The 63,174-nt window shown below is 45.0% G+C and overlaps 8 protein-coding genes and 1 long non-coding RNA gene across 11 annotated transcripts in view; 3 read left to right on the top strand and 6 right to left on the bottom strand.

The window, feature by feature from the left end:
- Positions 1–3,113: 3,113 nt before the first annotated feature.
- On the bottom strand, positions 3,114–19,085 carry MMP25 (matrix metallopeptidase 25). The gene is made up of 11 exons (XM_044657886.1): positions 19,064–19,085; positions 11,551–11,669; positions 10,340–10,472; positions 9,008–9,140; positions 6,075–6,367; positions 5,317–5,493; positions 4,879–4,963; positions 4,615–4,697; positions 4,139–4,291; positions 3,545–3,805; positions 3,114–3,394 (listed from the first exon to the last, which is right to left on the bottom strand). Exons 2-11 carry the CDS (start codon positions 11,659–11,661, stop codon positions 3,114–3,116), a joined length of 1,710 nt encoding a protein of 569 aa, XP_044513821.1. The 5' UTR covers positions 11,662–11,669; positions 19,064–19,085.
- Positions 18,882–31,750, top strand: BICDL2 (BICD family like cargo adaptor 2). Its single transcript, XM_044657855.1, has 10 exons — positions 18,882–18,955; positions 20,566–20,876; positions 24,078–24,293; positions 24,556–24,672; positions 24,767–24,913; positions 29,272–29,457; positions 30,333–30,497; positions 30,663–30,793; positions 31,054–31,174; positions 31,269–31,750. The coding sequence occupies exons 2-10, from the start codon at positions 20,580–20,582 to the stop codon at positions 31,425–31,427; spliced, it is 1,539 nt and encodes a 512-aa protein (XP_044513790.1). The 5' UTR covers positions 18,882–18,955; positions 20,566–20,579; the 3' UTR covers positions 31,428–31,750.
- Positions 31,751–31,842: 92 nt separating this feature from the next.
- Positions 31,843–35,187, bottom strand: THOC6 (THO complex 6). Of its 3 annotated transcripts, none has more exons than XM_044657865.1 (12): positions 34,772–35,161; positions 34,527–34,591; positions 34,276–34,379; positions 34,123–34,160; positions 33,995–34,070; positions 33,783–33,854; positions 33,150–33,252; positions 32,994–33,043; positions 32,562–32,624; positions 32,331–32,441; positions 32,095–32,229; positions 31,843–31,999 (listed from the first exon to the last, which is right to left on the bottom strand). In XM_044657865.1, the coding sequence occupies exons 1-12, from the start codon at positions 34,912–34,914 to the stop codon at positions 31,916–31,918; spliced, it is 1,044 nt and encodes a 347-aa protein (XP_044513800.1). In that variant the 5' UTR covers positions 34,915–35,161; the 3' UTR covers positions 31,843–31,915. The 3 variants fall into 3 exon arrangements, with proteins under 3 accessions (XP_044513800.1, XP_044513805.1, XP_044513811.1); XM_044657870.1 differs by having other exon boundaries at positions 33,995–34,043; positions 34,772–35,160; XM_044657876.1 differs by lacking the exon at positions 32,095–32,229 and having other exon boundaries at positions 33,995–34,043; positions 34,772–35,187.
- A 559-nt stretch (positions 35,188–35,746) lies between these two features.
- On the top strand, positions 35,747–38,597 carry HCFC1R1 (host cell factor C1 regulator 1). Its single transcript, XM_044657894.1, has 5 exons — positions 35,747–35,943; positions 37,066–37,122; positions 37,474–37,611; positions 37,979–38,047; positions 38,132–38,597. The coding sequence occupies exons 1-5, from the start codon at positions 35,849–35,851 to the stop codon at positions 38,265–38,267; spliced, it is 495 nt and encodes a 164-aa protein (XP_044513829.1). The 5' UTR covers positions 35,747–35,848; the 3' UTR covers positions 38,268–38,597.
- Positions 38,598–38,688: 91 nt separating this feature from the next.
- On the bottom strand, positions 38,689–41,244 carry TNFRSF12A (TNF receptor superfamily member 12A). The gene is made up of 5 exons (XM_044657901.1): positions 41,158–41,244; positions 40,280–40,384; positions 39,918–40,052; positions 39,778–39,835; positions 38,689–39,489 (listed from the first exon to the last, which is right to left on the bottom strand). The coding sequence occupies exons 1-4, from the start codon at positions 41,228–41,230 to the stop codon at positions 39,780–39,782; spliced, it is 369 nt and encodes a 122-aa protein (XP_044513836.1). The 5' UTR covers positions 41,231–41,244; the 3' UTR covers positions 38,689–39,489; positions 39,778–39,779.
- A 5,103-nt stretch (positions 41,245–46,347) lies between these two features.
- LOC123230966 (claudin-6-like) lies at positions 46,348–47,016 on the top strand. Its single transcript, XM_044657159.1, has one exon. The coding sequence runs from the start codon at positions 46,348–46,350 to the stop codon at positions 47,014–47,016; it is 669 nt and encodes a 222-aa protein (XP_044513094.1).
- Positions 47,017–49,257: 2,241 nt separating this feature from the next.
- CLDN9 (claudin 9) lies at positions 49,258–49,911 on the bottom strand. The gene has a single exon (XM_044657158.1). The coding sequence runs from the start codon at positions 49,909–49,911 to the stop codon at positions 49,258–49,260; it is 654 nt and encodes a 217-aa protein (XP_044513093.1).
- An 8,081-nt stretch (positions 49,912–57,992) lies between these two features.
- Positions 57,993–62,718, bottom strand: LOC123230964. Its single transcript, XR_006505096.1, has 3 exons — positions 62,623–62,718; positions 59,029–59,106; positions 57,993–58,947 (listed from the first exon to the last, which is right to left on the bottom strand). It is a non-coding gene; the product is annotated as an uncharacterized LOC123230964 (long non-coding RNA).
- A 153-nt stretch (positions 62,719–62,871) lies between these two features.
- LOC123248900 (collagen alpha-2(IV) chain-like) overlaps positions 62,872–63,174 on the bottom strand; it is a 22,071-nt gene continuing 21,768 nt past the window's right edge. The window contains exon 19 of the mRNA XM_044677803.1: positions 62,872–63,122. Coding sequence (XP_044533738.1) covers positions 62,872–63,122 — 251 coding nt within the window. The remainder of the gene's footprint in view (positions 63,123–63,174) is intronic.

The raw sequence follows: 63,174 nt of genomic DNA, 5'->3' as shown, positions 1-63,174 counted from the left end.
TACAGAGGAAAGCCAAACTGTTCATATCAAAATTAAAAAAAAAAAGAAAATTTCACAACAAAGGAGGAAAGGAAGAAAATCATCAAAAACCATTCTGCCCAATTATATGTCATCAAAACTGTTAACTGAGCCAGTTGGGTGGGTCAGGGGACTGAGAGCCAGGCTCTCCAGAAAGGAGGTCCTGGGTTCAAATCTAACCTAGGACACTTCCTGGACAGACCCTGGGCTAGTTATTTAACCCCCATTGCCTAGCCCTTACCATTCTTTTGCCTTGGAACCAATACACAGTATTGATTCTAAGACAGAAAGAAGGTAAGGGTTTAAAACGAAATAAAACAAAAAACTGTTAACTTAGAAGAAAATGAACATTTACAAAAATATAAAATATCCAGACTAATAGAACAAAAAATTGTTTAAATAACTCAGTATCATTAAAAAAAGAAATTTAACGAGCCACATATGAACTTGGAAAAAAACAACTCCAACACTAAATGGATTCATAAGTGAATTCCATCAAATGTTCAGGGAATAATTAATTCCAATAAAAAATATTTTCAAAAAAGAAGGGCCCATTCTAATCTCTTTTGTGATGCAAATGCAATTTATATACTTGAGGCAGAGAGACAAAGAAGAGATTGATATTAAAAATTTAATTAAGGTTAAGCAAATAGGCTACACCAAAATATTAATAGGATTATGCACTAAGACAGACTGGACTTATACCAAGAATGATGGTTGATTCAATATAAGGGAACTCCAAACATAATAAACCATAAGTAATAAAAACCATATGATTATATTACCACATGCTGAAAAAGCTTTTGACAAAATTTAATACTTGTTTATATATATATATATATATTTAAACCCTTACCTTCTGTCTTGGAGCCAATACTGTGTATTGGCTCCAAGGCAGAAGAGCAGTAAGGGCTAGGCAATGGGGGTCAAGTGACTTGCCCAGGGTCACACAGCTAGGAAGTGTCTGAGGCCAGATTTGAACCTAGGACCTCCTGTCTCTAGGCCTGGTTCTCAAACCACTCAGATACCCAGCTGCCCCTACTTATTTATATTTTTAAAGAAACAACTGGAAAGAATAGGAGTAAGAACCTTTCTTTAATATAGTAAATTATATGTCTAAAATCAAGAGCATATATATATAATAGAGAAAAGTTAAGAGATTTTCCCCCAAGATCAGAAATAAAACAAGGAAGTCCATTATCAATCTTATATATAACTATACAAAGTACAGAAGGATGAGACGGAAAAGAGAAATTACATACAAAATGTATGAAGTATTTAGGAGTCTCTCTAGATACACACAAGAAACAGAGGAATGCAACTACAAAACACTTATAGAAATCATTGGAGAAATATTGCTTGTTCACAGGCAGATAATAATATAATAAAATGGCGATATTACCTACATTAATTTACTTATTTAGTGCCAAAACAATGAAACTACCAAAAGATTATTTTAGAGCTAGAAAAAAAATTATAATAAAATTAATAAAGAGAAAGAATCTCATGCGAAATAATGGGGGGAAAAACAGGGAAAGAAGGGAGCTTAGCAGTAGAGAATCTACAGATCTCAAATTATATTACAATGTAATAATCATCAAAACTGTTTGATACTGGTTAAGAAATAGAAAGGACCAATCGTTGAAACAGTTTATGTACAGAAGCAAATGAACACAATAGGAGAGTGTTCGATAAATCCAAAGAGGGTAAAGACTCACATTATTTGACAAAAATTTCTGGGAGAACTGGAAAACAGTATGGCAGAAATTAGGGATAGATCAACATCTCACACCATGTACCAAGATAAATTCCCAAATGAATATATGACAGATTTTTTTTAATGACATCATAAACAAATTTGAGAAATGAGGAAGAAATTACCTTTTAGATCCATGGATAGGTTCATGATTAAACAAGGGAACTGAGATGATCACAAAAGATAAAATGGATAATTTTGATTATGTAAATTTTAAAAATTTTTGCATAAACAAAATAATTGCAGTTAAAATTAGAAAGGAAATGTTTAACTGAGGAAAAAATCTTTGCATTGCTTCTTTGATAAATTTTTTATATTCAAGATACATATATGTAAATATGAAAATGCAAATTTATAAAAGCAAGAAGCTTTTCCCAATAGACAAAGTCAAGAGACATAAAGAGATAGTTTTCAAAGGAAGAAATTTAAGATATCAAAAACTAATTAAAAAATGCTCTGAATCATTACTAATTAAATAAATGCAAATTAAAACAACCCTGAGGTTCCTCTTTTCACCCAACAGATTGGCAAAAATGTCAAAAAAGGAGGTTTTCCCGGATCCACATTCCGACAAGTACCTAAATTTGGCTTTAAAGATCAATCTGTAGCCAGGCCCTGTTCCTCTACAGGGGAGGTCTAGGTATTTGCAGTTGACAGCCCAGCCCTCCTCTCCTTTCACTTTTGCAGCTGGAGGCTCTGCAGAACCCAGGCCACTCTCTGAGTCAAGAAGTACAGGGACCAAAGCCTGGGAGAGGTGCAGGCTTTACTTGTACAGCCTCTCCTCAATATTCCTAACCCCCAGAGTCCCACCCAGCCACAGGAATCCACTTTGGTAGGCTGCAGGTGAGAAGATCAGATAGGCAGGGGATCTGCCTGCTCTAGCCTCTAAAAGTCCCCTGAGATTCCCACAGTCTATGGAGAGAAAGAGTGGAGACCTTCCGGGTTCTCAATCCAGTTACCTATGCCCAGAATCATAGAATGTGCAGGTAAGGGCCAGGGCCAGGGTGGGCAGGTGGTAGAAAACCAAACTAATAAACTAGGCGTTGTTTACACTGGGAAAACTTCAAGACTCTCATTAACTGGGAGATCCAGAAGAAGCCAGAGTTCACTCACTCATGGGATCTTGGATTTAGAACTGGAAGGCATCTTAGAGGACATCAAGTCCAATTCCCTTATTTTTTCAAATGGAGAAACAGATCTAGAAAGGGGAAATGGCTTATCTAAATGAATTGTAGTCCACTCAGTGTAGATCAGGAGGGTGTGATAAAAGAGAGAGGTAAACACAAGATCTGTCTCTGGAGGAAGAGAAAGTGGGGGATGCAGCTATTTGTCCCAGTTTTTAGGACCAAATGACTGTGCCCAGGAGGAGGGAGAGAAGGGAAGAGAAGAAGAGGAAGCCAGGAAGTCTCCGGCTTGAGCTCCCTGCCTGATTGATCTCACACTGACAATTGCCAGGCTCTGGGACTCGTGGAGACTTAGGTCTTGGTGCTGGAGGATCTGGGGCAGAAGCAGGGCAATCCAGCCAATCTGGTCCCATGTGGGAGGGAGAACCAGGCTCTGCCACCACACTACCTGGAGCAAATCGCCAGTACTTGGTACCCTTGAAGAAGTAAGTGTCACCTGTAGAATGAGAATGAGGGAAGGTCAGTGTGCTTCTCAGAAGACCACTCTTCCCTCAGCTTACTTCTCCCCAGATCCAGGCATACTTTCTTCACCAAGTCACCCAGCACACACACACACACACACACACACACACACACACACACACACCTCTGTTGCCAATAGTCACATCATCAGGTGCCGAGGGTGCTCCCTCCCACAGGCTCAGACTCTTAGGGTAGCCAGGGTCAGGGCTATGGACAGCCTCATCATAACGCCAGTATTGTTCGCCTCGGATCAGGTATGTCTTCCCATTCTGGGGCCAAGAGAAGACAGCATCCACAGTTTCCTTAGGGGGAAGCCCCATTTCAGTCACCAACTTTGGGGAACCAGCCTCCAGCTCCCGGTCCTGAAACACCCAGAACTGGTCTCCTGAGGATGCAGTGGAATAAAGTCAGTCAAATCCAAAGCTCCATCAATTTTGTCCCTTCCCTTCCCAGTGGTGAGGCACCATGTTGGTCTCCTTGTTCATGCTTCTCTAGCTCTCTCCTCCTCTCAAGCTCTCCTAAGCTATCTCCAATTGTCTCTTCTTGCTCACCCCCATCCCAATCCAGTTTTCCATGGCTCTTCCATCTCCGTATCTCGGTCCACAGCGTTCTCCCTTTGCGATTCTTTTCTCCCCATATCTTTTCAGGCTCTCTTTGACTCTCTCCTTATTTTCCTATTTATCTTTCTTCCCCCATCACCATCATCCCCTCTATTCACCACTGAAAAGCAAGATTCGTCCATCTGAGGGCCGAGAATAGGCTGCATTCACAGTCACCACATTCTCAGGCAGTCCTTCCCAGAATCGGTGCAGCTTCGCTGGGCGAGAGGACACCAGCTGGCCTGAGGGCTGAAGGCGCCAGAACCAAGGTCCTAGGGTATAGCAGGGTTATCAGCCCTAAAGTCACCCACCCCCAGGTTCCAGGGTAGAGTAGACCTGGTCTGTAGAGATTGGAGGATTGGATTAGTTCTCTACCCTCTTTAGCCTTACTCCATCTGACACAAGTGGTATGACGGGGCTCTTGGCATTGGCCTGGACAACATAATTTAAGGGGTTAAAAGGGCCACAGGTCGTTACTACAGATGGATCAAAAGCAAAGGGAAGTAGTGGCTTGATGGCCCAGGGGATGAGTAAGACATATGGTAAGGAGGTCAACATTCCAGGATAAGGCTAATAGGAGTCAGAGTTCACTCACCTTTAAAGAAGAACACCTCACCACGAATGTTGGCAATAGCATCAAAGTTACCAGAACACCGGTCAGGAACTGGGACCGAGGGGCTGGGAGGAAGGGCAGGAGTGGGAAAGGGGAAGAGAGATGGGATTGAAGCAGAGAACTGGGAAGATCATTAGGGATAAAGGGGATGAAGCTCAGGATGGTGGGGAAGGGGTGGGAAAGAGAGAAGGGAGAAGGGGACTGGGGAGGAACTGGAGATGGATCAGAAGAGCAGGGGATACTTACCTCTCTGGGGGCTGCCCTGGGGACTGGGGAGGGGGAACTAGAGGTTTCCGAGTTGGTTTTGGGTATGGATGATTTGGACCCTTTCCTAGAGGGAGAAAGAAGTAGAGGTAAGGTAAAATGGAGAGGCTAAAAGGCAGCAAGTTCTAGAAAGGATTCTCTTTTCCATCATCAAGATGGAGAATGGTAGAAAAGACAAATAGACTGGGAATTTTAGAAGTCCTGGGTTCCAGTCTTGGTTCCACTACTTATTAGCTTCATGACTTTGGGTAAAACACTTCATTTCCCCTGTTGCTCTTATAGGATTGTAATGAAAATTAAATGTTGAGAAGCAACAGAGGGGAAAAAACAGAGAAGTATAAGGGACTTTGATTGTTTTTTGTACCTACAGCTCCTGGTTCATTTCTGGGAAAGGAAAAAATAGAGGGTCCCAGCACTCACCATAAAGCTGCTGGATCCCTTCTCGGTCATCATGTGGGAGCCGGTATTTCAAAGGGTCCCCAGCTGGACCCTGGTAGAAAGGCCGCATGATAGAGTCAGGGGCTGAGGAGTGGGCCAGACCCAAGGCATGGCCAAACTCATGCACAGCCACAGCAAACAAGTCTGTCCCACTGCCATCTGTGGGTTAGGAGGAGGCAGGAATCAGATGGTGAGAAAAGGGACTCTGGTCCAACTGATCTTGAGGATCTGCTCTAGAGGCACAGTTGTCCAGGTGGTTTTCCTGAAGTGAAAAACTAACCATTTCACTCCCCTACTGTACAAACTTCAGTGACTCCCTATGGCCTCTAAGAGAAAATCTGAACTCCTTTCTTTGGCTTTTAAAATCCTTCACAACTTGACACCAACCTACATTTCTAGCCTTGTTGCACATTACTTTCCTCCATCACAGAAACAATACTAAGAATTTAGGCTTATACACACAGTCTTTGCTCTTCTCTCATATTGTTTCCTGTGCAAGCTATCTCTCCTCAACTTGACTAAACTCCTCCCAAGACCAGAGGCCTTTTCTTCTGCTTCTTATAAATTGGCCTCCTCTCCTTCTTCATCAGCTTTCCATGCAGGATTGTAAACTCAGTAAACTTTTCTTAAATGTAGCAGAATGGGTCTTCAGGGAAGGGAAATGTCTAAGTGGAGGACTTGGATTCTGTGGAATAAGGGTTTTCTGAGGAACAAAGAGGGGGTGTTCAGGGGGACCATACCGCTTGCTCCAAAGGTCCAGACTTCATCATCATCAAAGTGGGTATCCCCAGAGATGGGGTGGTCTCCAGGGAAGAAGGCATGGGCCAGCGTGCCCCCAGGCCCATCAAAGGGGTAGCTGTCCTTGTGATAGGCCCGAGCAAAGTCGATGAGAAGCTCAGGCTCCATTCCTACCCCGGGTTCAGCCTCTTTAAATGTCATCCCCACCTCAGTCCCCCAGGCAGCCAGAGCATAGTACATCAAACTCCGAACAGTGTCTTGACTGAGGGCAGAGCCTTGTGGGAAAGATTGAACCCTAGTGTCCAAAGAAGAGAGTCCAGTGTTAAAAGGAGGAACATATGGTGGCTGAATAAAACAATGACTTGGAGGAGTGATAAAACAACCCAATCTTATGTTTAAAAAAACAAAAAACAATCCAGTCAGCCATTCAATAAACATTTATTAAGTACCTTCTATGTATCATCCTAATCACAAGATATACTAATCACAAGAGATACAAAGAAAGGCACATGGGGAACAGCCAGTGAAAATACCCAGAGATGGGAGATAAAAGGTCTTATTTGAGGAACAAAGACATTGAAGAGTATATGGTTGGGTATAAAGTATAAAAAGATGGGATATGGGGAGGCAGGTGAGGAAGGGTTTTAAATATCAAACACAGAGAAGATAGGAAACCACTGTTGTTTTATGAGGAGGAGAATAACATGGTAATATCTTGACTTTAGCCAGTGGTTGATGGACTGGAGTAGGGAGAAAATTATACCCTCGATTATAAGGATGCATGGACAGGGGGAGGGTTTAGGGTTAAAGATAATGAATTTAGATATGGATATGTTGATTTATTTTTTAACCCTTAACTTCTGTGTATTGGCTCCTAGGTGGAAGAGTGGTAAGGGTGGGCAATGGGGGTCAAGTGACTTGTCCAGGGTCACACAGCTGGGAAGTGTCTGAGGCTGGATTTGAACCTAGGACCTCTCATCTCTAGGCCTGACTCTCAATCCACTGAGCTACCCAGATGCCCCCAGATATGCTGATTTTGAGATGTCTATATAACTTCCAATTCAAGATGTCAAACAGGCAATAGAAGATTCAAGACTAGAGATTAACAGACAGAGATTAACTAGACTAGAGATTAACAGTTAGGGGTACGTAAGTATATTTAAGAGTCATCTGCATCAAGATGATCCTTGAATCCATGGGAGCAGATGAGATCACCAAGTGGAACAGTATAGAAGAAGAAGAGAAGAGGGTCCAGGACTAGAATGGATCCCTGCATGAAATCTGTAGTTAGTAGGCACAACCTGGATGATTGATCCAACAAAGGAATCTGAGGAATGGTCAGATAGTTAGGAAGAGAAACAGGAAAGTGCAGTGTCCTAAAAACCTAGAGAGAAGGGAGTTGTCAAAGAGAAGAAAGTGATCAGCAGTGTCAGAAGCCTCAACAGGTCAAGAAGGGTGAGGCTTGAGTAAAGAACATTGGACTTGGCAATTAAAAGATTATTAATAACTTTGGAAAGAGCATTTTCAGTTGAATGATGAGGTTGGAGCCAGGCAACAGAGTTAAAAGAGTGAGAAATGAGGAAGCAAAGGCATGTTTCGTAAATAACTTTCTCAAGGAGTTTAGTCACAAAAGGCAGAAGACATATGAGACAATAGTTAGCAGAGATGGATGAATCAAATGAGGGTTTTTTGAGGATAGAGGAAATGCATATTTGTAGGTGTAGGTATTAGGGAAGCAGATAGTAGATGAGGAGGAATTGAAGATAAATGAGAGAGTGAAGGCAATAGAGGAGGTAATCTCCTGGAGAAGAAGGGATAGAATGGGATTACTTGTGCATATGGAGGGGTTAACCTTGGCAAAAAGAATGGCAACTCTTCATATGAGACAAGAGTGAAGGAAGAGAAAGTAGTTAAGGGCATCTGGGTGCTAAGAGATGAGAAGGAAGGAAAGAGAGGGATTTCTCTGGCAAATGGCCTTGATTTTTTTCAGTGAAATCAAGCAAACTTCTCAGTTTCACAGCTAACTGGGTTGGGGAAAAGGAGCCAAGGGAGTTTTGAGGAGAGATGAAAAAGTTTGGAAAAGATATGGTGAGTGGAATTAACAAGTTAATTTGGTAGGCATAAAAGGATTGCCTTACAGCAGTGAGGACCCATTTAAGATTATCTAACACAAATTGGTAGTAGATTCACCAAGGTTTTGTGTGTTTTTATTGTTCTCCTTGTTTTTTTTTTTTTACCTTTATTCAGTACCATTTGCATAGGAATAAGGACAGCAGAGAGTGGAAGTAATACAAAGCTGACATTTGGCAGGGCAAAAAAAAAAAAACAGTACAATGAAGATAAGGGACTCAAGAGGAGAGAACAGTATATAATATTGAATTAGCTCACCATGGGGTAAAGACAGGGAAAGGATGAGAATGTAGCTAATGCAGGAGCAATGGTCTAGGAGAAGACTGAAGAATTGAAGGTCAGGATACTGAAAAAACAAGGTTTAGTTTTGGAAGGTACACAGGTAGAAGAGTCAAGATTGTGATCAAGTAAAGGAATTTCAGAGTTTGTGAACATGGAAGTGACACATTTGTGGCTGATGTGACTGATAGTTGTGATCCTGTGGCAGGATGTATGGTATGACTGTCTTTGTGTGTAATATGTGGCAGAGAAAAGTTCATGGGGAATGAGTCATTTGAGGAATGGATAGGGAATTTGAGGGAATATCAATATGTATGATGAAATGTTCTAGAATGAGGAGAAGAGTTAGGGAGGAGAGAAAGATTTTGAACTAGGCACTGAACTCATTGAAACTAATATAAGACCATGAGGAGGAAGACAAATGAGTAATATGCTAACTCACAGGCACTATAGACCCCTTCAGGGGGCTGGTGACAGGCACAACTAGCTAGCTAGAGAGAAATCAAAAATAAAATCTAGAACCAACCTCCAGAACAGCTGCTTCTTCTTCCAGAAGCTGCCTGTAAGGGCATACCGCCTCCTTCTTACTAACCCAGCTACTCCCAGAACATCAGGTAGGGAACATCTTGGTTTCTTCATGGTAGCCAAGGTATCCTCATCTGGAAAGGAGATGGGACATGAAAGGTCAAAGGGACGATGGACAGGTGCTTAACCCTATACCTAGAAGTTGATCACAAGAGAGTATAAATGGGGTGGGGAGAGTCAGCTAGGTGACTCAGTAGATAGAGAACAGGCTTAGAGATGGTAGGTCCTGGGCTCAAATTGACTTCAGACACTTCTTAGGTGGGTGAACCTGGGCAAGTTACTTAACCCCCATTGCCTAGCCATTACCACCCTTCTGCCTCGGAACCTATACATAATATTGATTCTAAAATGGAAAGTAAGGGTTGGGGGTGCAGAGACAGAGAGAAAGAGTGAGGGAGAGAGACAGAGACAGGAAGAGACAAAGAGATAGGCAGAGGGAGAGGGAGAGAGGGAGGGGAGGGGAGGAGGAGAAAAGCAAAGTGGGGAGAGAGAGGTGGGGAGAGTGCAGCTCCTAGGATTGGGAATTCTAATATCATTATTGACCACTTTCTGGGAGTAGAAAGCCAGACAATAGGAGGTATGGAGCAAGATCGGCTAGATTAGTATTATTCTCTCCCCCATCTTCTAGTTTGTTTTGAAGTCTTTCCTTCTACCCCATTCTGCAGATCTCTAGACCAGCAATAACTCCATTTGCCTAGTACGAGGCACCTTTACTTTGCATTCTCCAGTCCCACCTTCACCCCCTGAGCTCCTGAAAGCCTTAGAACTTTGTAGCACTTCTGAGATTTGGGGTCCAGGCAAGAACTAAGGGTCTCAGAACTTGATAGACCTGCTCCTTCTGTCTTCCCAATGCCTGGAGGCTACAAGGAAGATCTGAAAGAGCAGGAGGGCTGGACAGAGAGGGAGGTAAGAAATTATATACAGTAGTTCTTGAGATGGGGAAACAGAATTGCTGAAGATGACTTGAGCAGAGCCTCTAGCTTTGGGATGGGATACATATTGCATGACCAAAGGCAAATCACAAAACGGTTCCCCTGTCTGCCTCAGTTTCCTCAATTGTAAACTAGAGATAACAATAGCACTTTCCTAACAAAGCTGTTGTGAGGATTAAATGAGACATGATTTATAAAGTGCTTAGTCCAAGGCACGGCATACTGTAGGGGCTTGATAAATGCTTCTTCCCTTTCTCCTTGGATAGTCTCTATTTCCTTCCCCAGCGATGGCTGGAATGGGGCAAGGGGTGTTTGGGAGGAAGGGAATGATCATTCATTACCCATGAGGCCCGTCTCCTTCAACCCGGCAAACCTCTGCATGATTTTGATTGCGTCCCGGAGTTGTTCTGGGCTCTGCAGCTGGGCCTGAGCGGGGTGGGGCGGGGGCAGATAGCCATAGCGAGTGAGCCAGTCCTGGACCACGAAAAAGAAGCGGTTAACTGGGAACGGAGTGCCGGGGTGGGGTTGGGAGAGGCGGGGCTTAGAGCACCCGGAGCCTCCCGGAGTCCAGCGGTAGCGAGCCAAAAGTTGGTGGACTTGTCATCTCCTGTTTCGCCATCCAACAAGGATGAAGTTGAGGATAACCCCACATCTAAGTCTAAGGCGAGGATCAGACACCCCGGGGATCCTGCCGGGCGTTCCTAAGCTTCGTGCTGTTTGTCTCACGCTCCTCAGCCGCAGATCCTAGCCTCCACTTCCCCGACCCCGTCCAGGTATTTCCTCCTCCCTATCTTGTCTCCTGGCGTGCTGGGTCCATCTTACATACTCCCAGACTCCAGGACCCAGGAAGACCTAGTTCCCTCCTCTCCTTCTGGCTTCTTTCCCTTCCGTGACCTCGGCAGCCAGGGCTCCAGCTTCCCTCCCTGTGTCTGGGATCGAGATGTCCCGGGTCCCCAGCTTTCCCTTTCTCCCGTCTAGGTCCTAGGTTTTACATCTGCTCCCAGACGCGGAGATCCTAGTCCTCAGCTCAGTATTTTTTTTTTTTTTAGTCTTTGCCTTCCATCTTAGAATCCATACTATGTATTGGTTTTAAGGCAGAAGAACGGTAAAGGCTAGGCAATGGGGGTTAAGTGATTTGCCCACGGTCACACAGCTAGGAAGTTTCTACCTAGCTGCCCCCATCAATTCACTTTGAATATCCTCCTGAACACTAGGTCCCAGACCTCTCTCCCCGATCCTGGACCCTGGTGGCCAGAATTCCAGCTTCTCTCTCTTTCCTTTTCCCAAACCCAGGGGTCCCGGTTCTTGGCTCCTCTCTGCCTTTCCAGACCCCGGATCCCCGCCCTGGCTCCATTCTGTACCTTTCAGAACCCCAGCTCCCTCTAGGACTCTCCATTCAGAAATGTGGAGAGAGCTGTGCCTTCCTGGGTGCTCTCACCCCTGCCAGGCTCCTTGACTCAGATATCTAGGACCCCAGCTTCCATTTGCCCACACCCCAGACCCCACCTTCCCTGGATCTAGCCCCCTCCCTTTTCCCCCTGTCAGCACTCACCACGCTCAGACTGACATCCTGGGCAGAGGGCCCCAGAGCTCGAGCTGGGACTGGGGCTGGCAGCAGCAGGAGCAGGAGCAGGCTAAGAACAGGATACTCTGGCAGCCACATGACCCTGGCTCAGGCCAGGCTCTTGGAGTTAAATCAAGGGAAGGAGTGATGGAAAGGGGCAGCCCAGAAGCAGAGAAGGGGTGGTCAGAGAGGGAGCCACCCTGCCCAGCCACGCCCTGCTCTTCAGGTGAGGCAGCTGAGATTGAAGAGTCAGATTCCTGGGTACCAGATTGAAAGATGTCTCTGGACTACCAAAGGCTCCAGGCTGAGGGGTCCAAAAAGCCTCAAATACCTAGGGGATCCACAGACTGGGAGTGTACTAGGCAGCAGAGAAGGGCAAGGCAGGTTACAGCATCCTTTAGGGGCGGAGTGTGGGGAAATGGCCCAATTTCCCCTAGTTAGTGGTAAACCTGGGAACCTCAAAGGCCAGCAGATTTGAAGAAGAGGCTGAGATTGAACAAGGTTGTGGGTTGGAGAGGAGGGGGAATTGAGAGTGAAGGAGATGATAAATGCTCCATATGATGATGCTTGAATCCTTGGAGGGAGAGGCATGGCTGAAGAGGAAATAGGGCAGGGGACCAGGGCCAGAAAAAGAGAACTGAGGTACTAGGGGCTGAGGTACCTGGAGAAAAACAACTAGGGTGAGGGAAAGGCACTAGGAAACAAAAAGGTTGTCACAGAATCTTGGATTTGAGAGGACCTTGTGGCAAGTGCTTGGGGAGAAGGGGAAGGACATGAAGGAATGGAAAAGCTAGGCTCCTGGAGCAGGAGGAAACAGGGGAGAGTGATTAGCAGGGGGGGAGGTGTCTGAAGATTTCAAGAAAACCAGGTATATCATATGTATCCTAAATACATACATATACAGAGACACAGACACATATATCAGAGAGCCCAGGAAGAGATAGAGCCTAGGAAATGAGCTCTATGGTCCTAAGAGGGAAGCAGCCCTAGTGCCATCATTGCCCCTCATATCCTGCCCCCCAAAATGGGGGATATGGGAAAATGTGGAAGGGAACAGTCATTTCTTTTGCTCTCTCGGTTTCCCTGTCTTCCCCTCTTAAAGGTACCTCCTTCCAAGCACTCATTCTCCAAGACACATCTTTTTTTTTTTTTTTTTTTAAACCCTTACCTTACCTTACTGTGTATTGGCTCCAAGGCAGAAGAGTGGTAAGGGTAGGCAATGGGGGTCAAGTGACTTGCCCAGGGTCACACAGCCGGGAAGTGACTGAGGTCAGATTTGAACCTAGGACCTCCCGTCTCTAGGCCTGGCTCTCAATCCACTGAGCTACCCAGCTGCCCCTCCAAGACACATCTTGAACTTCTCTGCCCTCACATAATTTATGTCTCTCTCTCTTGATGCAGTCTGACAGCATCAGTCTAAAGATGTGAAGAGTGACAGAGGCTCACCCAAAGAAATACAGAGAAAATGCACTTCCTACTTGGATCCAACTATTGAAATCCTTCCATTGCTTCCTTCAAAGTCTACCTCTGATGCTGTCTCTACCAGGAAACCTCTGCATTACTCCCAGCCCCACACTCATCTGAAAGTGCTCTCTTCCTCTTCTATTATCTCATAGCCCTTACAGCTCTTTGCCTGGACCTCGTTACATCCCATCCTATATCATAATTAGTCATGTCAAGATGGCTCTTGGGTTTCTTGGATGGAATTGAGGAAGGAGTGAGGGGGAAACAATAAGAGTTAGAGAAACTGAAATTGAGAATAGAGATGAGAAGTGGAGAGAAGCCGGACTCAGAGATGAAGGCAAGGTGACAGCTAGACAATACACACACACACACACACACACACACACACACACACACACACATATGGCAGGGTCAGAGAAGGTCTAGAAATGGGCTGAGAGGAGAGCTCTATTCTCCCCCCCCCCCAGCCAGACCCCTCCCTCAGTTTCTCCCCCAGACACAATCAATCAACAAAGAGGAAGTCTCTGTCAAGCCTCTGATAATATCTCTGTTCCCCAGTGGAGGGATAATTGTTGTTTGTGGCTACATCTCCTCTTTGAGCAACCTATGCTATAAAATTTGTAACCCCTGTCCCAAGGTACAGAGGGAGACCCATACCAATGGATGTTGAGACAGAGATTGCGTAGTTATACTAGAACATGTCCCCACCCCCAGCCCCCACCTGACTGAGTTTTCTTAAGAAAGAAGCCAAGTCCTACTGAGTTCTGGCTGCCTCTCAGAACTCCCACAGGACCTCGAAAACACAGACATACCCACAGTGTCAGTAAATGTCTTGGATACTTAGGGAATTGTGAGAGCTAGATGGCCTCTTAAAGATCATCTGATCCATACCTCACCTCCCCCACTCCCATTTGTCAGAAAAAAAAGCAGATACTGAAGTAGGTCTTCAAACTGAATAGAATTGAATTTGTTCATCTGGATGACTGTCTGACTACAGTTCTCATTCACTATGAATACATACCATATGTAAACCGTAAGGGTCAAAAAGCTTTTGTCCCACAAGACAGATAGGCAGGTAGGCGAGTAGGCAGGACATTGTTTATCCTCATTTTTACAGAGATGGAAACTGAGTCCCAGCAAGGAGAAGTGACCCAGGGCTAATCACACAAAGCAAGTGGCTGCTGAGCCTGGATTGCAAATATATTTTCTGACTGTTAGTCAAGTTGTTTCTCCTATTTTGGGCTCTACTCAACCCCCAACCAGTAGGAAGTCTAGTTCTGTTGCAGAAAACCTCAACGACTTAAATGAGGATTTTCTGAGAGCTGGGTACCCCAAGTAGGACTCTGGGCGTGGCTCTGCCCTTCTTTCCGCAATCTCTTTACTCTCACTCTCTTCTCTGCCCAGGGTCTCTTCAGCAGCTCTATGACCATCCCCTCCCCCATGGGCCCAAATTTATGAGTCCTCATAGTTTCTATTCCTCAGTTCTCCTGCCCATTCTCAGTGAAAATCCCCATCCCAGGGCTTAATTCTGCTTTACAAGAACAGAGAAGAGAGGAGGGGAAGAAGAAGAGATGGGGAGGAAGAAAGAAAAGGAGAAGAAGAGGAGAGATTTTTTTTCCTTAGCTTCTTCCCCCTCTCTCAGGTAGCTTGCTCCCAATTCCCTCCAGGACCCCAGGCATCACATTCCCATGGCTTTCCTCAAGAAATGGGTCTCTGGTTTCTCTTGCCAGTTCGCCATTCCAAATCAATACTGAAAAGCTGAGTGTTTCTGGGAAAGAGGTTGGGGGAAGGGCCAAACCACAACCACTAATGGGAATGAGGTTAGTCAGGGAAGAAGTTAAAAGGAATGAAAGAGGGAAAAGCAGATAGGATGAGCAGGCCCTACTCCCTTTAGCTGCCACCTTTCCTATCCTCTCTTTTACTGACAAAATTCTAAGCATGATCTACACTTGCTGCCTGCACTTCACCACTCATCAGACTTCAGCTCCTTAATAAATTAAATACTCAGAATTAAATAAGTAATTAAGAATGAAAAAAATAAATACTATTTTTTTTAAAAAAGAATTTAAATAGCTTTCCATTCCTTATAATTAGTACAAGTACTGATATTGAAAATTTTCTACAGAAAGTGATTACAGACACAAGTCAGCAGTCAGGAACTCCCTAACTAACTAGGTTTGCCATTTTTCAGTGGTCCGGAGTATCTCTTCCTGTTAATATTTCAGAGTATATTTACTAACATGGTTCATAGCGTGAGACTGAGTGCTGAAAGGGGAAACCTGGGTTCAAATCTGCTTCTGCCAAATGACTTCCCCTCTAAGAGGTCTCAGTTAACTCCTTTTTCATACAGGATGCTAATAAACCCTGCCTTGTCCCCTAGAATGAATAGGGATAATTAATGTTAGACCTAAAAAAGACTTTTAAAATATTAAGACCTGGAAGGTGCTTTAGATTTCGTTGTTTGACAAGCAGGAAGCCTACCCAAAAGGGAAGTAACTTGCCCAAGGCTGGTATATAAACACAATGAGTTCATGGCTGTGTTGAGATCAGAACCAGAGTCTCTTCCTTCACCAAAAAAAGGCTGCCTCCAAGACAAAAGGAATTATAGAATTGTAGAGTGCCTATTCTCTTCACAACTCAGGCAATGGAGGTTTTGGCCACTTTTGTTCATTCTCCTGATCTCCTGGGTACAAAACACAACTTCGTAGTTAATTTGTTTGTTTTAAATTTTCTTCTCTTAATGGCGAGGAGATTCTAAGACACCAAAACAAGAGGTTACAAAGCAAGACAGAGAGAGATATGGGAAAGGGAGGAGAAAGGAAAAAAGAGAGAGAAAGAGAGAAAAAGAGACAGAGATTAGGAGACAGTGAGAAAGAGTCACTAAGAGCCACAGGGTTAAGAAGAAGAAAAGATCGTTGTGTCAGGAAGGACTTTCTGGAGGAGATAAGGACTTAAATTAAGCTGGGAAGGAATGTAGAATTTGGACAGGTTGAGAGGAAGTAACCAGAGGGACTTCTAGGAAGGAAATGGGGATGGAGTTAGGTTTAAAGTAGCAGGAAATGAATGATGGTAGTGTTGAGGTGTGAAAAACAATTCACCAATTTTCATGTGATCTGCTTAGACAGATCTGGAATACCAGAAGCAGTCAGAACGGAGACTAGAAAGGGAGATTGGCACCACACTATGAATAATCCTGAATGCCAGGCCAGAAGAATTTGACTTTATTTGGTAGGCAATAGGAAACTATCTTAAAGTATTTTGAACTGGGGAGTGACCTCTTTAGACCTAAGCATAAGGAAGATTTGCACAGTATACTAGTAAAGAGATTGGAGGGGGAAAATACAGAGGTAGAGAGTTCAGCTAGGAGACTATCACTGTAGTTTAGTGGACAAGAGATGAGTTGACCCAAGATAATGGAATAAACATTATGATGGTAGGGTTATAGATGAACTGGGAGAGACTTCCAGGGACAGCTAGTACAATCATATTATTTTATAGACAAGGAAGCTGAGGTCCAAGTAAGTTCTGACTTATCTAAGATCACAGAGGTAGGATTTGAACCCAGGTCCTCTGACTTGAAAGTCTATGCTTTTTCTTTTTTTAATTTTATTTTAAATTTCAACTATTTATTTATTTGTTTTAGACTATTTTCCCATGGTTACATGATTCATGTTCTTTCCCTCCTCTCCTACTTCCCCATTCCTAGAGACAATAAGCAATTCCACTGGGTTTTATATGTATCATTGATCTAAACCTATTTCCATATTATTAATATTTGCAATACGACAATCATTTAGAGTCTATATCCCCAATCATATCCCCATCAAACCATGTGATCAAGCAAATGTTTTTCTTCTGTGTTTCTACTCCCACAGTTCTTTCTCATAAGTCCCTCAGGATTTTCCTGGATCATTCATTGCTGCTAGTAGAGAAGTCCATTATATTCAATTATGCTGCTGTGTATCTGTCTCTCTGTATAAGGTTCTCCTGGTTCTGCTCCTTTCACTCTGCATCAATTCCTGGAGGTCATTCCAGTCCACATGGAATTCCTCCAGTTCATTATTCCTTTGAGCACAATAGCATTCCATCACCAACAGATACCACAATTTGTTCAGCCATTCCCCAATCGAAGGGCATCCCCTTATTTTCCAATTTTTTGGCACCACAAAGAGCATGGCTATAAATATTTTTGTACACATATTTTTTCCTTATTATCTCTTTGGGGTACAAATCCAGCAGTGGCATGGCTGGGTCAAAGGGCAGGCAATCTTTTAAACCCCTTTGGATATAATTAAAAATTGCCTTCCAGAATGGTTGGATCAATTCACAATTCCACCAGCAATGCATTAGTGTCCCAATTTTGCCACATTCCCTCCAACATTTATTATTTTCCTTTGCTATCATATTAGCCAACATGCTAGGTGTGAGGTGGTACCTCAGAGTTGTTTTGATTTGCATTTCTCTAATTATAAGAGATTTAGAACACTTTTTCATATGCTTATGGATAGTTTTGATTTCTTTATCTGAAAATTGCCTATTCATGTCCCTTGCCCATTTATCAGTTGGGGAATGGCTTGATTTTTTTTTTTGTACAATTGATTTAGCTCCTTATAAGTTTGAGAAATTAGACCTTTGTCAGAGGTTTTTGTTATAAAGATTTTTTGAGTCTGTGCTTTTTCAACTGTAACTATACTGCCTGGATTTAATTTTTTTTCTCTTTTGCTAGGGGAAGGGAGAATTAGGAGAGAGAAGAGAAGGAATAAGAAACAGAATAAATGATCTTAAGGTTTCAAGCTCTAGTGACTAGGAAGATGTCGATGCCATCAGGTAGAAAAAGAACAGGTAGGGGAAAAGATTGGTCTGGGGGCAAAGGGTTAAGATAATGAATCTGGATTAGGACATAATAAATTTGAAGTGCTGGGGTGTGAATTCCAGGTACAGATAGCCAATGCACATATGAGTCTACATAGAGGGAAAGGTTAGAGTTAGAGGTTCAAACCTGAACAGACTACCCAAACTGGCTAGATTTTTAAAAGTATTTCTGGATATTAAGTGTTTAATCATTGACCCACAATTGGAATTTAGTTATTTGAAAGAAGATGGGGGGCACCTAGGTAGTACAGTAGATAGAAAACTAGCCCTAGAGACAGGAGGATCTGGGTTCAAATTTGGCTTTAGACACTTCCTAGCTGTGTGACCCTGGGCAAGTCACTTAACTCCTAATTGGCTAGCCCTTACTGCTCTTCTATCTTAGAGATAATGCTTAGTATATATTCTTTTATTTATTTATTTTTTTATTTTAAACCCTTAACTTCTGTGTATTGACTTATAGGTGGAAGAGTGGTAAGGGTAGGCATTGGGGGTCAAGTGACTTGCCCAGGGTCACACAGCTGGGAAGTGTCTGAGGCCGGATTTGAACCTAGGACCTCCCGTCTCTAGGCCTGGCTCTCAATCTACTGAGCTACCCAGCTGCCCCTGCTTAGTATATATTCTAAGATAGAAAGTAAGGAATTTTTTGTTTTTTAAAAGAAAGAAGATGGACACCCTCTCCCCCAGTGCTAAGGATGAACTTCTCTGTCTTCTGACTTCCAATTGGCAGGGCTAAGTATTTAGGGGCATTAAAGATTAAATGTGGATCATCTGCTAAAGCCTCCCACAGTCTGTAGCCATGGCTTTGTCCAACTGCATTGGGGCCAGGGGACTGACTCTGAATCTGGAGATGTCTGCATCAGACTGAACCACAAGAGGGCCACCCAGCTCCTCCCAAGGCCACCACCCCTCTCACCTGTGCTCCAGTTTACCTGGCCCCACCCCCGGAAGAGAAGTTGACAGCGCTCAGGAGAGAGAGAGAGAGACACAGAGAGAGAGAGAGATCTGAGAATGGGAAGCCGGCTCCAATAGGGGGCCTCACACACCCCCAGCGATACAGGTGGGGCTTTGGATGGGGTTGTGGAACTTAATGCATGGGTCCTGTCTGTGGAGGGAGGCTGAGGCTAGGGACCCAGACACTGTGTTTGTGGGAGAGGCTAGAAAGGACAGGACTCTTGGTTCCTGGGAGGGAGCCTAAACCTGACAGCCAAGGCGTCAAAGTCTGAGAAAGGAGGGGTAATGGAACCTTGAATTCCAGGGAAAAGATTGTCCCTCAGGACCTAGACACCTAAGTTCTGGGAGGGGAGGAAGGCCTGCTGAAAGGGATGCTTTACTAGAAACTGGTTCTAGGTTGGGGGAGCACTTTGGAAACAGGGTTTAGTTCTAGGGCTTGTGAAGTAAGAAAGTCAGGAGAAACTGGGCTGAAATCTGGTTTCAAGATTAAAGAAGAAAAGGGATATGGAATTTCTTTGGAGGGAAGGAAGGGTGGCATAGATGGTACTGGTCCTCTCTCCTCCCTCCACTCCGTATTAAAGGGAAACTGGGAGCACAGCCATAAAGAATATAGGAAGAAGGTAAGGAAAGAGGAGGCAGGATCTGGGAACTGGAAGCCAGGAACAGGTTTAAGGTATGGTCCCCAGGGGCGGGCCCAGGAAGTAAACAGAAACCGAGAGCCATAGCCTAACATAACCAACCAGTTAGCCTACCTAGGAGCTGGGCAAAGGGAGGAAACAGGGCTAGCACTTCAGATCCCTAGAACCAAGGAGTTAGAAGAGAGAAGGAAGACAAGGAGCAAAGACAATTGGATGCTGGAATGGGAAAGCCGCCTAGGGTGATTAGGAAACCTGGGAAATCTTGGGAGAGGGCTAGGGAGCAGAATGTTCGGTTCTTGGGAGGGAAAGGGGGGAGGGTAGAATATTTGGGTCTTTGGACAAAGTAGGACTAAAGAGATTAGAACATCTAAGTCCTAAGAGGCAAAAGAGGGCTGGGGGGATGATCAGGGACTCAAACAAAGCAGGGCTAGAACAATGACATTTAGGTAAAGAGAAGGAAGAAGGAGCTGTAAGTCTGGGTCCTAAGAACTGGGACAGAAGAGCTCAGGCTCTAGGAAGCTTTGACAGTAATAGATGTTATTTGATTCCCTCTATGCCTCAGTTACCCTTTGGATCAGTAACGGGAACAGGGCAAACATACATATCATTAACCTTTTATAGCATGAAGATTGTTTGACTCCAGGGTTAGAAAGAAAGGAAGGAAAGAGTGAAGGGAAGTCTGAGATGGAAAGTTTCCACTCCGCTGAGGGTGGTACTGAGGTTCAGCCTTGGGATAACTTGAGGATTCAAAGAAAGGAGTGAAGAAAGGATGCTAGGAGTCAAGAAGCAGGTGGTTTGGGAGCTGAGGGGCCAGAATGCCTGAATGGAAAGAAAGCTAGGGACTAGAATAACTGGGACCAAGGTGAGGCAAGAGTTGAAAATTAAGAGCTAGGATACTTATTGTAGATTTGATCTAGACATTGCTGAGGGTAGGAGGAAGTGGAACCAGGATACCTATATCTTAAATAGGAGAATAATCTGGGGACCAGGATGCCTAGATTCTGAAGTAGTTTATTAAAGCTTGGAAAAGTTCCCATTGCTCTCCGTTTCTAGCTGGCCTCTCCCTTCCTCCTTGTAGATGCTTGGGGAAACATGAATTCCCCCAGTAGTCCCCAGTTCCCTTCGGGGATGCTCTCAGGAGGCACCTCCCCAAGCGGAGATGATGGCTTTTTCCCCTTTGTTCTGGAGAGGCAAGATTCCTTCCTGGGAGGGCCAGGGCCTGGGGAAGAGAAGCCAGAGGATGAACCTGAGGACCTGGCTGTACTGCTTCAGCGAAAGGAGAAGGATTTACTACTAGCGGCTGAGCTGGGCAAGATGCTTTTAGAACGGAATGAGGAGCTGAGCCGAAGCCTAGAAGTTCTCAAGGCCCAACATGCTGAACGGGAGGAAGTAAGTCCGATTGATGCTCATGACCCCAACAGCCCATCCCAGTAGGAAGGCAACCTCAGGTAGAAAATGCATGACTTGGCACCTAGGCCTAGCCCTGCTTCTAAACTACCATATGACCCTGGTAAAGTCACTCTCCTTCACTGAAGGTCAGCTCTCCCATTTGTAAAATGAAGAAAGGGATTGGACTAAATGTTTTCTAAGGTCTCTTCCTGTTTTCTATCATTCTAAATTTTACCAATATGTGGGACTAGACCATTAAGGTTCTCACCCCTCCAAAACCATACACCTCCCTTCCTGCCTCTTGAACACTCTCTCTCCTCTGTTTCTGCCTCCTGACTACCCTGGCTTCTTTCAAGTCCCAGTTAGAATCTCACTTTCTACAGGAAACTTTCCCTAATCCCTCTTTTTTTTTTAAACATTTATTAATATCTATTTTTTAGAAAAGTTAACATTGTTACATAATTCATGCTCTTACTTTCCCCTTCACCTTGAGCTCCCCCCCCATGGTTGATGCGAATTTTCCACTGTTTTTAACACGTGTCATTGATCAAGACCTATTTCCAAATTGTTGATAGTTGCACTGATGTGGAAGTTTTGAGTCTACATCCCCAATCATGTCTGCCTCAACCCATGTGTTCAAGCAGTTGTTTTTCTTCTGTTTCTACTCCTGTAGTTCTTCCTCTGAATGTGGGTAGCATTCTTTTCCATTAGTTCCTCAGGAAGGGATGATCAGTGGAATGGACTTGGGGTAAGTGACTTCAGCAAGACAGTGTATGATAAACCCAAAGAGCCCAACTTTGGGGACAAAAATCCACTAAGGGAGACTAATTTTGACAAAATGTCACAAAGAGCTTTTATAACTGGCCAACATAAAAACTGTTTCATAAAATAAGGGATGNATCCCCAATCATGTCCTCCTCAGCCCATGTGTTCAAGCAGTTGTTTTTTCTTCTGTTTCTACTCCTGTAGTTCTTCCTCTGAATGTGGGTTGCATTCTTTACCATAAGTCCCTCAGAACCTAATCCCTCTTAAATCCTGTTGTACCTTCTCTTTGTTGATCACTTCTAATTTATCCTGTATATAGCTTTTTGTTTCCCCTTTTAGATTGTGAGTTCCTCAAAGACAAGGACTATCTTTTACATTTCTTTATATCCCTAGCACTTAGCCCAGCACCTGTTCTGTCACCTCAAAAGTGGTTATTCACTCACTCCTTGCTCTCACCCCATACACATACCAAAGGCAGAATGGCATAGTGCAATGATTCCCAAATGGGTGCCACCACCCCCTGGTGGGTGCTGCAGTGATCCAGGGAGCCAGTGATGGCCACAGGTGCATTTATCTTTCCTATTAATTGTTATTAAAATTTAAAAAAAATTGATTTCCAGGGGGCTAAGTAATACTTTTTCTAGAAAGGGGGTGGTAGGCCAAAAAAGTTTGGGAACCACTGGTGTAGTGGAACATTGACCTGGAAATCAGAATACCTGGGTTCTAAGAACCAGCTCTGTGGGCCTCAGTAGCTGTAGCTATCAAATGAGGGACAAGTGGCAGGATTATATGATCCTTAAGGTCTCTTCTAACCAACGGTATGCTGTAGCCTGCTCCTAGGCATTCGAAGGACCTGAAAGTTAAATTTTCAAAGTGAGCAGTTATTGCTGAGATATTGGCAAAATGCTATAGATTAGGACTTGATTTATTGTTTCATTGGGTATCTAGGCTTAAATGATAGAGAAAATGTTAATAATGCCAATTAAACTTTAAAATGTGTTGTGCATATATTTTCCCCCTAGAGATCTAGTAGTTACCTCTAAGATTTTGGATGATATGGGTCCAGTAGGAAGGGATAATTTTCTACTCTCTTCCCAACTCATACCTAAACTCTGCCAACACAGAATTTATTTAGTCAGGCCAGATTTTGAGCCTGGTCCTATATTGGCCTTTAACTTTAGGGCTAAAGGGAAAGAGAAGATCAGAAGATCAATATTTTTCAAGAAACAGGTGAGAAGGACAGCTAGATGGCACAGTAGAGAGAGTACCAAGCTTGGAGTCAGGGAGACCTGGGTTCAAGTCAGCTCAAGACACTTCCTAGTGTGACCCTGGGCAAGCCACTACTCCATTTGCCTAGCCCTTGTCTTTCTGTCTTAGAGTTGATACTAGGACAGAAGGTAAGGATTTAAAAAAAAATAATAAATTTTAAAATAATAATAAATTTTAAAAAGAAACAGGCTCGGGGGCAGCTGGGTAGTTCAGTGGATTGAGAGCCAGGCCTAGAGACAGGAGGTCCTAGGTTCAAATCTGGCCTCAGACACTTCCCAGCTATATGACCCTGGGCAAGTCACTTGACTCCCATTGCCCACCCTTACCCCTCTTCCACCTAGGAGCCAATACACAGAAGTTAAGGGTTTTAAAAAAAAACTAAAAAAATAAAAAGAAACAGGCTCATTTTCAAGAAGTAAGACTTAGCAGTCTGTTATGATGGGAAGTGATCAAGTTGGGGAGGGCAGGAGATCTAGTGCTAGCTCTATCCTACTACTAACTTGTTATACTGGGTGAGTCATTTCTGTTCTAAGCCTCAGTTTCCCCTTCTGTAAAATGGGGGGTTGGACTTGATCTTCAAAGGCCTATCCAGTTCTAAAGATTCATGACTAATACCTATGAAGATCAGACTAGGCAGTTGGGAACTGACCAAGCACGGCAGGCACCACCTTCCTACCTCCAAACAGCCCAGCATAGGGGCAAAAAGGTGCACAGGTTTCCCTCTTTCCTTCCCAGGTCAGCCCACAGGAGTCTGGGTGGGGCAGAGAGCGTCCCCCCACCAGTCAGACAGGTTTGGAGGAGAGACTGAGGCGTGGGGGATAGGGTGGGGCAGGGGCAAAGGAGTAATTAGAGGGAGCCAAAGGAGCTGAGAGAGGGGAACCTAAGACCAAGGGAGACTAGAAGAGAGCAGGACAGGGACTAGAGTGTGCAATGGGAAGGGGTATAAGCTCAGGAGGGCTGAGGCGTCGAAGGAGGAGGCTACGAACCAAAACCAAGAGGCCCAAGCAGAAGCAGCAGGTGAATCCTATTATCCAGAAGCTCCTTGACTCTTTCCCCCTTCTCATCCCTCCACAAAGTTGGTTCCAGGCTCCTGAGGCCTCGGCCATCACATCTCTCTATCTCTGTGTCTCCTCATTTTTGCCTTTTCTCTCTGCTTTGATGTCTCAGCGGCTGCAGCAGCAGAACCATGAGCTTCGGCAGGGGCTGGTTGCCCGTGGAGCTGAGTGGGAGGCTCGGGCTGGGGAGCTGGAAGTCGATGTAGCTGCCCTTCGAGCTGAACTAGGGGAGCAGCGTTCTGAGCAGCAGAACAGTGGGCGACAACGAGCTCAAGCACTTGGAGAACTCAGCGAGCAGAACCTCAGGCTCAGTGAGCAGCTTGCACAGGTCAATCCAGGGGGCACGAGACTAGCAGATTGGACATCTGGATCCTGGGAGGGGAACAGGAGCCAGAACTATAATTCTCAAGGTTATGGAGAGCCAGATTCCTGGGTAACTAAGAGAAGAGGCTGGTGGCCTAGATACTTGGGTCCCTGAAAGACAGGAGAGGGTAGGTGACTGGGTCCTGGGAGAAAAGCATGAAGAGTTGAATGAATTCATCTTCTTATCCCTGCCTCTTCCCCCAATTCTCACTACACACATGTACCAGGCCTCCCAGACAGAGCAAGAACTGCAAAAAGAACTGAGCACCCTTCGAGGAGAATTCCAGTCCCAGCTGCTGGTGGAGACTGAAATGAGGGCCAGACTAGAAAGCCTTCAGGGAGAGGTAAGGGGCCAGGCCTGACCTTGGAGCTGGGGAAGAAGGTGTCCCGAAGGGTCCCCCTCCCCATCTCTACACTACCTCTCTGGCTCCTTCCTAGAACCAGATGCTACAGAGTCGGAGGCAGGACCTAGAAGGGCAGATCAAGAGCCTGCAGGAGGAGGCGGTTCAGGGTCAGAGCAGAGTACAAGCCCTGCATGAAGAGTTGTTGCTGCTCAGAAGGGAGAGACGGGAACACAGTCTAGAGGTGATGGGTCAGAGTTGGTTCTGTGAGTGGGCTTGGGGCAAGAAGAAAAGCCACATTGATGGAAGGGGTAGATGAGTGGAATACCACCCTCACCTTTGGCTTTTACTATTGCCAATAAGATACAGTATAGCATCATTAAAGGATTTTAGATTTTACATATGAGGAAACAAAAGCCCAGAAAGATTTCCCATGGACACTCAAGCCAAGAACCAGGTCAGAAAACCAGATTTGGCATTACTTCCATTGTTCCTTCCTTTGTACTTGCACCCCTCCAAGTGAAAAGGGTCTTGGGGAAAAAAGGAATCTGAGACAGAGCAGAGTCCCAGTGTAACTCAATGTCAGGATACAACCTAAGTTTAGGATGCTTCATCAAATTGCTTTCTTTGGCGATTTGCCCACAATGCTTTTGGTGCCATCTACTGGACTAGCATCACCATTTCTGGACACAACCAGAAGGAAACGATGGGAGGAGCCAAATGTATTTGTTTAATCATTCAACAACCTACTCTGAGTAGTTGAGATTTATTAAGTGCTTTTTATATGCGTTAGGCACTAATATTAAGTGCTGGGGATGCAAAGAAAGGCAAAAGCTCCTCAAAGAGTTCATAGTCCAATGGAAAGAATACTATATAAACAGATATGTACAAACAGGAAACATAGGATGAATTAGAGATAACTGAGGAAAGGTACTAGTGTTAAGGGGAGTTGGGAAAGGCTTCTCATACAAAGTGAGGTTTTACACTGTACATAGTAACAGCAATATTGTAGAAAGATCAAATGTGATAGACTTTGCTAGTAACCGCAATACAATGATCCAGGACAAGTCTGAGTGTTCTATGAGAAAAAGAATGCTTTCTACCTCCAGAGAAAGAACTGTTGGAGTAGAAATGCAGATGAAAACATATGATTTATCACTCGTTTATTTGGGTTTATGTTTTGGAGCTTTGGTTTTATAAGATTATTCACTTATAAAAATGAATAATATTGAAATGTTTCACATGTTAATACATGCATAACCCAGATTGAATTACTTGCCAGTTCCAGGAGAGGGGAGGGAAGAAGGGAAAGAGCCAATTTAGATCATATAACTTCAGAAAACTTATATGGAAATTTGTTACTAAAAATAAAATAAAAAATGAGGTTTTAGCTGAGACTTAAGAAGTCAGGAAAGTTGGGACATACAAAGAGAGAATTCTAGGCATGAAGAAGACCTGCTGAAAATGGATGGAGTAACTTGTGAATAACAAGGAGGCCAGTGTCATCAGATAAGAAAGTACATGAAATGGAGTGCAAGAATCCTAGAAAAGTAGGAAGGGGTCAGGTTAGGAAGGTTTTTTTTAAATTTTATTTAAATTTTTTTTTTTCCCACAGTTACATGATTCTTGTTATCTCCCTCTCTTCTTCTCTCCTTCCTCCTAGAGTTGACAAACAATTTCACTGGGTTATACTTATTATCACTCATCCTATTTCCATATTATTCATTTTTATAATAGAGTAATCTTTTAAAACCAAAACTCAAATCAAATACCCTTACAAACAAGTGATAAATCATATGCTTTTCTTCTGTTTTTCTACTCCAGTTCTTTCTCTCAACGTAGATAGCGTTCTTTCTCATAAGTCCCTCAGAATTGTCCTGGATCATCACATTGCTTTTAGTAGCAAAGTCTATTTACATTTGATCATCCCACAATATTGCTGTTACTGTGTATAATGTTCTCCTGGTTCTGCTCATTTCACTCAGCATCAGTTCATGTAAATCTTTCCAGTTCTTATAGAAATCCATCAATTCATCATATTTTATAGCACAATAGTACTCCATCACCATCATATACCACAATTCGTTCAGTCATTCCCCAATCGATAGATAACCCTTCATTTTCCGATTTTTGCCACCACGAAAACCGCAGCTATAAATATTTTTGTACAAATAGATCCTTTCCCAATTTTTAAAAAATCTCTTTGGGATACAAACTCAGTAGTGGTATTGCTGCATCAAAGGACATACTTTCTTTTAAAATCCTTTGGGCATAATTAGGAAGGATTTTTAAAGCCAAATGGAGGATTTATATTTTAGCCTGCAGGTGATAGGGGGGCCCTGGAATTTTAATGAGTGACAAGGTATGTATCATGATCTACATGGTCACACCTATGCTTTAGAAAGATAACTTTTGGGGGCAGCTAGGTGGATCATGGCACAGAGAGCCAAGCCTGTAGATGAGAGGTCCTGGGTTCAAATGCAGCCTTCAAGATATTGCCTAGCCATGTGACCCTGGACAAGTCACTTTACTCCAGTTGCCTAACCTTTGTCGATCTTCTGCCTTGAAACTAATATTATCAATTCTCAGACAGAAAAGATTAAAAAAAAGAGAAAGAAAGAAAGAAAAAAGATCATTATGATACCTAAGTGGAGGATGGGCTACAGCAGGGAAGAAAACTGAGGCAGGAACACAAATTAGCAGGCTGTTGCAGTTGTCAGGCATGAGTTGAAGAGGGCTGCACTAGGATGGTAGCAGAGAGACATTTTGATTTGCAACAGATTGAATAAGGGGGTAAGAAAGGGCAAGTCAAAGATGGACATCTACATTGTGAGCCTGCATGACTGAGAGGATGATGGTGCCATCAGCAATAAAAGTTCAGAAGAGGGGTAGAATTAAGGAGGAAAAATTATGAGTATAGATTTTTTGTTTTTTTAAGCCCTTACCTTTTGTCTTAGAATTGATAATAAGTAACAATTCCAAGGTAGAAGAGCAGTAAGAGCTAGGCAGTTGGGTTAAGTGACTTGCCCAGGGTCACACAGCTAGGAAGTATCTAGGGCCAGATTTGAACCTAGGTCCTCCTAGGGCTGGGAGTTTAGCTTTGGACATGTTGAGTTTAATATGACTATAGGAAAATCAGTTCAATATCCAATGGAGAGTTGGAGCTACTAGATGGGAGATGAAGAGAGATATTAGAGATGGATGGAGAGGTAAAAGAAATCTGAGAATCATATGAATAGATATGATAATTGAATCTATGGAAGCTAATATTGCCCATAATTAGTAGGCAACTGATTGAAAATCCAGCAAAGAGGAACAGTCAAACAAGTAGGAGGAGAAGCTGGAGAGAATATCAAAGAGAAGAGAGTGGCTAAGAATATTAAAAGCTAAAGCAGTCAAGAAGGATATGGATTGAAAAAAGGGGCCTTAGCTATGGCAACTAAGTGATAGTTGGTAACTTTGAAGAGAGCATTGTCAGTTGAATGATGAGCTAGACTACAGAATTAAGAATGAAGAAAAGAAAGTTATTTTGTTAATTAAAAATAAAAAGTTACCTTGCTCATTTATTTCTTGGGTTTTGGAGACTCGCTATAGCTACTTTGATGCCAATTTGTCAAAATTTCAAACCACTGAAACAGACCAGAAATGATACACAAAACTCTTTGCTACAGTTCTGATAAACATGGTAGACATAGAAAATTATTAACCAGTAACATTAAGTTCTTTAAAAAATGAATGGAAATGTAATGCCTTTTTTGTTTTCTTTTTTCCTTAATAATAAATGTTTAAAGAAAAAAAAAGCTAATTGTATATAGACTTCTCAAAGAGTTTTGCCATAAAAGGGAAGAGAAACATATGACAATAGTTAGTGATGATGGGGCAGATCAAGGGAGGGTTTTTTGAGGATGAAGACATGGTCTTTGCTGGCAATAGGAAAGCTTCCACTAGACAAGAGATTGAATAATAATAGTGAACATTTCCATAGTGCTATATGCCGAGGACTCTGCTAAGCTCTTTACAATGATCACAGTTCACCCTTACTACCCTAGATGTAGGTGTTATGAAACTGAGGTAAGCAGAGATTAAGTGGCTTGCCCAGGAACAAATAGCTATTAATCTGAAGGCCAAATCTGAACTTGGGTCTTCCTGATTCCAGGCCCAGTGGTCTATCCATTGTGTCAACTAGCTGCCTCACTGAAGAGTAGTGAGAGGCAGAAAATAATGGAGGGGGCAGTCTGTTGGGAAAGAGAGGATGGAATGACAGGATGATCATTTGTGCATGTAGAGGGCTAGGAGAAGGGCTGCCTCTTCAGGTGAGAGAGGGGTGGAACAGATAGTGGCAGAAGGTAGAGTGATAAGGGGAGAAGATGCTTTTGTCATATGGCCTCAGCTCTTTTCATTGAAATACAAGATAAAGTTCTCAGCTGAAGGGTGGGAGCGGGTATCAAAAAGGCTTGGAAAACTGCTAGAATGAGTGGTCTAGTGAAATCAATCAGGCAAATATAAAAGGATTATGTAGGATTCTATGCTGGGATCTGGGAGAGATGCTAAGACAATTAAGACTTGGTTGCTGATTGAATTGTCCCTTTGCACTGTCATTAGCTAGAACGGGCCCACTCAGAGGCCAGGGAAGCACTAGTATCCCTCAGATGTCTCCAGCACCGAGTCTCTGAGCTTGAAGAGGAATCCCGGCTCCAAGATTCAGAAGTCTCTGGGGCCTCCCTGCAATCAGAGATTGCCCACAGCCTAGATGAAGAAGGAGACTCTCAACTTCCAGGGGAACCCCAGGTGAGCTCTGATCAAAACTTGCCCCTTCTGAGGATTCCTCAGGTCACAAGGTAGGAACAGGTAATAGCCAACAAAAATTAATACCACTAAACTGGTTTGGGGCAGGATCTTACTGAACTGGGTACACTAGGTACTCACTTTATGCCTAGTCTCCTGAAACTATAGGCTTCATTCAGCTTGTACTTATATTCTCTCTAAGAATCAGTTCCTCTTTGAGTAGCCAAACTACTGTAAGTGGTTTCATTAAGATTTTCATCCATAATACAAATTCAAAGTGAAGACTTTTGGGGCTAAATTTTATGGCTGGTTTATTTAGTTATTTATTTATTTAAACCCTTAACTTCTGTGCATTGGCTCCTAGGTGGAAGAGTGGTAAGGGTGGGCAATGGGGGTCAAGTGACTTGCCCAGGGTCACACGGCTGGGAAGTGTCTGAGGCTGGATTTGAACCTAGGATCTCCCGTCTCTAGGCCTGACTCTCAATCTACTGAGCTACCCAGCTGCCCCTATACCTGGTTTATTGACAAGGGCACTTTAGTCAAGGGCCCTACCCTGATAAAGAAAATTAATCTTCTCTTCCTTATTAGAGATTCTGGTAAATAGACTAATGAAAAATCAACCAGCCAAAAAGAATGAAAAATCATAGGCCAATCAAATCCGGCCTCAGACACTTCCCAGCTGTGTGACCCTGGGCAAGTCACTTGACCCCCATTGCCTACCCTTACCAATCTTCCACCTATAAGTCAATACACAGAAGTTAAGGGTTTAAAAAAATTAAAAAAACAAACAAACAAACAAAAAATCATAGGCCAAGCCATCCTTTTCCCTTGGTTCTTTTTTTTTTTTTTCTTAATTAATTCCCCACCTTGGTTCTTAGGAGAGCCACAACCCCAATCTCCAGAACTCACCAGAACCCCAATCTCCACCAGAATCCCAATCTCCTCCAGAAGACAGCTTGGAGCCCCCTAAGAAGCGGGCCCCCATGAGTCCTAGAGAAATGCTGGAAGAGAAGGAGGTGGAAATGGACCGGCTACAAAATGAGGTAAGCTGAATTAAGCTTAAGGCTAAGAGGGACTGGGGAGTAGGAACCATTAAGTAGACCAGACAAGCTTTGAGGATCAGGATGAGAGTCATCTAGATCTTAGCACAGAATCATCTATGGGTTTTAGAACACCAAATGTCTCTCCTGCCTCCCCCTCCCCCCAAGTTATCTTTGCAGGGGGAAGAGTTGCAGTCTCTCCGGGAAGAACTCCAGAGACAAAAGGAACTAAGGGAAGAGAAAGACCCTGAGTCTGCACTGAATAGGGCATTCTCTGATCGTGATGAAGCTGTGAACAAGTAAGTCCATCTTTATCTTCTGCAAGGACCCAGCTCTCTCTATGTCCTTATTCCCAGGATAGCTTAATATGTTAGAAAGGCACCAAATTCAGTCAGAAACCTTAGGTTCTAATCCTAGATGTCAATAAACTGACTATAATTTTGCCTCAAAAATCTTTAGCTGGATGGAAAAAACCCACAGCTGCCATACTTTTTCCTATCTTGTTTTTACCCAGAACTAACTGCAAAGAATATTATGTGATCCTCCATTTCCCACATAGGTCTATGGCCCTCTCTCTGGAACTGACCCGGGTCTCCCTGGAACGGGATTCTCTTTCTCGGGAATTACTCAGAACCATCCGACAGAAGGTAGCATTATCTCAGGAATTAGAAGCCTGGCAGGTAAGAGAGGCAAGTCCTGATGGGTGGAAGGATGTGGGGAATGAAGCCAATAGTTTTTCTCATCCTGACCCCTTTCCTGCTCTCCTTTATTCAGGATGATATGCAGGTAGTAATTGGACAGCAGCTTCGTTCTCAGCGACAAAAGGAGCTTAATTCCCAGGCGGCAACCCCCCACCATGGTGCCACAAGATTCTCCTTGGGAAGAGGGACAGGGGCTGGTAGCTTCTTCACCAACCTTTTCAGAAGGACCTGAGGGGGGACATTTGGGCTGCATATGGTGGTCTGGAGGTGACTTTTCTGGAAAGGGTTCAGGGAACTTAAGCTGACAGGGGCCGATGATTGGGATATGGGCTGGCAGAAGGTAGTTATACTCCTGGATTCCTGGAGCACAGCAGAGGTGGGGACAGATAAAGCTTCCAAATCAAGGCAGGGCTTAGAGGAGGGCAAACCTGCCCCTCTCCAAAAGAGCTCACAGAAGTGTCTATTTTGCATATTCATAGGCTTATCTTTTCTAAATCATAATAAATTTCCCCTAGCCAGTGGCTGGGAGAAACCATAGAGGGTATTTATATAACAATGTCTAACAGAATAATATATAAATGGATATGACGTCTTGGGCTTTCATTTCTGAGAGATTATAGCTGGGAAGGTCACCAAACTGGATTAGATGGTTTTCATTTTTTTTTTTTATTAATAAAGTAGATCCTAACAAATGGGGAAGGGGAAGTTTGGAGAAGAGGGTCAAGAAAAGGAGAGGGAGAAGGCTCGATATCCCAGGTTAGTGAAGACATCAACTCTACAGCTATTTCCTGCAGCTGTCAGAACCTGGGGGAAAGGAAGGCAGATAATGAGGACCAGAAACCTGAAGTTCTCCCATGACCTCCCAGATTCCTCCTCCTTCTAGACCTATGGGATCTTACCTTGCACTCTGGTGCAGCAGGCTGCTGGTTGAGGCTAAGACTAAGTAGGCTGGGTGAGGAGCCAGGTACCTGGGCTTTCAGCTCCCCACTCAGCTGCCACTGGTTCACACAGGGTCCCTGTCCTGCTGAGAGGATCTAGGGGAAAGAAATGATGAGAAGTCCAAAGTTAGCAGACAAAAAGACTGAAGAAAAGGTGACCAACTGCCAGCTGGGAAAGAAAAAGGGTAAAAGCTCACCAGGTCTTGATAAAAGGTTACATGTTTCTGTGGAGCCCTAAGTGGAAACACTGTTGTGGGTGTGGCAGACCGAAGGTGCCAAAGGGTAAGAGCAGGGCCTCCTCCACATACCTGTAAAGAATAGTATTCATCATCATCTAACCTTAAATTAAAACTATTTGCTTGCCTCCTAACCTGCACAGAACTTATTAAATAAGTACAAACTCCTTTCCCAGAGCCCTAGATACTCACCATCCAGTCCGAGTCAGTTGCTAAACATCCAATCCATTTCCCATTCTGGGGTCTGGCACACTCCTGGGAAGAAAGAAAAGGGAAAGTCAGGGAGGGGAAAGGAATTTACATTTATTAAGCACCTATTATGTGCCAGGCACAGATGCCACACAATTTGCAAATATCATCTCATTTGATCCTTGTAACAACCCTGGAGGCAGGTACTATTGTTACCCCCATTTCATAGTTGAGGAAACTGAGGGAAACAAAGGTTAAGTGACTTACCCAGGGTTACATGGTTAGTAAATGTGTGAGGCTACATTTGAATTTGGGTCTTCCTAACTCCATCATATTGCTCTATCTACTTCACCTAGCTAATCTAGCTAACCTACCTGGCTTAAGGAAAAATGGAGGAGTAGGGGAAATAAGAGGACAGAAAAGTGAAAGCCTTACCTCATGTCTGTAAACTTCAATGGTCTGAACTTCCTCACCTGTACGAAGATCTGAGAAAAGACACAGTGAGAATCTCAGGATGTCTTCAGCTTCACATGCCTCCTTAACAATTTTTTATGTCTGTAGTCATGACCCTCCAGACAAATGTTCCCTTACCCCAAAGACGAACTGTGCCATCTTCACCCCCAGACAGCACTTCAGGACTTCTTTCCCGAAGAGCCAGACAATGAATGTAATCAGTGTGACCTCGAAGGGCACGCTAGGGGAAGATAGTCAAACAAAGATTAATCAGCCAGGACCCCTAAAAGCTACCTCTCCCCACCTATGAGAACAGATACCTTTTAGAGGACAAAGGTATATTTGTCAAGATACCTGACAAACATGGAAAGTGGGAGAGAAGTGGTGAAAAGACAAGACAGGGCAGAATTATAACATCATGAGTCTAAATGTTACAGATTTTTTCCCCCTAGATATTTGCCCAGGCAGTTATGGGGAGGTTTATCCTCTCATTTGTCTTGTTACAACTTTGTCCCTTATACTTGACTAGATACCCTAGGCCCATGTTGGCATCCATGCAGAGCTGACACTTAGGGAAGCTGCTTTGTTCCCCCTCTTCCCAGCAAGAGGACATTTTTTGCATGCTTCACCTCTTGGTCCAAACTGCCCAAAGCAAGCACTTTCTCTTTCAACTCCCTTGGGTAATCCAGGGGCTCACAGAAGGCCTGAATTTGCCCTCTGGGCACTCGAACTCATTAAAGGTTCACCTATATTGCCCTGGGCCCAACTTACTGTGAATGACCCGGTCTCCAGATCCATAGTATGAAGTTGGCAGTCACCTCCTGCCAAGAGGAGGGAATTCTCCTATGCAGGAAGGGAAGCAAAGAAGAAATCAGACAATACAGGTTGCTAGAAGGGATTGAAATCAAATCAGGAGCAGGGTTTGGATATAAGGACAAAGGTGTAGGGCCCCCAGTAGAAAGCTGGCTTAAAGAGAATCATACCTTAGGGTTAAGCAGCAAAGCATTGATTTCAGGAACTTCTAGGCTGCTCCTGTTTGGAAGGGCAAATGGGGTCAGCCTAAGAGGAGGAAATAGCACTAGCAGGGCCCCAACCCAACAAGCCTACTCACCTGTATGGGGGGTGTCGGCTCCATACTTCCTTACAGCCCTTGGGGGAGAGAGCACAAAAAAGATCCATAGACTCTCTTCTTGGCACTGTAGCATCTTGCTCCTCAGACTTCCCAAGATGCATTCTTTTCACCATATATATTCCCCACTCTTACCTTCTTTATGATCTCTCCCCAAAGCCAGGCTTTCACTTCACCATCCCCTGCACTGAGCAAATGTCGGTCTGTTGAGACCAGGCTGTACACTGGTCCATCATGGGCTAACGGAAAAATTGTGAACTCAGATAAATACATTTCAAGTAGAGGGTCCCCCTGCCTCTGACTCCTGCAATCTACCCCTCCCCAGACTTCCTTATATCACCCTAACTCCTACCCCCAAATTCAGATTATCTGATGACCTCACCCACCTACAAAGGTCACCAATGGCTTCTTACTTTCCTCTTTGGCCTCTGAGCTCAAAGCAGCTGATAAACTGAAGGGGGAGAGAAATTATTAAGTGGAGTGGAGGAGTTGGGGAGAGGTATCAAAGTTATGAAAGTGAAAAAAAACCTCCTGAAGAATGGGAAATTTAAGTCAAGAATGGGTGAGTTATCAGAATGGACCACCCCCTTCATTGAGGGACGGGATTTCAGACTGAGAGGCCTTCCCATACCTGAAGATGGCAATCTGCCCGTAGTTGTTCCCTGCTGCTAAGAACTTGCCACAGGGGGAAACACTCTGGGAGAAAATTGTCATGTGCAGCCGCTCCAAAGCCCTCTGTACCTCCATCTGGGGAGGAGCAGACACTGGTGTCATATACAGTCCCCTGTCAAACTAGAATGGTCACTCGGAGGGCTGGGTCCCTTCCTAGTCCTATGCCTGGAACCAGGCCAACTCTTGCGCCAACCCCCCCTCCACCAAGTGCACTCCTGCCCTGAGTCTCCACAGGGCCATCAGGGCCCTTCCTCCCAGCCCCCCCGAGAGAGCAAAGTGGGACGCAGGAAGCAGCGTTCTGGGGGAGGCAGATTTTTGATTTACACTACAACTCATATCCCTCCGAATCAGGAAGTTTTTCCTGACTTCTAATCTCCTTCCCTCTGGCTGCCATTTTTGTTTAGCCTGTTTCCTCGGCCTTGATGCCGGCCCGCACCCCACCATGCCGGCTAGACCCCCTCCCACAGGATGACGTGTGGAGAGAATGGCGCCCCACCCCTCGGTATGAGACTACAGCTCCCAGAAGGGCCTTTGACGCCGACGAGTGACGCGATCCAAAGGCGCGCGGCACACTCCGCCTTCACATCTGCCCCCGCCCCCTACGATGGGCGTGAATGGATCCCCGGCTTCTGTAAGACCCCACGAGCACTCAGCCTGCTGAACTGAATGCTACCAAGGCTCGCAGCAAGCTTCGCAACGTCCCAACCCCAACTCCTCTCCCTGCGCGTGCACGACTGGCCCCTCTCGCCCGCCGGGCTCGGACCCACCGTCCCGCCGCGCGCCGCTCCCCGCGCCTGCGCGAAGTCCCCGCTCAGCGAGCGCGCCTCGGCCGGACGGCACTATGCGCTTGCGTAGTAGCGACCGCTTAACCACCGGTCTCCAGTGAGGCCCGCCCTCTTCCGCTCAGTGGCCCCTCCCCACCGAAGTGGAGACACGCCTGCTGGTGGCGGTGCCGCGGGAGTCAGGAGACTCCCGGTCCCTCGCCTCCGGGGCAGCGGGCTCCGAGTCTTTCTTGCCAGCAGGTCCTCGGAACTCCATGATCCTTCAGCCGCCCATGGATCTGGGCCGCCCGGCCGGGGCCCAGAAAGACCCCAGGGAAGCACAAGGGCCAGACAGGACTCTGGATGCCTGGTGTGTGGCCCAGAGGGCAGTGGACAGGCGGGACCCCGGGATATCCTGAATATCCCGGATGCCTGGGTTATGGGGTACAGAGTTGGGAACTGGGGGCTTAGAAACCAGGGTTATAGGACACCCAGAGCTGTAAATCAGGACCGGGGCTGCTTGCAGTACGCACAACTCAGCAGGATTGTAGATTGGATACGGGTACTGGAGTGGTCAGGAACGCCTTGCTTCCTGGCTACAGAGCTGATGATGACCAGGAGTCAAGATGCCAGAATTATAAACAATAGAGGTGAAGAATCAGGGGCCAGGATACACGGGTTTCAGGACATAGAACTGAAGGCCAGTATACAGGAGTTAATGTAATTCTGGCATGAGTTATAAGGGCCCCTAGTTGTATTACCGAGCACCAGAAGTAAAGGCTGAGCATCTGGATTCCTGTATATTATATAATCCACAAAGCTGAGAACCAGGGCCTTGGATGTCTGGGTCTTATGTTAGAATAGGAGTGTCAAATTCAAAATAGAAAGGGGGTCCCTTTTCTATTCTTAGTTTTAAAATACATTATCTAATTTCATTGCATTTTTATATTAAATATTTCCCAATTACATTTTGATCTGGATTAGGCTGCATTCAGGTTTGAGACTTCTATATTAGACAACTTAAGAACCAGAGCCCTCTGGTTATTTGATAAAATTTGGGAATGAAGGCCTTTTGTCTGGGTTATACCTGAGAATAGAGAGTAGGATGCCTAGATTTTATACACACATGAGCACATCTATATATGATCCAGAGTAGAGTTTGAAGGGGCTTAACTCCCCAGGTTAGATGGTACAGAGCTGAGGATGTACATGTATGACTAGGATGCCTGGGTTATAGGGAATAAGAATGGAAGGCTAGGGCCAGGGTACCTGGAATATGTGGTACAAATCTAAAGAGGAATACATGAATCCCTGGATTATGTGGTGCAGAGCTAGTGAAAGGAAGAGAAGGAGGGGATGTGGCCTAGATTAAAGATTACAGACCTGAAGTCTGGATGTCTTTTATAGGGCAAAAGTCTTAGAGCCCAAGAACCCTAATATATTGGTTCTTGAGAAAAAAGAACTTAGGCTTTAACTCTTATCTCTTCCACAGCTCCCTTCCCCAAGGAATTCAGCCCCAGAGCACCAGTCAATTGCTGGAGGAGGATCAGTGAGTTTAAGGGAAGGGGAAGTGGTTCCCTCTTCCCCTCCTCTCCCTATCCTACCATTTACCAAAATTCTCATCCTCAGGAACCAATTCCCTCTCTTCTCCTGGGCCCCTGGGTTCTTCTCCTTGGGCCCTATCTCTTAGTATTCCCCTATTCCCCAGGCCTAAGAAAAACATAGCATTGTACAGTGAAAGGTGCTAGATTTGACCTTGACATTTAACCTCTGGATCCCAAGTTTCCTCCTCTACAAAATTTACTAGATGACATCTGCAGTGTCTTCTAGCTCTAAATTTGTGATCTTTTTCCCAAAAGTATTCTGTCCCAGGCAATTTCCTGATCTTTTTTTTTTCCAGGGACTCTCTTCAGAAGCATTTTCTGTCTGAGGACAACATGATCTCCCATTTTTCCCACCTCAGCCTGGACAATGATCACCCCTGCTGTGGCCCATCAGTAGCTTTCTCCATGGGCACTCCAGCCCCACCTGTGATCAGGTAATAACACTGGACAGCTTAAAACATTCACTGGGATCTCCTGCCATCTTCCAGCTCATACACTTATCAAATTCTCCCTTAATTAGTTGCGTCTCTGTCTTATCTCCCATACTAGAATGAAGACATTCATTTTTATATCTTCAATTTCTAGTATAAGACCATGGACACACTAAATGCTCAGTGTTCACATGATTAGGCCTATTCATTTGGGTTTGGGTTCTATGTGCAACTCATAAGATTTTGGGATTATGCCCCAAATCAAGAGCTGCCTTAGCTCTAGCCCATCCTACCCCCTCAGGACCAATTATATCACTTTTATGTCACTTGTCATATTTAGCTGACTTTGAATTTTTCCCCTCCTCTACAGGCCTTTGGAAGACTCTCTTTACTCAACTGGGGATCTTGGGGTCCTCTGCCCCAGCCTCCTGCTGGCCCTGTAAGTGTTGGAAAATGGGAAGAGGGAAAAGACGTAAGACTTATAATAGGACCAAGTTCCCCTGACTTCAGTTTTTGCTTCTAGGAATCCCCACTCAGAGCTTCTGCTTTGGCAATATCCAGGAAATCAAATCCCAGAAACCCTTCGTCTGCTGAGACTGGGGGGCTCCCAGGTATACCAGAATCACAACCCCCATAGTGGGGAGGCAATGGAACTCTAAGCCTCAAGCAACTAACTGCCCCTGTCCCTCAGGAACTCTGGCCTCTCAGTGACCCTAACCCCAACTCCGTGAGTTGGAGATGGACAGAATCTGGCTGTCTCTGGAAGCCACAGACACAAAAGACCAAAGACGTGGAAGAGGGTCTAGACACCCACATATTGCACACAGAAATAGATAATTGTAATCTCTAGTTTGAGATAGGTCTTTTACCTACATACAAATTCAAGAGATGGTCAAGGAAATAGAACCATAGATTGTTCTGGAGGATAAGGAACATCTTTGGGGATGGGGTCTTTGTGAAATCAAAATAAAGATTACTGGGTGATAAAAGACCAGTAGCTTTATTGGAGGAGAGGAGCAGTCTGGGGAGTTGGGGCCCCAGGGAACGGATGCCGAGGTTCCTTTCAGTCTTCCCTGGAAAGCGAGTCAGGGCTAGACCCGCCCAGACATTGAGAATGTGTGAGTCAGGGCCCCGCCTCCACCCCCGGCTGACTCACATAAACTCTTCCCTGCTCCAGCCAGAGAAACTGTTGGGGACTAAGCCAAAAAGGGGGATGGAGATGCCCAGCTTTATTAAGAGGAGACTTAGACCTCTGAGTTCAGCCAACCGTGTACTGAGGGGGAGAGATAGCTGTCTATGTCTCCATTCAAATGAAGTTGAGAATCAAATTTGAAATCAAAATAACTTTTATTTATACATGTTCTATGCCCTCCCTCCCTCTTTGCTCCCCCAAATAAATATCTCCCCTATCCTTGTAGGCTGGCCAAAGGGGGAAGAACCCAGGGCCAGCTCCCCTAGAGGACCAGCCTCTATCCTAGGGGGATAGAGCACTGTACCCTGCCCCCCAACAAGATACAGCTGCCTTGTCCCAGCGCATTTGAGAGGACTTGAAATCAAAGTCCTGAGTGTTATATCTGTCGTCCTCTACTTAAGGGATAATCTCTTGGCTCAGAGCCCCTAGTGCTGCCAGGGGAAGGAGGTGGCAGTGTAATTGTTGGGGAGAGAGGGAACCCCCACACCCCATTGTGCAAATACTGCATTCTTCAGCCTGTGAGCAGTCCTGGGATAAGACCCCAGGTTTGAGTCCCTACTTCTCTCCTGAGTATATGAAGAGAAATGTAGAGTCCGAGAAGTATATGTGTGTGAGGGATATCTCATTGGAGAACAAACACCAAGAAGGTGAGATCCTCTCAATTCTAGACAAAGTTGGGAACGTCAAATCTGTCATAAAGAGAGAACAATTTTAAGCTCTTTGAGGGCAGGGTTATTTCTGTGCAAACATCTTCCCCTCCCACCTCCTAGTGAATTAGTAAATGCTTCATAAGTGGTGGATGAGTGAATGAATGAGGATAAAAAGGCACAAGAGGGTAAAGTTCTATTCCCATTCTCTCCCCTACTTCCCCCCATTTAAGATCCAGAAAATGAAATGGCCTAGTCTAGGATAGTATGAGAGTAAGTGTGCTGGTCTTGGGAGATGTCAAGGATAGTAGAAGTAAAGGAGGGACTCACCATTACTGGATCAAAGCTGTGCCTGGACATCCTTCACCACCTGTCTCTTCAATGGGGGCTAAAAGTCAGGGAGATAAGATCATTAATGCCCTCAAATGTAATGTTAAAGCTAAAGGAGCCAAGGAAGGTTGAATACTTACTGGTGAACTTCTCTTTCCTTCGGCACTGTCTCCAGACGAGAAGGCCAGAAAGGAGCCCTATAATGAGCATCAGACCTAGTGTACCCCCCAAGACTGGCCACAGCAGAGGAAAAGCCGGTGGAGGTGCTGTGGTGCCTGGGGGAGAGGGAGAAGAAAGTCAATGAAGGTCCCAAACCTACAACTGCTACTAGCTTCCCAAATTTCCACCTGTTCCTAGCCTACTTTCTCCAAAAGTCTGATTTACAAACCATAAACAATAGTGTCCTCTCAGACCTTGTCCTGGTCCACTTCTCTAAATGCCAATCTTCATCTCTCCTTCCAAAAAAATCCCTGATTTCCCTCCAGGCCCCCTTTCCACTCACAGCCAAGACAGAAGTCACTGTATGGTCGTGCTGGACATGAGGAACAATCCATGCACTTGTCCAGGTCTGGGCTCCAAGAACTGCCCTGGGGACACGGAGAGGGTGCTGGGAAGAAAAGGGGAGAAAGTTGAGGGAAGGAGCCTCCCACACTATCTTCCCCAGGATGGGTTGGGGGGGGAGGAGGTAAGGAGAGAGAGGTCAGGGCTATTCCGGGGGTTGAGGTCAGGGCTGGAGCTCTAGTTTCTGGTGAGTCAGAAAAGCCAGACATCAGAGCCCCCCCTCCCGACATTCCAGACAGGTGACCGCAGGGCTAGGGGGCAGGACTCGGGTTCTGAAAGGGCTAGATTTGGAAGGGCTGAGAAGGCAGGATGCCTGGTTCCTAAAGTTCGGTGGAACAATTTCATCGGAGACACCGTAGTAGGGGGAGAGGTGGAGACCACAGGACAGAAGGAGATGGGGGGGCGTTAAAGGAGACGTCCAACTCTTGCCCCCCCCCCCTTCAACCTCGTAGCCTGTGTGACTCATTCCCGGGAGCTGGGCCGACACCCCCCCCCTTTTCCCCTCCTCCTCACATTACTGGGGCGTGAAGTCATTATGAGGCGGGGTGTTCACCGGTCCCGAGTCTGAGAAGCCCACGTGTATTAAGTGGAGTGCCCCCCTCCACCCCACCCTCACCCAAGTAGGGCAGAGATTGGGGGGGACCTCCTTTCGCCTCCAGCACCCCAGCTTCGGAAGTGGACCGGGGGAGGCGTGCCCCAAAGCCATCCTCTCCCGCCCTGACCCGCTTCACCCACAGAGAACTGTCCGTAGTACCTTCCTCCACCCCTGGACACTTTCCGGCCAGGAGTCAGTGTCCCCTGGTCTGCCAACCCCATTACCTGAGGCCGGCTCCCCCCAAGTCAATCTCGGCAATGTCAGCGCCAGTAGTACCGCTAGCGGTCCAAGAGCCATGGTGTTTCTCCCGAGGCCGGTCCCGTTCTGAGCCGGGAAGGCGATTCAGGGAGGCACGCCCGCCGCCCACCCTATCCGGGGCGGTCCCAGTCCGGACCCCGCCTCCAGAGTGGCGGACAGTCCCCCAACTACCAGTCCCCGGCGCTCCAGCTCTCGACCCTCCCCCCGCCTCAATGAACTCAGGTGTCTCGGGGGCCGTGTCCCAGCTTCTAGCCCTGTAGCTCAGCCTTTCTAATTGCTTGGTGTCCCTTTCTCTCAAAGCTTCAACTCCTCTGGCAAACACTTTAGTCTCCCAGAATTCGGTCCACACAATTGCCGGTTGCATCCTTTTCCAATTTCCATTCGTAGCCCAAGTTAAGCGAGTCTTGATGCAAAGGAGGGCGAAATTCTGGTCTCCAGTCCGAACCTCTCAGGAAGCCCTGACGTATGGGTCCGGGGCAGGGGTCTCTGCCCCTCCCTGGGGGAGGCGGGTCGCCCGTGACGTCACGGGGGCATTCGCGGCCTCTTTAAGACCCCCGCCTCCGCCCCCTTTTTCCATACTCTGCCCCTGCTCTCTGGCTGCGCTCTCTCCTTTCCAAGGCAGGTGAGTCTGGAACTCTGTCCCTCTTCCCAACAGGGCTGTAACCCCTAAGATTAGGAGTTGGGCAAAAAGGGTTCCGCAATAAGGTAGCCACTTTATTTGGGTCCAGTGGGGGAGCTCCCAGATCTAGAGTCCAAGATTTGGTCCTAGGTGGGAATAATCATATGTTTGGTTTTGGAGCGCGGGTCCTAGAGGAATCAGTTTTACGGGTCTTTAGGACAAGGTCATGAGTTGCCCCCATCCATTGTAGAACTAGAAAATTTATATTGCCGGGGTCCGAAGGGACAGAAGCAAGACCGGAGATCCCGGGTGCCTTGGGTTCCCCAGAATGGGAATGGATCCTTGTTCTAAATTTCCCATAAAATGAACCTTCCCCTCCCCCTCTCTTGGAACAAAAGGCCCGAACCCATCTCCGCCCCCCACTCCCCTCTACCCTTCGGACTGGGCCACTCTTCCCACTGGAAGCGAAGATCCTTGTTCTCTGGTCTGAGGCCCGCCCCTTCCGACCCCTGTAGAGTGGGAAGGTCCACTAGCTTTCCTTCGCCTTACCTGGGCCCCTTCCCACACCTGACCCTGTGAAGCCACCTGATGGCTTCACCCCGGTTTAACTCCTTCGGTCGGAAGGAAGCCTCACTTGAGAGTGAGGCTTAAGTCTCTAGGGACAACCCCAAGACCTGGGCCTCGCCTGGGTGTATTTGGAGTAAGCCTGGAGCAGGACTTGAGTATCCTGCAATCTGCGTTTGTGGAACCAGTCATAATCTAGTACAATTGTCTTATTTTACAAATGAGGAAACTTGAGGTCCAGATAGGACAAATATCTTGTCCCAAGGCATCAAATCTAGGTAAGGAATCTCTGGGGTTGAAAATGAATCAAGAATTTTTAAGCTTATTCTAAGCATCTGGCCTTTGGTGGATGGGACAAACGTGAAACAGCTCCTGCCTTCTAGGAGCTTTTTTAGCTCTATCAGAGTGCATAATGTACAGTAAATGCCAGGGAACTTTGGAGAGACACTAGCAACTGGGAGAATCACAAACCTTCAAGATTCAGTATTTGAAAGAACCCAAGGGGCCAAATCTTTCATTTCTAATTTGAGATCACTCAGTGTATTGTGGAAAGAACTTTAGTCTTGGAACCAAGAGGACCAAGATTCCAATTCTACCTCTGAAACTTATTAGGGTTGGCGAACCTTTTCCCAGGGCTCAAGAGGACAAATTCTGCTGTGAGCCTTTCCTCCCCACCTCACCCCCCTCCCCATTACTGGAGAGAGCTGAGGGAGAAAGTGCTTGCTTTGGGCAGCTGGTGGGGCATGCAAAAAAATGTCCTTGGGCGACTTGGAAAGGGGGAAGCTGAGCAGCTCCCCCCGTTCCAGCTGTGCACAGGGGTGCCATGGCTTCCCCTGCTTCACCAACAACGACTTTGGGCCATTTTGGGCAAGTCTTCCAGGCTCCCTGAATCTCTTTTTCTCCATAAGTAAAAATAGGGGATCAGATTAAATGGCATTTAGCCTCTAATGTGATATCTTTTCTACCTCTGGATCTATGATTCCAGTGAGCTCAGAGCTATAGAAGTAAGATCCTACCTAGATTTAGAGTTGGAAATACTTGATGGGGCTACCTGATTGGAACCAGAAAGTAATTTCACTATAAACCTTCAGTTCCTCCTTTTACAAAATTGGGGATGAGAGGGCAAGTATACTACCCACTTCGGGATCAACTGAGTCACTGAACAAATGTGCCATATTTAAAGGGCCATAACTCCAGGTCTGGAGGAATTGGGAGGGAAAAGAGAAGACTTTGGATTTCAGTTTCTCCATAATGTCCAACAAATCTTAAAATCCTACAACATGCAAGGCGGTATTACAGGTGCTGTGAATAATTGAAAAAGGAAAGAATCAATGATTACATCTAAGCTCTGAATGGTTTTTTTAGTCCCTTCTTTTAAAGGTCTTGATATTCACTAGGGGAATTCAACTGGTACATAAGTAAATGCTAGATGATTTGATTGCGAGCACTTAATAATTAAGAGGGATCCGAACTTCCCTAAGAGGTTCCCCTGTGCAGTTTACTATCCTTGAAGGAAGCTAAAGATTCTGAGAATTGGAGAAGAAAGTGCATTCTCAGCATGGGAGCTAGCCAGTCAGTGTAAAAAGCACTTAGTGAGGAAATACTTTTAATGCCAGACTTGTTTGTGGCAAGCCTGAAAGCCATAGGGAGCCATTGAAGATTTTGAAAGAAGGAAGTGATGATAAAATCAGACATTGATTGGTTGTAGAAGGAAGAGTTCAGAAAAAAAGACCCAAATCATTGAAGGACAAGGTAGCATGAAGTATATATGACTAGGAGTAGTTTCGGGAGGAAAGGGAAGATTGATTTTTGGGGACCAAGAATAACTTCATAGGGAAAGTTAACACCATAAGTGGCCTGAGAGAAAGGGACCTCATATAATATCCTGAGATTTCAAGCTAGAGGGGAGCTTAAAGCTCAACTAGCCCAGTGCCCTTATTTTTCAGGAGACTTGAAGGGGTCAGAAAAAATGTCTAAAAGGAACTTGTTAAGGTCACTTGACTCCAAATCTGGTTTTTTGTTTCCTTCTACCATATTACAGTTCCTCTGCAGGTAGAATTGGGGGAAGGGGTGGGGAACAACACATTCCTGGCTTTGGGAATCATGTGGAGGTGGAGCAGATTTAAAATTCCCTGGAGGGTTTCCACCAAGTATTTAATCTCTGTATGTCCCCTGCCTAGCTCTGGAGATTTGGCACGTAGTAGGGACTTGGTAAATGAATGAACAAATGGGGCTGAGGGGAAGGGGAGGAGGGGGCTAGGTTGATCTTGGTGGCCCTTGGGTTTGGGAATCTAAGACTTCGGCATTTGAGCTTTATCCTGGAGGCTGTAGGGAGCCTTTGAAGTTATTGAGTAGAGAAGTGACTTGATCCGAAACTTCTTTAGGATTGGGGTGGGGGAGGAGGCACTTGTGTGGAAGGAGAAACTTGGTGGGGGAGGGAGACTTTGAGGGAGGTCTCTCTGGGTAGATAAAGCCAATTAAGCTGCGGACCTGGGAGTGTCCCAAATCCTGCCTTGGGGTGGGGGTAGTGGGAGATTCTGAGAATGTTGCTTTGGTACCTGCCCTAAGTCCAGTTCAAAAGTAAAAGAATTTGTACTCTCCTATTAGAGGGACTGAAAATGCTGAGGACCAATGATAACACAGCTGGGAAGGAAAAGGGATGCCACCTATAGCCAAGGTCCAAATTTTAAAAAGATGAAACTGTTTTTTAAAGTTGAACATTTAAAAGGGTAAATGATAAGTTCCTGCATTTAAATTTTAAAACGAAACCCCGTACAGTATGAGGAGATTGGGCTGGAGTGAACCGACACCCTTGTGATTTAGCAATAGTGGAGATACCCACAAAGAAGCTGGCTGACTGTCAGAGCAATTGTGGAGGGGATTCCAGCGTGGGGTTGGGGGTTGAACAAGATGACCTCTGAGGTCCTTTCCAACTGTGAGAATCTATTTTGGGAAGGGATATAGAGAACAATAGGTGGAATTTGGTTTTTCCTTCTCCACTGGCCATCCCTATCTTAGATTTAGTTGGGCACAGAAAAAGAAATCTTAGTAAAACAAATTCTGAGTCTATTGGGAGGAAAGGGAATAGTCATGACCATATATGGGAATTAGGGAGTCCCAACTGAAGTAATATTTGAGCATAGCTCTTCAAAATCAGAGGAAATCTTAGGGATTTAACCACCTCATTTTTTTTCAGAGGAGAAAACTTGAGGCCCTTGAGAGAAGCCAACTAGCTCCAGGGTAAAACTGGTTCTAAAACAAAGATTTTTCTGGCTCACTCCGGGGCTCTTTCCACAATGGAAACCAGGGAAAGAACTACTTAATTTGATCTGTAGTCTTGAGATTCTGCAATGATAATTGTGTTCCTTGTTTCTCAGAGGAAAATTCATTGATGTTAATTGTTAGGTTAATTTGTTAGAAAAACTAAGGAATAGACTTGCCCTAGTCATTCTTATGTCTTCATGCTGAATTTCCAAGGTTTTAAGCTTCAAATTTGGAGAGCTACTACAAATTCTCTGTTATCCCAGAATTGAGTTTCCAGTTTTTTCATTTGCCAGTTTTCAAATATCTAGAAGAGGGGTTGGGAGGTACACCTAATAGAGATCTTACAACCCACCTAACAGAAAGGAATCTGAGACTCAAAGAAGTTATCTACCCTACTTCTCACAGTTAATTCATATTAGATCTAGGATTAAAATCCAAGTGTCCTAAACATCCAGCCTTGTGCTCCTTGCACCAACCATACTCTTCATAGTTTTCTGTTATTATACTGTATAATAGAAGGCTATATCCAACAATAGGATTACTTATTAAGGGCTCCTTTCCAATGAAGAAAGTCAAAGTCACTGGCTAGGTGAGATATATTAGCTTAAATGTGAACTGGTTTAGATGTAGGCCAACAGGATGAGGCTACCAATCCAAAATCTGTTTCTGACTCTCTTTGGTCTTTCAGGTCCTCTCTAAGCTTCCAGCCATGGCTTCTGCTGGCCTCCAGGTTGTGGGCATGGTCCTGTCATTGCTGGGCTGGATAGCAACCCTCGTGTCCTGTGCCATGCCCATGTGGAAAATCTCAGCCTTCATTGGCAGCAGCATCGTAGTGGCCCAGGTGATATGGGAAGGCCTGTGGATGTCCTGTGTGGTGCAGAGCACTGGCCAGATGCAGTGCAAGGTGTACGATTCCATGCTAGCCCTGCCTTCTGACACACAAGCAGCTAGAGCTCTCACGGTTGTCTCTCTGCTGCTGGGCCTGGTAGGCCTGCTGGTCTACCTTGCTGGAGCGAAGTGTACCACATGTGTAGAAGATGAGGATGCCAAAGATCGTCTTGTACTGACTTCAGGGATCATTTTCCTTCTGTCAGGAATCCTGATCTTGATCCCTGTATGCTGGACTGCTCATGCGATTATCAGAAACTTCTACAACCCCCTGGTGATGGAGTCTCAGAAACGGGAGTTGGGGCCCAGCCTGTATGTTGGCTGGGCAGCCGCAGCTCTTTTTCTGCTAGGTGGGGGGTTACTGTGCTGCACTTGTCCCAAAAATAGCTCAAGGGGCACAGGCCATTATGTGGCTCGGTATTCTGCTTCTGCCCCTCCTCCAGGGGGCTCCAGAGGTCCTTCTGAGTACCAGGCCAAGAATTACGTATAAATCTGGAAGGAGGAAGGGCTTGGAGAACAAAGAACTCCCTAAGGTAAGGGAGGTCCTCCTTCCCCTGCTTTCCTCTCAAGATGAAGTCTTGAAATTTTTGGTTTTTTGTTTTACTTTTTTTTTTAAACCCCTTGGATGACTGAGCCAAGAGGGTAACTCCACATCTCTTTCTGGTGTTTGTTGCTGCTGATGATACAAATAATGTCTTCTAGACATTCTTCGATAAGGAGCTACAGAGATGCCACTCAAGACCTCCAGCATCCTTTCCTGGATAATGGCACTACCGTGGATCTAGGCTATTTCTCTGGGACTTCTAGAACTAACCTTTGGTTATGGGAATGAATTTTAATCTGTCAAATGCAGAGTTCTCCAGTGTGCCCAGTCCTTACCATTCCCAACTTCCAGGAAAATGGGACCACCAAGATTCAGTCATTATCCTTTCTCCATGGGAACTATCATAGCTATTATCATTCCCCCTGGACTCCCAAACTCACTGCCAGCTTTTGTTATCCTGCTCTAACATACTTTTTCCTAATCCAGAAACCAACATATTCTCCCCCCATCCTATTGATGCTTTCCCTCTCATTCTCTTTTTGTGGAGTTACCCTGTTTGGATATTTTTTAGAGAATAAAGTGTGTCTTGCTAAATGGTGATGGCGGCAGCTATTTGTAAGAGACTGTTTGCTTGGCTTTGGGGTGGCTAAAATGGGCTGCATTGAACACCTTAGTCCTGTGATGGTAGGAAGAGAGGATTGAAAAGAACTCCACAAAACCCCAAGGCCAGTCTCCTGTTATTGGAAATGAAGCAGAGATTGCCCTTGAACAGTATTCTAGGGCTGGGGTATCAGGTCTCATCAGATCTGCCTGTGCAACCATATGTTCTGTCCCCTACCCTCCCACCAAAATCCCACATATAAATCAGATGGAGACCAGTTACAAAACACTTCCTTTATTCCTCTTTGTAGGTAGAATTAGAAGCTACTACTACTGGGTCCAGATAACTAGGTGACCAGAAAGCTGGGCTCCTACCCCTGGCAGGAAGATTGAAGAAGTCCTAGTGCAAAGATTTTGTTCTTTGCCTAAAAGTTGGGCTTGGAAGGGCAGCCCGGGTAGAAGTGGGAACAAGTGTTAGGTGTATTTGAGATATCTAAGATTTTGTTCTAAGGAGAGGGTGCTTTTTTTTTCCCCCACTTTCCATGGGGCTGGGGAGCTAGTGAAAGAATCACTATTAAACCTGACTTAGAATGGGGTAGGAGTAAGATTAGTGGACCAAAAGAAGGCAGAAGACTTGGAAATTCCAGCATAGGTGGCATCTAGTAGTGTCGCTTAACCCCTCTGGGTTTGTTTTCTCTATAAAAACAGGGAAATAATACTTGTAGTAACTATCTCAGGATGTTGTGAAGATCAGATGAGATCATATAAGAGCACTTTACTTTGAAATCACAAAAAGTTCTAAAGGATCATAATGGGGCAGGTAATTGAAACAAGTAGGAGGGGGAGCTAAGGTAGCTCAGGGAATTGAGAATCAAGCTTAGAGACAAGTCTTGCATTCGAATAAACATGACCTCACTTCCTGTTGTGACCCTGGATAAGTCACTTAGACCCCATTGCCTAGCTCTTACCACTCTTAGAACCAATACATAGTATTGATTCTAAGATAGGGAGGTAAGGGTTTAAAAAAAAGGGCAGGACTAAGTCCAATCGACCATGGGTTTGGAGCTTACTTTAGAATATCTGATGGGGTTTGGAGTGAAAAGGCGGGGTTTAGGAACATTTGGATGACTTGAGATTTCATTAGTTCCTGTTGAATTCTGGGAGGGAGGACAGCCTAGGAGGTGGGGAGTAGATCGGAACCTAATAGGCTAAGGAAACAAAGGGGTCTTTGTTAGGCCCATTCCCAGGTAGATCTCACTCAAAAATCTGAGATATGGTTGATCTTTTGAATTTGCTAGCCAGATTAGAAACCGACATTGGAAGAAATACAATGTTGTTACAGTGAAGCAGGGTATAGTTACAAATAGAGTATACATATAAATATATAAAGACATGAGATTTCTTTAGGGTAAGTGAAATGTGAGGGAAAGGTTTTTAAGATTGAAATGGTCAATTGGCTTAGGTTTAGCACTAAAGTCCAACCCTGGAACCAATTCTGGCCAATGAATAGGGTTAGATGCCCTGGAGTGACTGGACTGGAGAGTCCTGGTTGGGACTGCTATCAAGACTACTGGTGGTCATTCTTTCTCACACATAATCCCGTTTGTCCAGGCCAGAGGCCCCTGATCTGGACGCAGCAGAGTACCCCAGCTGGGGTCCTCTGGGCCGGTCAGGCTGAGGTGGTGGACAGGTGCAGCATAGCAGTCCTCCCCCTAGCATCAGCAGGGCAGCAGCTGCCCAGCCCAGGTAAAGTGAAGCCCCCAACTCCCGCTTCAGGGCTTCAGCCACAAGAGGATTGTAGAAGTCTTGGATGATGGCATGGGCTGTCCAGCACACAGGGATCAGGACCAGGATCCCAGAGATGAGGAAGATGATGCCTGAGGTCAGCACAATCCTTGCCTTGGCCACCTCATCTTCCACACATGTAGTACACTGGGCTCCAGTGATAGCCACCAGCAGACCCAGCAAAGCAAGCATGAGAGCAATGACAGAGAGGGCCCGAGCTGCCTGTAGGTCCTGAGGCAAGGCCAAGAGGGAGTCATACACTTTGCATTGCATCTGGCCGGTGCTCTGGACCACACAGGACATCCATAGGCCTTCCCACACCACCTGAGCCACCACGATGCTGTTGCCAATGAAGGCTGTGACCTTCCACAGGGGCAGGGCACAGGATACTAGGGTCCCCAGCCAGCCCAACACCACTAGAGTCAGACCCAGGAGTTCCAGCCCAGCTGAAGCCATCTTCCCTCTAGGTCTTCTCAATCTTTATGGCCCTTGGTTGAAGGGATCAGAAAGCTTCCAGTGCAATCTAGGCTCTTAGTACCCAAAGGAAAGGGATAGAGGACTCACTTACATCAATGATCCCCTTGTCCGAGACTGGGCTACTTCCTTTCCCACTGACAGACCTTGGTCCAATCCCTTCTCAGTTTTTGCTGCTCTTTTTCTTCTAGAGTTTAAGTAACGTTTCCATTTGGCCTGGATTCTTCACTCTTGATGGCTGATCCCTGTATCTGGCCAACCACCTTTTTCCCCCTGCCTGGAGGATCCTGGTCACCCCCTCTAAAAATGTCCAATATAATAAGGTCTTTATAATTGTTGCTGCTCCTCTTTGCTTTCCAGGAAGCTGTCCGGCCCCTTGATTTTAGTTTCTGAGCTTGGTCTTAGCTCCTCCGATTAGTCTGTGTTTCTTTTCTGGATGTGTCTTGGGATGTTTCTGACACTCGTCCTCTGTAGTGTGTTTGGGATTAAGGGTGGGGATCAGATAAATCTTCCTTTGGGTCTGCTCCCAAGCGAAGGTGCTCCTTGGTTAGGTGACTTTCTCCCCAGAATTTCACTTCTGGAACTAGAAGGGCAAGGGCAGGGGGTGGTTATAGGACTAGAGCTAGGGGAGGAGTGAAGTAGGAGTCTGGGAGCTGGTGATTGGGGGAACCACAGCAACAAGGAGGAGGCGGGTGGCAGGGTGGAGCTGGGGGTGCCCAGAGGTCTGTTGTGTGGGTGCTAGGGCTATCTGGGGAGTGGGGGAATTGGAACGATGGGATTCAGTGCCAGTATGGGAAAGAAAAGGGGAAGTAATAAGAGAGTACTACCAAGTGGGAAAGATATATAGAAAAAGATAGATGGAAGAACAAATGGTCAGGGACAACAATTTTTGCCTGGGTTCCCTTGAGTTAGGGAGGGGGCACATAAATAACTTTAATCCCAAATCTAAACTCTGACCCTTAAATTTCCCCCACTTTGAGTCTCCTGTCAACTTGAAACTCGTATGCCTCCCCATCCCTCTTCACTCTGTGGACCCCCTCCTACTTTCTGTAATTGTCCCTCCATGACATAGCAGCTCTGTTCCCCTCTCCCCAGTTTCAGTCTTTTCTGCCCCCACACCCTGCCCTCCCCCTCCTAGTTTCTGTTTCCCTCCACCCCCAGAACCTAGGGAATCTGATCTGTCTCAGTCTCAGCTCAAGGGCTCTTGCATCTCCCGGGGGAGGGGCCCTGCCTGCCCTGTTCCCCAGGCAACAGGTGTGTGGCGCCAGGCTCAGATGGCATTACCAGGGCAACGGCCTAGAAAGCCTGCCCCCACACACCTGCAGCTCAGGTGTGCTTCCCCCCCTCAATTTGGAACTGGGGAGCTGAATTGTGGGAAGCTACTCATCCAGGGTCTCTGGCACCCCAACCCTCCCCCTCCCATGGGAGACAAAGAGTCTGTTGTAGAGATAGGGGAAGGAGGGGCCTAAGACAAAGGGGCCTGTGAGGAAGCCCATGGGGGGTAGGGCAGTTCTGTGATGGAGAAAGGGATGCCAAGGGGGAAGGGTCTCCGTCTCTGTGTGGCCCAAGCCAACATGGGGTCCCAAGAAGCAGGTCTGTCCACAGAGTATATCTGGGTCCCCTAAGGGATGTAAGCTCCTCCAGTTGCTGTTCCTCCTCCTCTGTTTCCCCCAGGTGGCCTCAAATAAACTTGTTTTGTTGCAGAAGTGTCAGGCTTGGAGAAAAGACCCAATGAGAGAAGGAAACTGAGGTACCAGGAGGATGCACTGAAAACCATCAGCTCAACTGGAATGTCTCAGAGACTCTGGCAATTCTAGGACAGGCCATAAAGGCCTAGGGGAAGCTTGTAACTATTGTGCCATTCTCAACCATATCTTTTAGAGACATCAAGATCTAAGTTCAAATCTCACCTCTAATTCTTAATGGTTGTATGAACACAGATCAGTCCCCTAATCTCTGAGCCCTGCTTAATTTGTCTAAAATGATGATGATGAACATACAAATAAAATAAAATGATAAGGATGAATATAAAAAATATGATGATGATACTACATCATAGGGTTTTATGAAAGTCAAAAGGGATAATACAAACTTTAAAGTGCTTTGTGGGTTGTCTCTCTTTTCCTTTGTCCTAAAATTTAGCCCTTCTTCCTTTTTCCTCCCTGGCTCCCCACTGGCCTGTGTAGACTTTCTCTTTCTCCTTCAAATACCTCTTTGATCCTGGTCCCTTTTTCTCTAAGACTTCTTCTGGAGAACACCTCCAAGGAGGATGTACATCCTCAAAGGATTTGGAACTGGAAGGGAAGCTCCTCATTGGCAGAGATGACCTCTGGGGGCCCTTCCTTTTCTGAGAGTTTGTGATACTGGGGAGGTCCAGAGAGGTCACTGACTCCCTTAAGATAACAGGTAGTGAGTAACAGAGATGGAATTTCTAGACAGGTTCTCTGGCTCAAAGCCTCAGCATTCTCTATTATACTGTGAAGCCTCCTCCCAAGAGTCAGCCACCCGTGACCTGGCTGAAAGGGCTTTCTGATAACAGTCACAGAAGGGTTGGAGGAAAAGTCTAAAAAAAAAAGCTCATTAGGAGTGGTAAACCTAAAGAAGACAAAAGAGAAAGAAGACTCTGGGGTCTGACAGACAGTTTGCCAAAGAAAGCACTTAACTGAGTCAGGAAAGGGGCATCAAGGTGGCTCAGTGGATTGAGAGCCAGGCTTAGTGACCAGAGGTCCTGTGTTCAAATTTGACCTAGCTGAATGACCCTAGGCAAGTCACTTAACCCCAGTTAACTACAACCACTCTGCTGCCTTTGAAGGGTACTTAGTATCCATTCTAAGTCAGAAGGGAAGGATTTTTTTTTTTAAGTTGAAAGACCTGGGTTCTAGTCCCAACTTTACCATAGACAAGATATTGATTAGTCGAGAATTAATGGGAATACTCTTAAATTTTTTCATCTACATAAAAGAATTAGAATACAAAGCTCAGAGGGACCTTAAAATGGAAACTCTATGTCCTATCTTTATAAACTTGGAGCTATAAAGAGACCTTGAAACCATCTAGTCTAACTTCATTTTTATAGATGAGGAAATAAAGGTTAGAGAACTGAAGTAACCTGGTTGGAGTCTGTAAGTTCAGGGCTCTTTCCATTACACTACAAGGCCTCTGTCATAGATGTCAGAGCTGGAGATAAAATAGAAAGTTTAACTTGGCCAGGACCCTGGAAAATAGAACAAAGGATATCAGATCATCTAATCCAAATGTCTCAATTTATACTTTCATATTGTCGACTTTGAAAACAACACAGAACTATTAAATAATCAGAAAAGCCACTCTTTTAATTAAGGACCTAGGTAACAGGGCTCAGTAGGCCTCTACTCAGAGCTGCTCCCTACAGGATTATGCAGGAGGATTGAAGTCCGAATGCTCTGGGCCCTGACCCCTGGGAGTGCCAGTGTGCTAGATGATGACTCCAAGGAACAAAAGAAATTGGGGAACCTATATACCATTTGGGGAGATCCAGGGGCAGGGAAAGATGATTGACAAGACCTTAGGCCAGGATATAATCAAGTTTGGGAAAGGAATCATAGCCAGAGGCTAGGGTGTAAGGGAAGGGGCTACTTACAAAAGATACTAAAGGATGGTCCCTGCCCAGGTATGTCTTCCTCAGAAAGGGTCTCTGACACTGGGAAGACTACCTAAGACAAAAGGATATTTAGCATTTACCCCAGGGTTCATTATTCAGTCCGCCACTGCTAGTCTGAGATTCCCTTCTGGGTGGATTCTCCAGGGAACAGGGAACTAGTGCAAGCTTTGGGGATCTCCAATTTACAAGCTATTCCTAAAACTTGGGGTTCATTAGATCCCACCAGCCCACAAGTTTGGGGTCTCTAGATTCCATGTCAACAATATAGTCAGTTAGGAGTAGTGGAAACCAAGCCCTTGACTTTTCCCTTATACTGCCTCTTCTCTTATCCTGCCTTCCATGATAATTCCTTTATTTTATACTTGACAAATAGAATAAGTAACCTGGAACATCATTCTGAGGCTGCATTATAAGTACAGATTTACTTCTCTGTTTTGACTAATAAGCCAGAGGGCTAGAGAGTTCAGTTCTAACAAAAATGGATGGAAGCTGACTTGAGGTGTCATATGTGGTAGAAAGGGATGTCACACAATAGAAGTATTAAGAGAAGGTTGGGAAGACTTCAGGATCTCTTGAGATAGATTCTACCTCTGGGATGAACAGAATCCTCATCTAACTTTGCTGATTGAGGAGCCTGGAGACAAGATAGTGATGATGACCTTTGGAGAGGCTGGCAATGGAATTCTCTAGCTTTCTCCAAGGGGAATCAGGAATCTTGTCCCACAGGTTTGTGTAACTCTAGGTAAAAGGCTCCAATGCCTGGTCTCCCTAGGAGACAGCTGAGTGACCCCTGTAAAATACTCCCCATGCCTTCCCCCACCACTCAAGGCCTGTAGCCAATTAGACTCGACCAACTTGTTTCTCTCCCACTGGATGCTTGCTGGGGTGAGTTACTGCCATGGGAAGGGGTCAGAGTCTTCTATTTCTGAGTTATGGCCTCAGAAAATTGTCTCATCTGCTCAATGTAATATCAAAATGTACCAACTAATGTTTAGGGAAGAAATCTGTCTGGTGAGAGAAACTCGAGAGGGGATTGAAACTGCCTGATGGATTCTGTGTTGGGAACCTCCATGGTCCTCTGAAAAGCATCCTTGACATAGCACCTACTGGATTCTAACTTATTCTAACCTCTCTGTGTTGGTCCCTACACCCCAAGGTGCCTTCCTCTTCCCTTCACAAGATCATAGTTCTTTTATAAGGGATCTCTTGGGCCATCTAATCTAACTCTTCATCTACAATTGTGAAAACTAAGTTCCAGAGGGGTTGAGTGATTTGTCCTAGGTCATACAGGCAGCAAGCTGGCCAATCAGAATTTGAACCCAGGACCTCTAACTTCTAAAATAGCTTTCTTCTCTAAATGATATTGGGGGCAAAGCCAAGATGGCAGCTTAGTAGCATAGAAAACCTAATCTGCTCTGACAATCCTTCAAACCAATCTTTTTCACTAATTAAAAAACTGCCTCAAAATGGGGGCAGCTGGGTAGCTCAGTGGAATTGAAAGCCAGACCTAGAGACAGGAGGACTGACCTCAGACACTTCCCAGCTGTGTGACCCTGGGCAAGCCACTTGACCCCCATTGCCTACCCTTACCACTCTTCTGCCTTGGAGCCAATACACAGTATTGACTCCAAGACTGAAGGTAAGGGTTTAAAAAAAAACAAACAACTGCCTCAAAATGACAGAAATCTAAATAAGAATGTATCCTGACATCAATGGACTTAAGGGAGCAGAATAAGTTTTGGACAGAGATTAATATATTAAAAATTAAAATGCAGTATCCCATTAAAGTTTATTCATTGAAGGTCCTATGGAAGAAGTGACTCTTCATTTTTTCAAAGTATATATACCAGGGGCAGCTGGGTGGCTCAGTGGATTGAGAGCCAGGCCTAGAGACAGGAGGTCCTGGGTTCAAATTTGACCTCAGACACTTCCCAGCTGTGTGACCCTGGGCAAGTCGCTTAACCCCCATTGCCTAGCCCTTACCACTCTTCTGCCTTACTTTACGTTTCCTTCAAGATGGTCTTTCATTGAAAGTTAAGTTCCCCTCCCCTCATATTTCAGTTTCCTTCTTTCTTCTCCCTTTGGGTATGACATCCACCTCCCTTTTAGGCCAAAGGCCCTATAGAGAGAAAGGAGAAAGTAAGGGGAGTGGGCAGAGAAGAATAAGATCTGACATTTATAGAGCACTTTATGGTTATAGAGCACTCTGAGTACATTGCCTCATCTCATTATTACAACCTGCTGAGTTAGGGAGTACTAGTATTCTCTTCCCACTTTTAAGCAACTGAGAAAATTGAAGCCTGGAGGTCACGAAACTAAAAGTGGAAGGGAAGAATAGGAAATAAGAATTTGTATAGTGCCAAGCACTCCGTGTGTGTATCTTATCTAATTTTCACAACAATCCTACTAGGTAGATGTTATTGTTCCTATTTTACTATTGAGAAATCCGTGGCAAACAGATATTAAGTGATTTAATGAAGGTCACAGAGTTAGTAATTAAGTGTCTAAGGCTCCATTTGATCTCTGGTCCTCCTGATTCTAGATTTAGAGTTCTGTCCACTAAGCCTCAGAAAAGTGGACCCTAGAGTCCACAACCTCCAAGCACAAAAACCTTGTGGAGGGAGAGTAGAACTAAGAAATTGGAAATCTAGAGATTAGACCATTTGGATTGGTAAAGTAGGAAATAAGATTTGGGATCCACATTTAGAGAGTACCTGAAGCCTGCAGGTAGGCTCAAAAGGAAGAATAGATTAGTGATATACAACATCTAGGGCAGAATGGCCTCAGCTTTTTCTGCCCCACCCTACCTCCCAAACCTTAGTTGCAAAGAAAATACTAAGGCCTGGGAGTGGGGGGGGATATTTCAGTATTTTCTTCCTACAAAGCAAATCGCTGGGCAAGGTTTTGGGTGTGAAAGAGTTAAGCCAGAAACTGGAATCTGGGGACAGAGGAATGGGACTGAGACAAAGGAGAAGGCTAGGGGATGGAATGCAATTGATATGGTGGGGGTGGAAGCCTCCCTCAGACCAGTTACCATTTCAATGGCTCATTAACACTTATGCAAAGGATTGTGGACATCCCCAACCCCCTATCCGGTCTCTGACTCACTAAAGAATTGGGGGAGGGGATCCTTTTGTTTAGTAAATTTACTTAGGGGAGGAAACTGAGGCACTTGATGGGTTATCCTGAGACCTGCTCTACTTTCAGGCAACCAGTTCCCCTACACCAGTGATGGCGAACCTGTTAGAGACGGAGTGCCAGGCACTGCCCCCACCCTACCCATGTCTGCCTCCCCAGCTGAATGCTGTGCCCCTTCCCTCCATCACTGCTGGGAGTGTCTGGCCCCCCACTTACCCCACACATGGGAGGTAGGAAGCACTCCCATTGGGCTGCTGGGCAGAGGGGTGGGGGATGTGAAAAAATGTCAGGCAAGGTGGAGAGGGGGAGAGGAGCAGCTCCACCAAGTTCCTCTGCCTTTCTAGTAATAAAATGTATCCCCCACACACCGCATGCCATCTTGGGCACTTGTGTCTTAGGTTTGCCATCACTGCCCTACACTGAGTTTCTTTGTTCTTCTCAGACATAGATTCATTCCTGTTGTCCTGCTCCAATTTGGAGTACTACTAGAAGGCAGGAAGGTAAGAACTCCAGCTGGACTTGGATTCCTAGTTTTGTGGAGGAGAAAACAGATAGGAAAGAGCCATAGGAAGGAGTCATTGCCAAACAAGAATGAAAGCCCAGGATTCCCAGGTCCCAAAGTGGGATGAAACTTGCCTCAACCTCAGTAATTACTTCGGATGAGACTTATATGAAAGAGTGGATAGGCCCTTCCAGGGAAACAGGGCTGTTGTATGCCACTCTCATCTACAACAAAGACCTACCCTCTTTCAAAACATCCTAGATCAGTGCTTCCAAAAAATCTTTCTCTAAGTGATTCTGATTCAAAGTATTCCAGACAATCATCTCCTAATGCCTGTATCCTTCTCATCTCCTGTTGTGGTGGCTAAACAATTTTTGACCTCCCAGCTATCCTAACTTACCAAATCTAGAACAAATCATGTTATGATTAAGAAGCAGAACTGGGCCTAGGGAAAAACAAGCTGGACCTAGGGGGCAACATACTTCATAGGGGGTGGGGAGCAAATAGACATTTTATTATGTATTTTTCACTGACAGAAAACCCTGCTATGGACTATATATGGACTATCTTTCATGTTTTACTAAGTTGTATGAATTACAATAAATTAAATTTAAACATGAATTAAATGCTTCTTTTGTGCTGTTCCTGACTGGACAAAGAACACTCTTTAAATCTTACCTAGGACACAAACATATGGTTCCAATTCTGCCTATTTGTTTTCACTTCTAAACAATCTAAAAGAAAGGCTGCCCATAGACAAAAACAAAAAATAACTTTATTCGGTTGTAAATTTCCAACGTTAAAACCAGAAATTTTTATAATTTGGGTTGCTCCTAGATGGAAAGGGAAATAGATATGACCAGGGGTGGGGGACACATTTTCAGATTATAAACTCTTCACAGGCAAAACCATGCCCTATAATACTGTGGGCTTTAATAATGACTGTTTGACCCTTAACTCTAAACCTGCTTGGAACACTGAGATTCCTAGGCAGGAGATCAGTCTTATCAGTTTTCAGTCCAATCAATTTTTGAAGGGCTAAAGGAGACTGTGATCTAATTATCCAGTTTATAGATAGCTGATTTCATCAGTACTTTTGTCTGGTCTAGGGAGGCTCAGAAATGAAAAGGCTGATTCCTTCAAATTCTTCTTACAGTCTGCTTTTCTTTTCCTAGTTTTCAGTGGGTCTGACCCTTGACCTCCCTTCCCAGTTTCACCTCTTCACACAGCTTCTGAGTAAACTAGTAAACTCTCTCTCCAGATTATGCAAACTCTTCCAGCTCTGTTTTGTTTCTAGAGCCAGGAACTCTGAGGGTAGTTTCACATTTGTCTGAATGTCAGTTCTGTGCCACTTGGAGCAGGAAATCAGACCCAGCTCCAGCAGGTGAAGTAAACACAGAGACAAGAAATGAATAAGACAAGCCAAGCAGAACTCTTCCCAACTTGGATCTATGCTACTCAGAATTTCTGGCTCAAGGTAGGGTATAAAGCTTCAATAAGGTCAGGGATCTGGGGGAAAAAAAGTCATGGGCAGGAGATGAGGAGGCAGAGGATTTGGAATAGAACAAATAACTCAGAACCACCAGGAAAAAGGAAAGCTACCATTCCCAATTAGGGGATGGTAACCAGGGATGCTGAACTTCTTTTGACTAAATCTTCTGGCTCAGTCACACCAGAGGTAGGATCTTTTTCTCCCAGAGAAGCCAAACTCCTGACTGGTCACTTGGTCTGGATTCATCTGAGGAATAAGGAGAATGTGTTTATAATACTCTGGAGAGAAGTCAGAAAGGAGAAAAGGAGAGAATTCTTCTAGACTCACCTTTTGGGACATTAGGCCTCTAGTGGTCAGCTGCAGCCACACAGTAGAAAGACGTCACTGCTCTTACATATGCTACTCCTATAAATATAAAGCTGTATTATATATCTTTAACACTGAAATAGTTAGGTCAGACTCTCTAGATCATTAGGACTCCTAAATCTTTTTCATCCAAAATCTGAGTTCAAGAATACTGCAACAGATCATAAGACTTTCTTTAAAAAATCTTAATGGCATTAAAATGTCATTTGGAAATAATTCTATAGTCTTCCTACCGCTTCCTCAAAATATATGCTATAAGCCATAAGACCTAGATTCTATCCATTAACTAGTTTGCCTTCATGTGATGACAATAACATTTTATTAACATGACTATGTAATCCACAAAGTGGTTTATGATTTTAAAAAATGAAGGGAAACATAGTAAAAATATCTATTTCAAATCAAAGAATTCAAAATCAGAAGGGACCTTAGAGTAATCCAAAATGAATAATAATCCTCTAAACAAACTTGTCATCCAGACTAAAATGTGGCACTCTAAACAACCTAACACTCTAAAAGGCTGTCTGATCAGAGAATATAGTGGGACCAGTATCTCCTTAGTCCTGGATAGGACACCTCTTAATGCAACTAAAGATCAATTGCTCTTTTCCATTCTATAGCAGGTGTCAATCCACCAAAAACCTTAGATCTTTTTCAGTTAACTATCTTTTGAATTTTATTATCTTAGACTTGGCCTAATGTTGTTACTTGTTGGTAATTTTAAAAATAGGAATTCTGACATGCAGTGTGTTAGCTTTGTGTTATATACAAATTTACTAAGCAAGATATCTATGCCTGCAATATGTTTATCAATAACTTCAACAGAATACGGCCAGGTATTGTCACTGACCATGCTTGTCATTAGAGAACTCTCCTGGCAAACTGACTTTTCTAGGTGAAATCTTTCAATTAAATTCAGTGGTGTTAAATTCAAATAGAAATTAATCCCTGGGGCCACAAATTATGTTTCATTATGTTTTTATTTATTTATTAAACATTTCCCAATTACATTTTTTTAAATCCACACCTTCTGTCTTAGAATCTATACTAATCAGGGCAACTGGGTAGCACAGTGGATTGAGAGCCAGGCTTAGAGACAGGAGGTCCTAGGTTCAAATCTGACCTCAGACACTTCCCAGCTGTGTGACCCTGGGCAAGTCACTTGACCCCCCACTGCCTACCCTTACCACTCTTCTGCCTTGGAGCCAATACACAGTATTGGCTCCAAGACAGAAGGTAAGGGTAAAAAAAAAAAAAAAAAAAGAATCTATACTAAGCATTAGTTCCAAGGCAGAAGACGAGTAAAGGCTAGGCAACTGGAGTTAAGTGACTTATCCCAGGTCACACAGCTAGGAAGTGTCTGATGTCATATTTGAACCCAGGACCTCCCAACTCCAGGCTTGGCTCTCTATCCATTGAGCCCCTCCCACTTATATTTTAATCTGGTTTAGGACCCATTTGGGAGTTCTGCTGGCCACAAATCGAATCCTTCTGGTGCACTATTAGTCCATTAACACTACTGGGCCTCTTTGTGATCAATTTGTGCTTTTCTAGACAACTCCCTTCTAGACAACCACCCCTTTCTAGAATTTTTGTCCGGAAAAAATGTCCCATTTTCCAGGTTTTTCCAGTGTAGTTTTCAGCCTCCCTTCTCTGCCTTGTTTAATACTCCACCCCACCCAGGCATTTTACAAAATGCAGAATCAAAGAACCAGAATCTGGTTACTTCAGAGACACCTGGTTCAGTTTATCTTTCCTGCCTTATTTCATATTACTCCCTCCATCCCTCCTGAATGTCAGGAACTTATTTTGTTTTGTCTTCATATGGTCAGAGTCTAGTGAATAGTCGGGGCTAGGTAAATAGTGGATGGACTGAATCAATCCCCTCTAAAAAATAACAAGCAGTAGCTTACTGCCCATTCCAGTTTTGGTCAGTCCTGATCAGTTTCTCAGGTACTAACATTAGTCCTAACTCTGCCCTGAGGAGCCATGCTAACAATTCTATTCCCTATTCCACAAGAAAACCCTTCAAGATCCTTGAAGATACCGGATCATCACCCTACAACTGTCTTGACTTTAAGCTAGGCATTTTGTTTCTTAAGCAATCCTTATATGGAATGGTTTTGAGTCTCACCATCCTGATTGCCCTCTTCTGGACACACTCCAGCTTGTCACCATCCCTCTTAAAATGTGCTACCCAAAACCGAACACAATATTCTAGGTGTAGGTAATTAGGGCAGAGTACATTGAGACCAAAACAGTTCACATTCACATAGCAGTTTAAGGGCTACAATTCACTTTCCTTATGAAGATCTCATTTTACAGATGAGAAAACTGAAGCTTAAGAAAGGTTTAAGTTCTTGTTCAGAGCCATACATAGTCAATAAAGGATCAAAACCAAGATTTAAACCCAGGTCTTCTTGACTCCTAGAGAACAAATATTTCTTTTGGATAACCTATTTTCCAAATTAGTCTCAGTGACTTACTTAATTTTCTGGACACTGATTCAATAATGCATTATTCTATTCTATGCTGAATTATTTCCCTTATGTGACAATCACAGGGTTGAATCAGATTGAGCTTGTGATCTGCTAAAATTCTTTTATCTTTCTCACATGAATTGTCTAATCACACCTCCCCCTCCTGTCCTTGTATAGTTGACTTTCTTTTTGAACCCAGGGTTAAGACTTTGCATTTATTTAAAATTCCACTTTATTAGATTTGCCCACATGCTGGATAATTTTTGGATTCTAATTCTAACAGGGATGTCAATTAATCATCCAGACTTCTTTTCATTAGGTCACTGATAAAAATGTTCAAAAGAATAGGGTCAAAAAGGTTCAAAAGAAATGGGTACTCCACTTTGATACTCTCTCCAGGCTGATCTCAGATATCACAAAGTGGATTTAGAAGAAAGGAATTCAGAGGCCATCTAGATAAATACCTTCATTTAAAAATGATATTTCAATTACCTCTTTTTGGGTACAGCTATTCATTTAATTCTGACTTCACTAATTGTACTGTTGTCCACTCCACAGTATTTCATCCTGTCCCCAGGGATATAATAACTATAAAAAAAAACCTTGCTGAAATATGGATATGCTCTATCGGATTCCCCTATCTACTAATCTGCTCAACTGTATCAAAAAGAGGAATGCTAATCTAGCAAGATTACAGTATTTTGATTAACCTGGGCTAGATCACCACTTCCCTAAATGTTCAGAAAAGCATCCTTTTAATAACATTTTGTCAATCAATTAAGAGGTTCTGAAAAGAGAGTGTTCCAAATAGTAAGGGTCTTAAAAATATCATCAAATCCAACCCCCCTCATTTTACTTACAAAGTAGAAAGGGAAAGCAGAGTGAGGGCAAGTGACTTGCTGTGAGGGTCATTCACAGCAAAAGAGTGACAGGGCCAGAACTAGAACCTAGGATTGCTCATGGACAACTCAGTGTCATTTCAAATTCCAGGATGCCACAACTTTTCTCAATTAGAAGACAGGCCTTTGCAAGAAGCAAAGAGGAGAAACAAAGACCAGAAGGTAAACTCACCCACCTGCTGTGTCTCTTCCCCAGAAGAGGGGGTCTACCCCTTTGGGAGACACAGAGGTCATAGGCAGAGGCCAGCGAGAGGTGGCTGGAGGCACAGGAGCAAGCCACCAGTCTGCAACACAGGGTTGAAGGGCAGATCTTTTGAAGCCATCAAAGGGCTACTTAGTGCGTACCACCCGTCGAGGGTGTCTGCAAGACAGGGCCAATGGTACCCTGGGCTTAGCTTGGGAAGAGGGGCAGAAGTTCTAGGTGTTCAGGGGCTATTTTTCTGTAAAGCAACCCGCTCACTGGGCCAGGAGCTGGGCGAGGTCACGAAAAAGTGGGGCGATGGCAGGGACGGAGTGGGGGAGCTAGGGAAAGCGGGCAGTGGATGGTGCTCCTGGGGGTGGGCGGCCACGGGGAAGGGCTCCTGAGGTAGGCGCGGAAGCGCCGGGCAGGTGGCAGGCGGCGGAGCGAGAAGACGCAGGAAGGTGGGGCGAGTGGGCAGCGGTGGCAGCAGCTGTGCTGGGGGACCGGCCAGGGGCCCCGGCCGCGGGGGGCGCGCCACCAGCCGGGG

This window comes from Gracilinanus agilis, chromosome 1 (assembly GCF_016433145.1).
Source record: "Gracilinanus agilis isolate LMUSP501 chromosome 1, AgileGrace, whole genome shotgun sequence".
In the NCBI taxonomy this organism is placed as follows: domain Eukaryota; kingdom Metazoa; phylum Chordata; class Mammalia; order Didelphimorphia; family Didelphidae; genus Gracilinanus; species Gracilinanus agilis.
The sequence above is the reverse complement of the archived record's forward strand: the minus strand, read 5'-3'. Positions and strand labels throughout refer to the sequence as shown.

Coding starts and splice junctions, on each gene's coding strand:
- MMP25 (XM_044657886.1), bottom strand. CDS start 11,661: ATGTGGCTGCCAGAGTATCCTGTTCTTAGCCTGCTCCTGCTCCTGCTG. Junction 9,141..10,339: donor GAAGGAGACGGGCCTCATGG/GTAATGAATGAT, acceptor TCTCCTTTCCAG/ATGAGGATACCTTGGCTACC. Junction 4,964..5,316: donor AGGGATCCAGCAGCTTTATG/GTGAGTGCTGGG, acceptor TTCTCCCTCTAG/GAAAGGGTCCAAATCATCCA.
- BICDL2 (XM_044657855.1), top strand. CDS start 20,580: ATGAATTCCCCCAGTAGTCCCCAGTTCCCTTCGGGGATGCTCTCAGGA. Junction 30,794..31,053: donor CGTGATGAAGCTGTGAACAA/GTAAGTCCATCT, acceptor TTTCCCACATAG/GTCTATGGCCCTCTCTCTGG. Junction 31,175..31,268: donor AGGAATTAGAAGCCTGGCAG/GTAAGAGAGGCA, acceptor TCCTTTATTCAG/GATGATATGCAGGTAGTAAT.
- THOC6 (XM_044657865.1), bottom strand. CDS start 34,914: ATGACACCAGTGTCTGCTCCTCCCCAGATGGAGGTACAGAGGGCTTTG. Junction 33,855..33,994: donor CTTTGCTGCTTAACCCTAAG/GTATGATTCTCT, acceptor CTTCCTGCATAG/GAGAATTCCCTCCTCTTGGC. Junction 33,253..33,782: donor TGGAGACCGGGTCATTCACA/GTAAGTTGGGCC, acceptor ATCTTCCCCTAG/CGTGCCCTTCGAGGTCACAC.
- HCFC1R1 (XM_044657894.1), top strand. CDS start 35,849: ATGATCCTTCAGCCGCCCATGGATCTGGGCCGCCCGGCCGGGGCCCAG. Junction 35,944..37,065: donor GACAGGACTCTGGATGCCTG/GTGTGTGGCCCA, acceptor TCTCTTCCACAG/CTCCCTTCCCCAAGGAATTC. Junction 37,612..37,978: donor CCAGCCCCACCTGTGATCAG/GTAATAACACTG, acceptor CCTCCTCTACAG/GCCTTTGGAAGACTCTCTTT.
- TNFRSF12A (XM_044657901.1), bottom strand. CDS start 41,230: ATGGCTCTTGGACCGCTAGCGGTACTACTGGCGCTGACATTGCCGAGA. Junction 40,053..40,279: donor CAGTGACTTCTGTCTTGGCT/GTGAGTGGAAAG, acceptor CCTCTCCCCCAG/GCACCACAGCACCTCCACCG. Junction 39,836..39,917: donor AAGGAAAGAGAAGTTCACCA/GTAAGTATTCAA, acceptor CCTGACTTTTAG/CCCCCATTGAAGAGACAGGT.
- LOC123230966 (XM_044657159.1), top strand. CDS start 46,348: ATGGCTTCTGCTGGCCTCCAGGTTGTGGGCATGGTCCTGTCATTGCTG.
- CLDN9 (XM_044657158.1), bottom strand. CDS start 49,911: ATGGCTTCAGCTGGGCTGGAACTCCTGGGTCTGACTCTAGTGGTGTTG.